General features: G+C 37.3%; 1 protein-coding gene across 1 annotated transcript; it reads left to right on the top strand.

The window, feature by feature from the left end:
• Positions 1-30,137: 30,137 nt before the first annotated feature.
• Positions 30,138-65,422, top strand: cabp7a (calcium binding protein 7a). The gene is made up of 5 exons (XM_081365157.1): positions 30,138-31,258; positions 59,871-60,014; positions 61,862-61,974; positions 64,481-64,631; positions 65,228-65,422. The coding sequence occupies exons 1-5, from the start codon at positions 31,150-31,152 to the stop codon at positions 65,356-65,358; spliced, it is 648 nt and encodes a 215-aa protein (XP_081221283.1). The 5' UTR covers positions 30,138-31,149; the 3' UTR covers positions 65,359-65,422.
• Positions 65,423-72,089: the final 6,667 nt, after the last annotated feature.

Raw genomic sequence — 72,089 nt, 5'->3', positions numbered from 1 at the left:
AAACGTACTGTAATTGGCAAATAAATTAAGAAGATAAATCGGTCAATTCTTGAAAAAAAACAAAAAAACAAATTGCATTATTGATTTATATTTAATATTTGCATTTACATAACATTTGACAAACATTCCAAAATGTAATAATCAGCTTTAAAAATGTCAATTTACGTGTCTATTTAACATAAAAGGTGATTATTGATCTACATGTTTAGTTTTAAGTTAATTAACTGATATTTTAACTATTTTATTTTTTACTTTTGACGCTTTTAGTCTGCTATAAACCAACCCTCTTGTTTTCATTTATATATTCACTGATCTACAAAGTCTGACTGGTAAATGGGCTGGACTCATCAAGCTTGCTTTATTTTCTTTATTGAGATTTCTGAAAGCATGGTGATGCTTCTACATGTTTTGATAAACACACAAAAAAAGATTTTACCAAATACTTAAATCCAGCAGGATGGTGGAATTGTGATCGCTGCCTTCACATTTCATTCAGTCTCAGCGCACATCAAACCATTACAGCATCATTGCCATCATTAGACAATACAGCATCCATATAGAACGTCCGTACTGTAGAAATGATTAACGGAGCATTTATGTGGTCAGCTGGATTTCTGAGCAGTAATTAATTTACTGCGATTGATCGCAGCTCGGTTTGGCTCACTACCAAGGGCACTACGGAGAACACGACTTCCCTTCAGTGTGCCAAGGCTCTTGAATGTGTGTGTGGCTTTCAGCCAGAGGCAATGGCTTTTGTCATCCAGGAGATTCCTGTCAAACAATATTTTACCGCATGATCCATTCCTAGGGTAGTAAATAAACTTTAGAAGACAACAATGAGATGTACAAAAGCAGTTTGTAACACCCAACATGACACTAATCCACAGAACATTTTGAGGTTTTCAACAAGTTCCTCTGGGTTTAACATGCCATTATCACAGTTGAACTAAGTTATAGCCTACTTATTATATATATATAGACAGTTTATTTTATTGTTGTTTGTGTTGCTGATACATAGTAGTAAACAAATAGTTACCCCACAACTAAAAAGTCATTATTTTTCCTCATGCCAATTCTAAAAATGTTGTGGAAAGCAAAAATCATCACTCAAAGCTAATGGCTTCAGCAGATTAAAACAAAAAATTATATGGATTATAGTTTTTTTTTTTTTTTTTTGGAGGATTTTTTTTTTACAGCTTGCAGTCATGTTTCTGTCTGCGCAAAAAAACAAACAAAAAAAAGGAATAATTTTCATTATTCCAAAGTGAATGAATGAATAAAATCTGATACTTTGCAGCAGTGGCATTTTAGTATTATCTATATACTCAATGTCTATATTTAGTTCCTTGATTTTCATTTTTACAATATCATGCATATTACTTATGGCAATTGAATTGTTCATTATATCAAATAGGTAGTGGGAATGGGTTGTTACTGTGTTGACATCCATCTGGAATGGAGTGATAGCATTATAAGATTCAAAACAGGTGCACCAATTATTTTCCAGATTAGCAGATCCAAACACATTAACACCTTCATCAGATTCCTGTTGAGACAGGAGCCTGAAACCGTCCATCATTTAGTAACCTTGCTTCTATCTGCTCGACTGTCTTTCTCTTATCTGCCGGATAAGAGCAGGGAAAGATAAGGCTCGGACTACAAGGACAACTTAACCCTGCTCCCACATCTGAGACTGAGCAACTCTGAGTATCTGGCCGACTGACAGGCAGCGCATTCATCCATCACAGAGATCACCAGTGCAGATAAACACAAGAGGGCATTGAAATCAGTCCGATTTAAAGGAAGGCTGGAAAGGTCTCTTAGCAGCACTTATTTGCTGTGTTTTCAGATTAATTCACTATATACTTCAAAAGCACATCTGACACTTAGGGCCCTATTTGAACGACCTAAGCGCATGGTCTAAAGCGCACGGCGCAAGTGCACTTAGTGTCTGGATCCGCTTTTGCTAGTTTAACGACGGGAAAAATGGTCGGCACACCCGGCGCATAGTCTAAAGGGGTTGTCCCAATTCGCTTAATGAGTGTGTTTTGGGCATAACGTGCAATAAACCAATCAGAGTCTCATCTCCCATTCCCTTTAGAAGCCAGTTGCGCTCGCGCCATGGTGGATTCGCTATTGCACATTTAAATAGTTTATCAATCATTTATTTCTAAGTGATATAAATTGATAATTGATAAAGTATGAAAATACAACTATTAAACATGTCATAGATCTGCTTATGAAATCAAGAATAAAGAATTTATAGCTGTATTTATAAACTGCTTATTGATGTCTATTAATGCTTTATAAATGATTAATTAATTGTTTACTATAATGCATAGATAATGATTAATAGCATGCAGTTATTATAAAGTATTACCGTTTAGTTTTTTTTCTGTGATGTATAAAAACCATTATGCTTATAAAATGTCCTCATAATGATACTGTAAATTCATTTAACAACTATTCTGCCATGGAATTCCAGCTCTGATCCCATAATAGGGTGCTAGAAAGCTGACAACCTGAGTATAACTCAAAAGCTGTTGGTTTTTTGACTGAGCATAAAAAACATGAAAGTTTTATATCCAAGCATTGCAATATATGGAGGTCAAATCAAAGTCAAAAATGCTCACGCAACCACCAAAGCCTTTGAAATCAGCCGTATTCCTCTTCTCATGTATTCTGTGCAGACATAACCAAGGTTTGGTAATGCTCACAAAGACATTTCCCCCGTAAACTATCTGCAACCCCTCTGGGACCTCTGAAGGCTCAAGAGGAAGAGACCTGCAATTTGCTCATCCAGCCTGAAACATGGAAAGCTGTATTTTTGAGGACGCTTGACCTGAGCTTGGTATCGCTTCAAATCAAACCCAAGATCCTGGAGATGGAACATTGTGTTTTCCCAGCTCTGTCCTCCCTGAAGGCTCAGAACACACACAAATCTGAAAACTTTTTTGGGCTCAGAAAAAGTGCTTGCAGGCAGGTCAGTTCAATATGCTAGAGAGACACAGCAAGATCACAGTTCTTATTAATCAATGAATTCATGAGATATCACCATCTGAGAAACCAGAACCTGGAGAAAGAAGCAGGAGGGGAGGATGCTGGCAGAAAGAAAGTTGGCATCTCATTTGTCTGTGGTAGAATTTCCAGATTGCACCAGTCCTGTGACACCTGTGTACCCTTCACACACAGATACTCTACAACCTCAACACACACACACACACACACACACACACACACACACACACACACACACACACACACACACACACACACACACACACACACACACACACACACACACACACACACACACATTATTGCATTTGTGTTACGTACTGTATTGCATGTGAAAAGATGGATTGTCTTTTCCAGCCGTTTGTTGTAGTCCTTAAAAAACGATTTCTTTAAAAGGAAATATCTTCCTTTGCTTTGAACTTTGAGCGTTGTAACAGATGCCACTGATGCCACAGCAACCAATCAGCTGCGCAATGTAGATAACGCTGTGCTAACAAAATGAAGAGCAAATTAAGCACATTAGATGCTTTATCAATGTTTTAACTTTAGGTTGCTACCACAAAGAATTTTTTTTTCCCACACAAACCTGTTGACTCATACGCCAGCTAAATGAGAATTATTTTCTGGCAAGCATTATTGCTATTTTTTATGAACAGTAGTCAGAATGCATACAAGCTAAATTATGCAGTCAACATCCACAATTACAACTTAATTATACCTAATACCAATTAACTTCTGCTATGATTTTTCTTCAGTTGACAAGCCCCCAATTCAGAGAGTCTGGGCTCAATAAAACTGCAATGCTTTCCACTGGTAATTTTGACATTGTTGTGCATTCATCTCCTAAATACGATCATTTTGACATGACTTGAATGCAGCATTAGTTTGGGGAGGGGAAAGCAATCTTGGATGCGTTTCTTTCTACTTACCATAAATCTTTCATTCATAGCTCATCATCTCCCATACCGTCTCCTTCCCATCTGCTGGTACACTATAAATCACATCCACAACTGCTCGACTGCATCGACTGCGTTTTACCTTCATTTAATGTACATCTCTATCCCACTGCCATATCTTAGCTCCTGACAGATTAGCACCATTCACAACACTCTTTTGCTCCAGATGTCGCTTTCTATCCCTCCGTCAGTTGGGTGTATTGAAAGCGGTGCTGACAGCCACCTGTACACTCTGTAAATGTAGTTTTGGAGTAATTTTTAGTGATGTGTGTGGGAAGAAGATTTTTTGAAAGGTTCCCCTTCAAAATGATCTTCAATTAAACACTGAAATGTATTATTTAATTATTAATAATTGTGATATTTTTAATAACAGCGTTTCAAATGCCTTTTACAGTATATAAATAAACAAACACACACACATACACATACTAATATTGGCTTTCAATATTATCTGTCACAAAAATAATTTAAAACATTTCCTTAAATTTTAAAGCTAAATATAGTAATATTATTTATTTATGAATTATTAATTATAATTATTTTACATTTTCTTTGCTGTTTTCTTGTACCTTTTGTTTTGTTCCTGGTTTCTCAGGATGAGGGAATATGTTGCATTAGTCCATTTAAATTTTGTTTGGATCATAGCATTTGTCAAGTCAGTGTCAGTTTGAATATGCAGATGTACAATTGAGGAGTTTTATGGTACTTCTATGGTTCTTATTTCTTGTCATTTGTGTCTGTGTATTTCCATTGTGTAAATCATGAACATTTTTATGAACTCTTAACGGTTCAGTTGAAGAAGCAACCTGATAAATTCAGGGGCAGTGAGCGGGTGGAAAATTGGCTGTTTTTGGTGGCATTCAGGGGGATAAGAAGACAATACTTCAGTATAGAATATGATTCCTTTAATGCACTTGCAGTTGTATTTAATGTTTGTACTGACAAACAACTCTCATTTGAGCATATAGTCTGGGCCATGTGTTTAATATCCTTCAGCTTGTTCTTTCTAACAAGAAAAGGAAACATTAAAATTCACGCTTGAGTTTGAGAACTCTTTATAATGATGTCAATCTGCACAGACAATGATTTTATGATTAGTTTTCCACTTAAGTGCTTCTACACTTCAGGCAAATTTAAAACGGAAGTCTTCATCTCAAAGTAATTCAAAACTGGGTGTTCATGTAAATGTAAATGTAAATGTGTATGCACTTTTCAAAATGTGACTGTGTGTATGTGTGCAGACAAATGTACTGTTGTACAAACCCACAACCGACAGAGAACAGGGTGTGTTTAGCTCTATTTTCATGCAGCCACAGGCTGAGGCATAACAAACTGTGCTTTCACCGATGCACGTCTTTCCTCTCTCTTTTCATGCTTCGCTGAGCTTAATTCAACCCAAAAGCACAGCCACATCCTTTCGAGGGTGTTCCAGTGTGATGGGCAACTGATTGAAGAGCAAACCCAGCGGTGTATATACATGCATTATTTTTTGTAAACATCCCACTGCACTTCTGCAAAGGTGTGGAGGAGAGATGTTCAGCAGTAACAAAATACTAGCTCTGATTAGATAATTCTGACAATATTCGTTATATACAAGACCTTGACCAAAAATGTATGCACCTCTTGATGGAAATAACATTGATTATTCAAACATTTATACATTTAATAACATTTATTTCCATCAAGAGGTGCATACAATTTTGGTCATGATCTTGTATTGACAATGCAAGAGTCCAGCACTCTGTAAAGTCTCCTCAAGCATATCCCAAAGACTTTCAATGAATGTAAGGTCTGGACTTAACAATTCTTCATGCTCCTCACAACCATTCGTTCACAATTTGAGCATAATTAATCTTGCCATTGTCATCCTGGAATATGGCCATGATGTGTCTTCCTACATGGTGGTTTAAGAAATGAAAAGCTACGCACTCCATCAATTAGTGTTAGAAGAACTGTTGCCAAACATATAACATGCTAGAAACATAATAAGCACTGCAATGATGATCCAATCACAGACTCTTAAACATTTGCTTATTTAAATCCAAATATCAACTTTTTTTGGGGCCTGGCAGTGTATAATTATATTAGAAATTATATAATATATGATCATAGGACTAATGGAAAATTTGGAAAATGGATGGATGGATGGATGATTTTTTTTTGATAATTTGCAGACAATACATATTGAAATGGTCATATACAATGTGTAGATTGTGAAATTCCTGTAAGTGTTTGGGTCGTGTTGTAGACATGTCGAGAATATGCTGTTTTCTGCGCTGCCATAGCAAATTCACTTTCAAAAGATGAGGACTCGGGCTCGAATTGACACAGTAAAACCAACGCCATTGTTACTGTTCCTATCACTGTGTATCAGGTGCTGAGGAAGCCTCTGGAGCTGAAATTCAGATATGGTGATGGGCATTTTGTTTCTAACACACGCTGTAAGCGATACCCAATCACAACAGACTGGGCCATCTGACCAATCAGAGCAGAGTAGGCTCTCGGAAAGGAGGGGTTTAGAGAGGACCGAATCGTTGATTGAACTGTTTCAGACATTGTAAAGGCAATGCATATTATGAGAAAATTAAAGTGTTTAACCTTGAACACTTGTAGACCTATTGTAGGAGACCTCCTAAACAAAATTAGAAACCTTTAAAATAGCATCATAGGGGCACTTTATTTTTGAAAGTCAGCTGGGGAGGAGTAAAACAAAAATCTTTACATAAAAGACATTTGAAAAGCAGCAAATGATGTGTAAATGATGAAGGCATGGCAAAAAGCTTCCATTATTGCAGTGTCAAATTGGGATCATGCGTACAGGAATGAGTGGAGAGGAAAACAGCAGTTTCTCTCCAGCTGGCTGCATCACAGATCATTGGTTGAGGTCAGGGCCCAAAGGACTTGATTTGCAAACAGAAACAGAAAATCGATTAGACAAACATCAGCAAGTCTCATCACATCCACTGAACATGAGTAAGACGGCTAATTATAAACATTTATTCAAGCTCCAATTGTGTGCTGTTTTAGTTCAATAATGTTTCAGTTCAAATGCAGAAACAAACTTTGTTGCATTATTTTCCTGTTATCACTGTAAAGCTGCTTTGAAACGATCTGTATTGTAAAAAGCGCTATATAAATAAATGTGACTTGACTTGACTAATATGTTACCAGAAACTTACAAAAGTTACAGGTGTTTTAACTACATAAACTTTTTGTTATTAAAACAACATTTTTTTTTTTTTAAATCTTGTTCAAAATGTTCAAAAATCACATTATTTTTTCACATATTTTGCATTGTTGCAGCACCTCTCTTCCCAGTCTGTCAGTAACTATGGGTGCTTCTCATTTCTTATTTGTGCATCCTGACTTCCTTTCCTAGTGTCTTAGCTCCACCCCTTAGGATGCAAGTGAAGGGCTTCTCGCTCATGACTCCTCATGAAGCTTCCTCGCCTCTTCGTGGTGCAATTAGAGAACTGAGATGCCCTTAAAGATGGCTAAGTTTGATCGGTTTCCGGGTCAATGGCTGGAGGACTGAAGAGCAAGGAAACGAGGACGAATAAGTTTGAGTATAGTTTAGTGATCAGTTTAGTTCCTGTCACTATGAAGCCCCTCCTTCTGAAAATCGCAATGTTCTCTGATTGGTCGGCTGGACCAGGGTATTGTGGTTGGTCAACCGATTTGAGCGTGTTTTCGGAAATGTCACTTCCCTTACCATAACCGTGAGATTCAGCTTCTCAATGTAAACACTAACAATGGTGTCAGTTTTGACTTATCAATTCGAGCCTGAGTCACGTAATGAAAATTTAGAAGAACAAGCGGATCGACCTGGGGTGCGTTTCCCAAACAATGACGTAACTCGCTGCTTAACTACCATAGTACGATGCATCATTGAAGAAATCACTTAGCTAGTCACGACTGTTTCCCGAAACCGTACTGTCGCAAAGTGGTCGTTCAACCATGTTGGTTTATGACGTCACGCACGTGGTTGAGTAATAACTTCTTTTAATGAATCTGTTTGAGATCGAATTAACGTTAGATGTTTTGCTATAAATTACAGACATGGCATCTGAGGACTATTTCTAATTTTTCTCAGTTATTTAGCTTTATTTACAGATTCAATCATAGGCTCGTTCTTACATAGTAGAGCACGTTCGCACATGCGCACTCTTCAAAAATGGTGCTTTAAATCTCTTGACAAACTAAAAGACGCAAATTACATTTGTATGTATTCTAAATAAAATACACAGGAAATGGTATTATTTTGCTCAAGATAAGGATTTATTAAGTCCACATGTCATGCAAACTAAAAACTATGCTTCTAACCACAGGTCGAGAGCTGTCGCTCCAACTACACAACTTTGCGATGCTGTTTGCGAATGTTCGTTAGAACAATGGTTTCGGTAAACACTTGTCACAGTTGAGGAATTCATTGACGCTCCCTTGCACTGTGTGTGCGTGTTTTGTGGATGTTGCCTGTTGTGTTTCCGTTTCTTCGGCTCCTCGTGTCTCCTGCCTTGTCTTCGTCTGGAAGTTCATCGTTGCAGTTTAAGTCTTCACTCTTCACCAACACTGGGTTCATCACTTCACGTCTGACCATCTGATCGAGTTGTCCACGCAAGCCTGCGCTGCCTTGCCTGCATCTTCATCAGAGAGTACCATCGCATTGAGAAGGATCTTGTGATCTACACACCTCTCTTGAGTACTGCACCGGCGATCTTCCAACACCTCTGGGAACTTTATCTGCTTCCCTTTTCACTCTGAGACTTGTGCTTTATATTCTAATAAAGACCTGTTTTACTTGCTATTGTCCCCTCTATCCTTTCGTAACAACACTGACTCGTTGAACTGCTGATAACAACGGAACTTGCGAACATAGTTGGCTAATGATGCTTTTGGGAAACACACGCCAGGATGTTTCACAGTGGTACATTTTTGTTTTGTAAATAATTCTCATACATTTCAGCTTCTCTTGGACATGGCGACAACACACTACTAACGCAACTCAACCAGGCCTCGTCCCTTTTTTTCTATAGGCTGACTTGGGCGGGAATTATTGAAATGAGAAATATTATAACGTACGTTACTGGAAGAAAACTCAAGACTACAATCTTTAGTAGTCGAATAACTCCTGAATAACTAATCGATATAGAGAATAACTACTTTTGGAGTGACTTTGTGCTAACTTTGTAGACCTGTATAATGCTCAAACAGCAACATTACACACTAAAGAAAGTCGAAACTGTAAAAAAGCACAATAGGTTATCTTTAACTTTAATTGTTTACTTTGAAGTTTCAGAAGACCATATTAGAAGAACTTGATCCTTAATTATTTTGGGGAAGTGTGTTTGTGTAAATTGGGCTTATTATTGTTTACAGTGTTGTTCTTGGTGCTGCTGATGAGTTTCATCCAAACCAAATTATCCTTATAATAGAACTGGAGAGATGCAATTCCAGACGTTCAGTTGTAGAGCACTTCTTTCCCTGATAAAACTTGCCTATGTACAGCTTGTTCCCTGTAGGTGCCAAATATGGATCTTGACCAGAAGATACTTATAGTTTTTTTTTTCATTCTAAAGTTCCTGTAGTACATCTAGTTCTTATTACTCAATATCAAGAGCACCAGAACACATTCCTACTCGTACAGACATTCTTCAGATGTGAGTGTCTGAATGTGGCAAATTGAGAAGTCTATCATACTCAGTCATTGACAAAGTGATGTGATATTATCAGATTTCATTGTGTCCTGATGATCGAATGGTCTGGTTCAATGTTATATTCTAAAAAAAACCCTTGTGGTAACTAAACCTAAAACTGCATGACCAACACTGAAAAGTGTAAGGATGGATGCTGTTTTACCCCGTCAATAGGCTCATTGACACCAAACTCATTTTTTCCCCTTTTGACTCATTCAGCAAAATCAATAATATTATTAAAGCAGCTGTTATTGCAATGATTTTTAGACTAAAAAACAGTAGGCCTAGCTGGTAAAATATATTTCTCTCACTTTAATGAGACACCTGAGTTTATTTGTCTGTCTTGACAGTTCTGGGCACAATCATAGAGAAACTTTCTCGGAGAAAGACCTAATGGTGAATTTATTTATAAATGAAATCCAGATGGGACTTGGGTTAACAACAGTAAAGTCATTTTCATTCTTTGTCTGGTGGAATATAAATAGGCTACCACAGAAGTTCAACAAGTATGAAATATGCCACGAGTGAATCAGTGCAGATTTTAATGAGAATTTACAAAGACTTACAGGTTTAACAAAGCAAAAGCAAAATCTTTCCAAGAACCAGCTGGTTGGGAATCACCGCTTGAAAGCAACATTGAAGAAAATAGCTAGACATCTTGCTTCTTGACTGGCTAATATTAGAAAGGTTAATGTGTTTGACTGTATGCTACACTTTATGAAAAACAAAAAACAAAAGGAACATTAAAGATTATTTATTTCATATGCAATATTTTTTATATAGTTTTATTTGAAACAGAATAATTAACTTTCGTTCGATTTCTTTATTCCTCAAAGGATGCATAATTCTCTTTTCTGTATCTGTCTTATTGGATTCAGAAATATACAATCGTTTATCGCTCTAATATTAAAAATGACTTTTGTCATGGCGACATGCATTTAGAGTATGAAAAACAGACGAGAGCTTCTGTATTATGCGCTGTTGTGCTCAAACACTTTCCAATAAGCTCTTATCATCGACCCAATAAATCCAAACATGTTGTGTTGCCGGTGAATGCCGTGTATTTGCTGTTGTATGTCCTCCATTCACAATACATCACGTGCCATCATGTTTTCTTTAACCTTATTGGGTGCTGTTCTGTTGTTATGGAGTATAATTGGTCTTTATGTCTAATGTTTGGTTCTAATGGATTTTTCCTATATGTGTAGAATGAAAGCCTGCCTATTCATTCTCTGAACACATGAAGAAAATAGATTTGAGTCACTGCAAGTTGTTTTGAAAGGGGATAAACTTTGTTGTTTTGTAAGGGCATTTTCATGGAAGCCATCCTTTCTTTCCAAGAAAACTGGCTATTGATTTGATGTTAGAATACATAGAGGAGGAAGATAGAGCTCTTTAAGGTATAACGACAATTGAGGTCTAAAAGTCTGAGACCACAGGTGCAAATGCTTCTACATTACATTCTTGTAGTAATGTAATACAGATCAGTACAAATTGTATTAACAGCTTAATTTGTAGAAAATTTGTAGAATTTGAGAATGTTCTAAAGCATCACCTGATCAATGCCTCTAATTCGTATTTGATTAAAACCTTGAATATTAATTTTTGTGTTTTTTTTGTGTTTCTTTTTTTTTGTTTGGCTAATTCTTATTCAGCATTCTTTATAGTGTTTATCATTACAAATTATATTTTCAGCATAAAAATACTAATGTAAAAGCACAATAGAAGTATTTTAGAACCTACTGAGACTGATGTAATTAGCTAGAATTTCAGATGCAGTGGATAAGTAGAGAAAGGCCACATGCATTCTAGGGTTAAATAAAAACTTTTAAATAATTGTGATTAATCGTATCCAAAAAGATTGTTTAAATAATATATGTGTGTGTACTCTGTATAATTAATTTGTATATATAAATACACACACACACACATGCATGTATCCTATATATTATTAAAATTATTTGTTTATAAAATTATTTATATATGAAATATTTATATATAATATAAATAATGTATAAATATGTATACAGTATAAATATTTCTTAAAAATATACATGCATATGTGTGTATTTATATATACAAAATAATTATACACAGTACACGCACATACTTATGTAGCCTAAACACAAACTTTTATTTTGGAAGCGATTAATTGTTGCCCAGCACTAAAATAAATCCATACATACATTTTTCAATTTACCACTTGCTTTTACACATTCTACATGAGAAAAAGTCAGCTTCCAAATTTGATGTGTCATAAGCGCTTGCACTAAAATATCCAAAAACAGATTGGAGCGGGTGGATGGATGAAAGGCGAGATGCAGTAGGATGGAGATAGAGAGAGAGTGAGGGTGTATGAGTGCATGACACAGCCATCCTGTCTTGTCCGTTTTTTCTCCCACTTTGATGTGAAGGAGGCCTTTTTTTTCCTTGCTTGATTAATATCCTGGAACAAGTGCATCTTTCTGCTGCTGATGCCCAGGAGTGCAGATACACAGGTTATATTTACAAACACACAGATCGCTCCGTGTTCGACACTCTCTCGATCTCACCATAGCGCTGCCATCCTATTAACTCAGCCTGGCTTCCCATACGAGTCTTGTGAACCAGCTGCCATGCAAAACGGTCATTCCCCTGTTCCCTGCCGGAGGGGGTGAGATCCCCGGGGCAGATGCTTAATATATTTTTAAAAGCGCACAGCTTGTCTCCATCATTACGCAGCGAGAGCACGCAGGATAAAGAAGCACACGTGTCATGTAGCATCTCAACGGTGGGCTGACAGATGCAGAGGAAGGGCTTGGAAATGGCCTGCAGGTGAGAGGAGAGCGGAGAGCAGACACTCACTGCATTCCAAATGTGGGAAGATGAGCATTAATGAGCTGTGGGAAGAGAGAGATTGATCTCTAGTATCAGAATCCCATTAGAGCTGCAAAGCCTTGAGTTCACTCTCAATTATTGGTCATTGGCTCTGTGACAGGTTTATGGCTTGATGGACTGTGCACAGATTTATGATGAGGATAAAACTCGGATTCATAGCCAGTTGTTGCTAATGAGGAAGCTCTCTGCAAAGCACGATAGTCACCCTGATTATTTTGCTGCATGTATTTATAGTTTCAGAAGCACTTTACAGAGCAGTAAAAGTTATTATTTAGAACTTAAATTGGCCTTTCTCTGCTGTCAACAACCGATTATGTTTCAATTTTGACTGATATGGGTAATCATATCCTGAAGAGGTAAAGTTTTGTGATCGTTCATTATTAGTGGTGCTTGCTTAATGCTCTGTCATGACTTTTGTTGACCTGAAGGAGAAAATGACGTTTCACTGTCATTCACAAATCCTCTCCTGTGGTCTCATGGGATGGTAAAGTGTCCATCGTATTCACACTTCAGAATCTCAATGGAAGTAGTAGATCATCCTGGTAATTTTTGCCTACTCTTTTTATCGGTACTGTTAATTCGGACATACTCACACACACTGTTTTTCACCTTCTTTATAGTAGGGAAGTGTGCGATTTCGGATGCAGCCACAGTTTACCTTAATGTCCACTATAGTGCTTAAATAGTATCTTTATTGCTCTAAAGCTGATATCACGAAATCTAGTTAATATCTTTTAAAAAAAAGTAAAGGAATTTTATATATAATATTAAAAATGTTGTGGTCAGTGATATTTTTAATGTTTTTGAAAAAGAAATCTTTTCTGTTAAAAAAGTGATATTGCAAAATTTTTAAATAACTGCTTTCTATTTGAATGTATTTTAAAATGTCATTTATTCCTGTGATCATGTCAAGCTACATTTTCAGCATCATTACTCCAGTCTTTAGTGTCACATGATCCTCCAGAAATCATTCTAATATGCTGATTTGCTGCTCAAAAACATTTCTAGATAATAATGCTTAAAATGTGATTTTTTTATTTATTTTTTTACTTTACTAGCTAGACATCTGATTTTGCTTATTTGGAAGGATCAATATCCACCTACTTTTAGTTATTGGATTAGTGGTCTTATGTATCATCTTGCACAAGTGAAGATTTGGTACTCCACTAAATACTGTAAGCAAATTTTGCACTATTTGGTAGCCAGTGCTGACATTTACACAGCAAGTGGATCCAAATTTAATTTTTGCTGTCTATTTTTTTAATTCTTTCTTTTTTAACTATTATATCTGGCCCTGAGGGCCATAATAATATGGTACAGAACAGACTAAGAATGTGTACAAGATAATGTGTAATAATGGTGCAGTGGGGATGTTGAGCTCTTTTGGAGCAAAATAATTGGTTTATTATAGAATTACTATAACGAATAGAACAGTTCAAAATTAAAGCATTTATTTGAAATAGAAACTTTTGAAACAATGTAAATGTCCTTACTCTCACATTTTAATTCATCCTTGCGTTATATATATATATATATATATATATATATATAGACGTGTTTTGGAAAAAAAACATTTATTTCATAATGTGATTTTCCCCCCACTTTCAATTCTTTTACTTCAATGAAAGGTTAGATTTTTGCAAGTTTTTAAAATAAAATTTCAAAAGGATTAACAATGCAGATTTTTTTTTTTTTTTTTTTTTTTAACAGACATTTTTGATCATATTTACCAAGGGGGCAAATAATTCTGACCAGCACTGTATATATATATAACGTAGCCTATATACTGACCCCCAACAGGTTTGAACAGTAGTGCATACACTATATAATTCATTATAGGCCTACTCTGAAAATGGCTTTTATTAAGGCAAGTGGTTACACAAAAATGTTTTCTCAATTTCAGACAAACACTTTTTTTCAGCTCAATTATATAGATTCCAGACAGTTTACAAGTCTGTATTTCTGAGTAAAGACCAGGGCTGCGTTTCCCGAAACCTTCTTAACGCTACGTCATTTTTTAGTTATACCTTAAGCTGTACCTTATCGTTAATACATGTTTCCCGAAACGTTCTTTGTTAAGTATACCTTCTGTAAGTCATACGTTCAGAAGGTTGGTCTGGACTACTCTTAGCTTTACCTTATCACTGTTAACAGGTGGCCAAAAAAAAAAACTTCTTTACATCTCAGTATACGAATATAATTATGAAGTTAATACACACAGTGTTCAATTAGGCTAATTCAAGTGTTTTCATGCACAGAATAAAATTGTAATAACACTGATTGTTGTTAGCTTTTTAATTATATTAACCAAAGGTAGGCTACATCAGCTGGCAAACCATTAGGCAGTAAAGGCTTAGGAGTCTGTTTAAAGGGAAAAGGGCCACTAGTGGAGTGAACTGTCAACAGTGATGAGGTAAAGCTAAGATTGGTCCAGAGTACCTTCCGAATGTATTACTTACAGATGGTATACTTAACTAAGAACATTTCAGGAAACGTATTAACGATAAGGTACAGCTAAAGATATAACTTAAGAATGACATAGTGTTAAGAAGGTTTCGGGAAATCCAGCCCTGTTTAATTTAATGTTCAGTTCTGATGTTATTCCCCTCACTGACAAGTCTTACCTTATACTAAAAATGTATAAAATAACCCTTAATTTCAACATCTACTTATCCCGAACCAGCCCTATCCAAAGCATGCTTAGAACAACAACAACAACAAAAAAAAAAACGTTGCCCAGTTTCAGTTGGATTAAGTCAACTTTGATATAGCCTAACATATTTAAGTGGATTGAACACAATAAATTAAGTAGTGACAAAATGTTCAGCTATCGTGTTGCTTCATCCCATTTTAATTAGGTAGCTTGAACAAGCACCAAAAATCTTTTTTTTCAGTGTATTATAGAAGATGTTTTACCTCATGAAGCACATTTAGGCTATAGGTTACCTTTTTACTGGATGCATTTACAGCTCAGGTGATTGGCTCAAAACATTCTGGTCCCATTAACACAGGTCCTGCTCCTCCCAAGCAACTGCCAGTGAGATTTTACTGTAACTTTTTTAACTGAACTTTCTCCAGGTATTATAGACCTCCCAATGGGCCACCTATACCATGTAGAATAAAACAGCTTTTTTCTAGGCCACTGATAAGACTTTTTCTGTGAAACATTTTTTAATGAGATGAGCTAATTTAAAGGTGCAGTAAGTGATTTCTGAAAAAATCCTGCAAAAGTGGAACGGTCTGAACAGCACAACACTCTTGTAGCCAATCAGAAGTAGGGGGCGTGTCCACTCACGATGGGGGAGGAGAGAGAGTTAGCAAAAGGGAGATTTGAAGAACGACTGTAGAAAGAGAGATGGCTGAGAGACATTACAAAAGAGAAAAGCTCAGAGGAATATCACTGGGAAAAGAAGAGTTATGATCAGACAAGAGCTTTAGGACCCGCGTTAATATTAGAAAAGCTTTCCAGCACTGGAGAGACCGAAGCGGGAAGGCCTGAAAACGGACGCTGAGGTTGCGTCATTTCTGCTCTATACGTGAGGAACATTGGTTTAGCTGTTTCACAGAATGAAGATATGCTTTTGTTGTAATGTTAGCTGTAGTTACAGAACAGTTTTGAGTGTCATTGTTTGTCTGGAGCTGCTGTGCTGATTGTGACTAACAATGAACCTGTGTACTGTATGTTCATTTTTTTGTTCTTCCTTGTCATTCATTCATCACCTTTGCTTTATTTTTCTTGAAAAGAGACATCCGCTCTTGTATTGTGTGTTCGTGCATTTTGGGGGCGGAGCAATGAAGAGAGGGGTGTGTTTGTTTGGGTTGATTTCAAATATCAACAGTGTTCAACAACAATACTCAGAAACTTCTTGCTGCAGCTTTAATTATGTATAGCGTCAGAGCTGTTTTTCATAAGCAGCGATTATGAAGCCTCAGTTTATTTGTTAATGACTAAGCTGTGATGAAGAAGAAAAAAAACTGGCACACAGATTCCTGTTTGCTAAGTGTAAATATATCCAACGGTAGCGTTATGTTAGATGAGCAGCTGAAGTTGTCTTCACAAGGGGATTTCCTTTTGATAGTTGCCGTTTCTGTTCATCTTACATCCTGAAAAGGGGCCATTCTCCTTCCGCACAAGGATGAAATCTCTCTCGTTTGTACAACCTTCTTTCTTTATCTCTTCGCTTCCTTCCTCCCTCTCTTACTTTCTTCCTATCTCTGTGAAGGTCCCATAACAGCCGAGCAACACTTCAAATAGAGCTTAACGCCGTCCAACAGCACACTCTTTCTCTTGGGGAGAGGAAGGACTACATTAAGATAATAAAAGCGAAAGTTTGGAAGTGTTTGGAAAGGGATGCATGAATGCCAGAGGATTGTGCAGGCTCTCAGCCCAGTCGAGCACCGTTTGGCAGCTCCATGCGTCATCTTTGGGCCACGCTTTCATGCGTTTTATCTCCCCGCGTCCCTGCTGTGAATATGTCCGACCAGGTTGTAGGAAGCAGAGATGCTTACGAACAAGCTCTGCTGGTTTCAGAAAGTTCGGTAAGAAAGCCTCAAGGACACAACCTCGCCCCTGGACGTGCCTTGTTCTACTGGCTATTGATCTCAGAAAAATAAAAAGTCTGTTTCTTTCTCCCTAAAACACACCAAGGTTATATTAAGGTTATATTATACATCTGAGTGGTTTGGCGACTTAATCTAAATCTTGTTGAGCAGGTCACTGCTGTTGGACCCCTGTCTGTTCAAACACAGCGCTCAGCCAGCGGTGCTGCCAATAAAAAAGGTTTTGGTAAATTAAGCCTTTTCTTGTTGTTCTAACAGATTTCTTGAAATGTCCTTCAAGTCATTCTTCTTCATTTTCAAAGACTTTGTTCAACGTTAAGTTTTTAGCAGCTATTTCTTGGATGAAAATTTTTTAGTCTCCAATTTTTGTCCTTAACAGGAATTCCTGGAACTGTGGGGAACCGCTGGCTGGTCCCCACAATGTAGGTGATCTCAGGTTTTACTATTCTTATGGGGACATTTGGTCCCCACAATGTAATATAAACAAGGGCACACATACACACACGCACGCACGCACGCACACACACACACACACACACACACACACACACACACACACACACACATACACATATGTATATATATATATATATATATAGCGTTAAGCTCTATTTCTATATATACAGTATATAAATATAGAAAAACAGTAATAACTTAGCAACACTAATATTTTGCATACCTTAAATTAACAGTTGTCTAGTTGTTCATTATTATTAATAGTCATCTTTTTGAATCATTAGTTGTCAAATACTTGGTAAATTCTGTAGGCCTAATAGATAATAATTTTTCTATAATAGATTATATAGTTTATTTTATATTCTGTTTATTTTTATACTATTTTTATATCAATGAGTAAAACAATAACATCAGAAATTTAGCAACAATAATATTTTGCAAACCTTAAATTATTAACACTTGTTAAGTCGTTCACTTATTATTATAAATATTCATCTTCTTTTTTAATCATTAGTCGTCAAATTCTCAGTAAATTCTGCAAGTAAGTTGATTGCGACAAAACCAATGACAAATTTTCACCAATTTTATGCATTCAGATCGATTTGTGCACCTGTTACGAACTTTGCATTGCCTTCTTTTACAATAAAAGACAAAAGATATGCAGCCTCCCTCTGAAATGTTATCCACTTGTGTCACTGACAATATCACTTTATAAAAATGTATCTTCTTTATTATTCTATCACATATTTATAAATATTTGTTTTTTATTTTATTTTAGTTGATTATTTTCACCCTTCCCTCCTCAGAGAAAATGCACGTTACAGAGAACGTTCTGTGAGCTTCTGCTGTAAAGACCTATATCTTTGTGTTCATATACTATACATAGCATAGAGAAACATCTGTGACTGGCTTTGCACTCCAAATTCTCTCCTCCAAATTAATTGATGATGTCTATAAGTCTATAATGTCTTTACGCATGTAAACAAGATGGCAGATTTGCCATTTAGACTTAAGTGTCCAGCCAATGCCGGAGAGACATCAGTGATACTATTGACTTTGAACATTCCCTGGATCCCCACATGCAGCCTGCAGCATCAGCACCATCCATCCTCACATAGCACTTCAAACAAAGTTTTACATTTCTGAAGAAAATATGAGTTGTGTTTGCCTGTACGGTGGGTGGTTGCTATAGAGTGATTATTAGCTTATTACTATGTGGTAGCTCGGATGTTTTAAGTGGTTGGTAGGGCATTCTTAGATGATTGCTATGGTATTCTGGGGAGTTATCCACCCTCTTCCTAATCAGCTTACTGCGTTTTAGATTATGGGAGGCACGTCTTGTTTAGGGAAGTTCCACTCAAAAAGACTGAAAACGTCTCTGGTTACGAATTGCCAGTAAGTCTGGGCTACCCCGCGAGAAAGCAAAAGGCTCTCCTGAGAATTAACATTTGAACTCTCATGCATATGTAACAGCAACATCCGAGTGCAGCTCACATTTCCACACCATCATCTCCCCTGCTCTCCCTCTTCTCCTCCTCACCTAAAACTCACTAAAAATGTTAAATGTTGCAATGTTAAATGTGTACAATAAGTAATTATACATGTTTGGTATCATTTGAAATAGCTGTAAGACTGGAAAAACTGGAAGAGAGGGCAACTCTCTGAGAGAACAAAGGAAATTAACATTTCAACTTTGGACTAAAGTCTCACTTCAGAATAATCCCTAATCTACATCTCTTTCCCTCTTCCCCCATTCCATCTCTCTCATATTGTCCCCACCACTTTTTGAAATATCTAACGGCACAGATGTATCTAATACAAAAAAACATCTCTAGTTGATTAACATTTCATTTGTTTGTGTTAAATAAGAGGCATCCTATCTGGCACTAGTATGTGTAGTTTTTGAAATGATGCCTCTCCCAGCGAGAGATAGCTAGCAAGCGTCTCTTCAACTGATGGCATCAACTCATATCCATGCTCACGCATCCCCTTCACTTTAGCATAATTAGCACGCTGAAATGGGTGAATACGGGCCAAATATGGCTTCATCTGTGATCTTTCCACCTGTGCAGATCATGGAAGAAACGGAAGGTTTACGAGTGCTGGGCGATTATGGCGGAGAGCTATCGCTCGTTTCGCATTTTTGGGATGATTGTCCCAAATCCCTTGAGAAAAGGGACAAATCGAGAGCAGAGACTCTTGCAATGCTCACATTCAGTCCCTTCGAGGACTGAACGAGCATGCTCCTCGCCCAAGCATATCACGCACATCTCATGTGTGTCATTCGGTGTCAGAAAGCGCTGACACGGATGAAAACACTTACTGAGAGCTTGTGCTGCCATATTGCCTTTGACACGTTTCACAACCAAAACAAATGGCACCTGAAGACATGAAAGGTGCCCTATAGGTGCCCTTTTTATACTCTGGTCGCACCAGAAGACATAGGCTGTCACCGGCCAATGTTTTTGTCGTGTTTTGACACGTGCATCAGACACCAGTCATGCCGGAGGCATTCCCATTAGCGTCCTAGGACACAGTGCAAGTTCCCGTTCGAAAGGGAATCATTTCAAATCATAAGGTTGCGCTACAAATATTCCTTATCTGTCAGTTTGATTGAATGTGCTGTAAAATTTCCTTCATGTTCTCATGTTCAAACTTCAAGAAAATATGACAAGAATATCTGTATTCTTTCCCTCCTCATTATTGTATTTTTTCATTTGTATTCCGCTGTAACAGTATGAAAAGGGACAACATACTGCGCATTTGTGGTCTGCTCTCTCGATTTAATTTACGATATATCCCATGAATAATTCACTGGAATCCACTAAGAATCTCTTGTTTTCTCCCCAAATCCTCACGTCTCTTTCCAGGTTCATTTTCACCCAATGCTTTAAAATGTAATTGTCTCCCCTTTTCACTTCTAATTCTTATGTTTACTGGAATCTTTCTAAATCAGGTAAATACAATATTTATTGTCTGTCACAATGATGGGAAATCACATTTTTACATTAACATTTTTGATTAAGGCAACATGTTACATAATACAGACATATTGCTACAGTGACATTTAACATATCCGTAATATTGCTGTGGAAATAATCAGGGGTTTATCAAGGTCTGTAGAAGTAATTTGATAATGCTTCTACACTTTCAAATGTCCTTTTAATGTTCAGTGGTTGAAGGTTGAGTAGAATAATTATCTCATTGTACACCGTTTTTCAAAATACTTATTATTGTGTTCATAGAGCAAACCTTTCACTGATTGTTTACAGTTTAACAGAGGTTACTCCAATAATTTTTGCAAAGCGTTGTGAGGGTAAAAGGTGGATACTTTCTAGCCCAATTCAAACTATTTAGGCCTAAATTTAGGCCAGATTTACAGTATGCAGAATAAGAGATGTTTTTTTTTTTTTTTTACATAAACATTTCCAACAAAATTCCAAAAATTTGACAAGTGGTGTAAATCTTACATTTATTTAGGCCCAAATTTTTTGCACACCCTCAAGTCTTTCTATGGTACAGTATCTGGTTCACATTTCTTAACATCTTTGTAAGCTACATGCAAATTGTATGTCTGATAACACAATGTATATTGTGCAATAAGGTATGATCTGAAATTTCATAATTAGGGTAAATAGAATAGAATAGAATAGAATAGAATAGAATAGAATCTGATAAATAAATGCACATTTACTCTCTTGCAGTGATTACTCATGAACTTGAAAACAATAATCTTGCTTTATTACCTTAAAGTCTCTTAGAAACCATTAGCATTGCGGTTGTCTCGGAGGGATTGACTGTCACTCTTTGGGTACGTTTACATGACAATGATGTAATAAAAACGGAAAGGTTTTCCCTTTGTGTTTTTCACGAACAGATGGCAATGTTTTCAAAACAATCCCTGCGAAAACGACTAAAAACTGTATTCTGCTGCCAAGCCAGTAGTTGGCGATGTCACTTTGTAAAGAACATAGACAGTAAAAGAAATGGACACAGCGACCCCATTGGATTCAACGGAGAAAAGTGAAGTCAATTAGAAGCACTCACTTCCTGATGGCTGAGCGTATTGCTCAGACTCAAACTGAGCTTGACGACGTAGATGTGATGTGAGCAACCCGTCTGTCTTCTAGTAGCTGTGCCAAGTGGAATCTGAATCATTCCCTTCCGAAACTTGCAGAGACGGAGAGTGTGAGTAGGAGGTGTCCATGAGCTAGGAGCAGGAGAAACTTTTGCTAAGTATTCTGATTCATTATTTTGTCATTTTGCCTCCACGTCCCCCCGATCGCCCGCGAGCTTCTCCTCCTGTCCATATGGTAATTTCTCTACTGTGCGACAGAGAGTCGCGTGGTTATGACGCAATTGTTAGCCTATTTTTACAAAAACGGTTTCTACGGGGCCATAACAAGGTAATGGAGCCTTTTATACATTTTCGTGTTTCTTTAGGAATAAATAATGGACAAATGGAGTCGTTAAACGCCTCAGATGTAAAGTTATTCGCTGTCAAAGTGATGCCAAAATGAATGTGAGTCAATGGAATGCTAACAGCAGGTGGGGGTCTGCTAATCAATGGCGGCGCCCGGGGAAGCTTCAATGTTTTCCGAAACATTGGCCCCCTGGTAAAGAAACACTATGTGTCTATAGACTGAATGCTTAACATGTTTGTGCATGATGTCACCGTTTTCACACATTCATGGTTTGTGTTTTGTTGTTTATACAGAGAAGATAACGGTATAGTTTTCGAAAACTTCCACAAGTTTCGTTTTCAGTCCCCCAAAACATCGAAAAAGTTTTAAATTTTAAGTTGAAAACGGTGTCATGTAAACGGCCCCTAACTGACTTCAGATTAAAACCATCCACTACATTCAATATTTGACTGCTTACATATTATTATTTTTTGTACAAGTTTCTAAATTTCAGAGAGCACACTGCAAACTTGGGATGATGAATAAAATATGTGAACGGGCAACATGCTGTTTTTCTAATTTATCTCAGTGTCCACAGAAATGTTCTGCAACTCGAATCCAATGTCTAGAGTCTCTCGACCACCAGCAGAGAGGAGCCACGGGCACTCAATATTGCCCTCTAGAGACTGACATGTAAACTAAGAGCAAGGATGATCTGTAAAGCCTTCCAGACAGACCGTTGGGAGGGCCATTCGATTCTGTGTACACTAATGAAACATGCCTTATGAACAACAGAATCATCAGTATGTGTCCTAATAAAGTCCAGTGGAAGCTATTGAGTGACCTTTTGGATGCTGCTCCGTGCTGTGGACTTTTTGTGCTGATGTCTGAATGGAGTTTACTCAGGGTTCCGTTTGCTTTTTGTATTTATAGTGGGCACTGCCAATACAGGGATCAATAAGGACCGGAGTGAAAGGGAACCCATGCAGGGGCTCGTCCGGCTCTCCCTAAAGGCATTGTGTGCTGACAAAATTCATTATAGGCCAATGCAACAATGATATAATAGTGTGAATTTTAGGAAGCCTGTCTGGGGGTATATTTCACCTTGAAATCAAAAGTAAAATCAATTATTATTTCAAAAATGATTTTTTAGATGCATTTTGACATTGTTTTAATGAAATATATTATTTATTAAATGAAAAGATAATTTATTAATTATAAATAAAAATATATAAATATAAAATTATTTATACATTATAGTGATTTTTGTTTTAGATCCTTATACTAATTTAAATGAATATATTATTATTACTTTTACTCTGAAAAGAAGCCTTTTTTACCATTAAGATATTTTTAGATGCAGTTTGACCTTATTTTAATGAAAATGATTATATTTATTAAATGAAAAAAAAAATGTAAATCATAAATACAAATATTATAAAAATATAAAAGTATTTATACATTATAGTGATATTTGTTTTACAGCCTTATACCAATTTAAGGGAATATAGATTAAAAGAAAAATAGTATTATTATTACTTTTGCTCAATGAATACAAGCCTTTTTTGACCATTAAGATATTTTAGATGCATTTTGACCTTATTTTAATGAAAATGATTATTTATTAAATTAAATAATTTGTTAATTATAAATAAAAGTATTATGAAGATTTAAAAGTATTTATACATTCTAGTAATATTTGTTTTACAGCCTAACAATAATTGTAAAATTATTTTGGGAAAATAGGAAAATTGCTATTTTTATTATTATTATTATTACTTTGCATAATAAAGATGATTTATTGTTTGTTTAAAAAAATATAATTTATACATTATAAATAAATATATATTATTGCAATTAAAAAGTATCTATACATTCTAATTTATGCTAACTTAAAGAAATTAAATGTAAGGATTTTTTTTTATTTATTTGCACACCTTCATGTCATTTTTGATTGATTGATTGATTGATTCCTTTATTGTCATTGTACTTTTCATACAATTAAATTTTTATACTTTCCAACGTACACAGCAAGAGTAGTTAAATTCATATTGCAAATTGCCCATTATTAAATAAGGTGCTTAGTGTTATTCCACTTAATTGTCTAGCATATCAAAAATGTCTTGTGGTAATAATTTGAGGATGTAGTTTCAGTTCATGGTTCATTATCCTGATGGCATTGGGATAAAAACTGTTCATGAGTCTGGTTGTGCGTGTTTTGATCGATCTAAAGCGTTTTCCAGATGGCAACAGTTCAAAAAGTGAACATTTCAAATGTGAATAGCTTTATTTCCTCGATGTAACAAGAGCCTCTTTTCCATGCATTTATAAAAGCCTCATAGAAGTATCATAAAAGAGAGAAGGTATATGTCTGAATTATTATGCATCATTCTTTTTAGTTGGATTTTTTCAACTCGCTTATTCAGTGTTCCAGCTACTGGAGCAGAAGATCAGCAGTAAATAAAGACTTTTGGTATGATCTACAAAGTTATTGTATGATTTATAATGCATGATTCACTGAATCGCTTTCATTATGCTTTTGCAAACTTTTTGTAATTGCACTAAAAAGCAACAAAATGCAGCAAAAAAAAAAAAAATAAAAAATAAATGACCAGAACATTTTTTTAAATTTCTCATTTTGTGTTCCATAAAGAAAGTCATGAGTTTGTAATGACATGAGGGTAAGTAAATAATGACCGAATTTTCAGTTTTGGATGAACTTTTCCTTTAAATATAAAAAAAGGATTGTATAAGAGTAAAATGTATGACATGTTTTAAAAATACCATATGTAGCTAGCTACGCACATACAACAAGCACATTTATCCCAGCACACAGCATTATTGTGGATGTTCGGTAAGTTCCATCGTGAAATATATGTCATAAACCAGCCAGGTTGTGAACATATCCCTGTGCCTTCAGGTTCAGTATCTTTAGCTTTGGTGTTAAAAATGCCAATATGAATGCTAAGCGAACCAGGACTAAATGTTGTTGTTTTCGTTTTTTTGGTCAGGACCAAATGAACCAAGCGAACCAAACTACAAGTGTGAACAAATCCTTGATCCCACTAAGAATTGGACTTCTGACGTTAAGCTCATAGACGATGTCTCCCGCCAATGGGCCTGATCTAGATAGAATATGATGAAAATCTCTTGGAGGCGTATTTCTCTGTCAAAGCAGATGATGCACCCAGGAGAGCACCAGCAGCAGTGAAGAGAGACGGGAAGAAGCCCCTCTCTCTCCCTCCGTCACTCAGTGTTAGACGTGGGTGACACTGTGAAAAGTTTACGCGCTCCACCTCAGATGTGTGTGTGCATAACACAGGACACCTGTCACTATGTGGAAACACAGAGGGAGTAGAAAATGCCTCCAAATCTGTGTGTTGGAGGTTCAGAGTCCACTGGTCATAATAGGCCATCAAGTCTTGATGTGTGCACCTGGGTCCTGTCGCAAGAGCTCCGGTCCACAGCTGGAGGACACAATGATGTCATTACATCACCCAAATTCATCACAGCTGCAGATAACCCATAATAAGACCAGAGACAATTTATTTGAGACATGCCACTTCCTCAATCCTCAATACAACTATATAAGGAAAACCCGTAACGGCAAAGATGGCGGTTGTATGCACATGTCCCGCCCCTCCCGCTGGAAAGCCAATCATCTGCTTTTAACAGTCAGCAGCTGACCACTAAGGAGCGAATGTACAGTGACGTGACATAACTGCCATATTCAACCTGTGCTTTCGCGCTGTGGCTGGCTGAGCCAAAGACGGACGCGCTCAGCGCTTGTCATAGGCTCCATCACAACTGTTCAGTGTTTTAACCACATAATGTTTATTTTAGGTTTCAGACATTTAAATACATATAATTGTTTAAGTGCTTGGCACAACACCGGCATTCTGGATAGAGACGTAAATGAAGTTTGGTGTCCTGAACGTGAACCCTTGCGCATGCGTAGTAAAGGTATAACCTGTGGGGAAAAAGGCATTTTAAACATTATTTTGGGGCAAAGTCATCAAACTTTTTCAGCGATTTTTATCATATTTTACTGCTGTTTCTATACATGCAGTTTTTATGTCCCAGTGACCAGTGAAAGTGCAGTTCTGACTCTCTGCCCATTCATTTAGATAGGAGCCTGGTCTTGTTAGTCCGAAATAGCTGCCCGGAGGCGTTGCCAAGATGGCGGCCGAGTGGCACGACTTGCCTAAAAGGACTTTGATAAGACTCATATGTCTCAGAAAGAATGCACATGTTTTTTTTACTAAGTGTATTTGACAAAGGATGTATGCAGAAAATCCCTGCATGGGAATCAAACACCTGCTGCGAATATGTCAGAAATCTGAGAAGGAAATTTAGAAAAGCGAAGAAAGATAACCCACCCACACTGTGACAGATTAGTGTGCAGTGGATGACTTCCACCATGCCAAGCACCTTTTGATTAATATGTTTGCATTGCAAAGTGCACTGCATTTCCATCAGGATGCTCTTGCAAATGCAAAATAATAAGCATCTCTTTCTGAAATGTTGGCATGCTGTCACGCACTGGGGTCTGGGATGCTTTCAGTCTCTCTTGTTTGGACAAATCTGACAAAGCCTTTGAGTTTAAGAAGAGCAGTAGCCTAACTCACTGGTTATCAAACTGAATGAGATTTTATTTCAATGATGAGAAATGCCAAAAGGAATGGGATCTGCCCCATGCCCTGAGAAAACATTAATCACATATCTTCTTGTTCAAGAGGGTTCTGGAACCATTTTGATCGTAGTTGTCCGTGGAGAAATACACTGAAATGAATGGGAATAAATGAAACTTTTATCTACTCAATAGTGGTGTCCCGCATGGAATGCAGCATAAGGGGGAGTTCACAAAGGATGTTCGTTCAGTGCTATTTTTCACTAAAGACGTGTTCCTTTCTTCCATCCGTGCATGCTTTAATTGTATATATCAGAGTCAATTTTTTTTTAAAGGAACACGCCGACTTTTTGGGACTTGAGCTTATGCACCGTATCCCCCAGAGTTAGATAAGTTCACACATACCCTTCTCATCTCCGCGCGTGTCGTAACACCCACCGCTAGCCTAGCTTAGCACAAAGACTGGAGGTAAACGGCTCCAGCTAGCATACTGCTCTAGCCTGGGAAAACCCAGACTACTTCCGGCGAATTTTAATTCTCTCTTCAGGATAGTCTGGAGAAGAGCCCATTCAAACTCATTACTGTGCCGCTGAAATCGCGGCACCAATCAGAAACGTTTGGGGAGGGATTTACATGCAACGCATTCTCATCCTATGGCGTCATAATTGCCGCCGTGAAACATCACTCGTTTGAATCATAGACAGTATATAAACGGATCAATTATCGCGTCTGTTTCGAGCGATTTAAACTTACCGTTTTCGTTAAAACCGGAGCAAAGAACAACACTCGAAGCATACGTCATCCCCTTCATCGATCTAATTGGTTTTAAGACTATACAATTGCGCCCAGATGAATTTGAGCTACGTCAGTTGGTGACGCCCCTTTGGAAATGATTTGAATACATAGCTTCCCCAGACCCTATACTCAGTTTCAACTGAGAAGGGTCTGGTTTTAACCAGGCTAATACTGCTCCCAATAAGTGACAAAATAACGCCAACATTTTCCTATTTACATGTTGTGATTTGTATAGTCACAGCGTGTACAAATAACAAGGTCACATGAGACACAGCCATCGTCTAACCCAGTGGTCTTCACTATTTTTTTCATGCGAGCCGCACTGATAGGACAAAGTCAGTAGGTGAGCCATTTTACCGCAAAGTATAAAAAGTTACATCCAGTCATAAATACCATGTCTGCTTATCAAGCTGTCACCCCTGAACAATACAATATGCAATGCAATAAATACAAAAGGGTGAAAAAAAACCCCATTATTTATGATTTATCAGTCAAATTTGTAACTGAGACAAGATGATTTCCTTTAATGAAAAAAAAAAAGAAAACAAAAAAAGGGATTTCCAGAAAATATTCATCCCAGAATGACCTTAAGTTATTTTTTTCTACATTAGCCCATCTTGTAGGCCTATCTAACCAACCAAGAGCACATGCAGCGTTAAGAGCTGGAAAGACCGCAACTGGCATCTCTGCAGAGACTGGATATTTACATGCACAACTTTTGTTTCAGTCGGACTGAATTCATTCCGATTGATGAATCTGAATGTATTGTAGTTTACATGAACGCTAAACATCGTGATGTGATACATGATCGGGTTGATGTGCGTGTTTATAAGTAAAAAAATTCAAATCGGAACATGAACATATGAACCGTTGTGCCGTGCTGTTTGTATTTATCACGCAGTAAAAATGTCCAAAGTCGTCTGTATGATAATCTGAAACAAGGACTGGTGAGCCGTTGTCCTGCTTCACTTCACAGATGCTGAGTGAAAGGAGAATTATAGAATGACAGGACACTCATTTATATGACACTTTATTCATCAGGAGAACAGCTCGTTCGGCGCGTCATCGTCCTTTCAGTTTCGGTTTTCAATCGATCAAGTTTTTTCACGTTCTCTCGATAAACCACCCCTTTCAATCCGATCGAAATTATTTGTAATAGAGCTGACACTTTTAGTTTTTAAAGGGTTATGTTAAAGCCCTACTTGTTATTAATGGTTTTATGAAATATCTCTAGTGAATGCATTATCATATCAACGTATTATATTTACCGCCATGCGAGCCACAAATTAAAGCGAGCCGCGCAATGAGTAACACTGGTCTAACCGTACACATACTGGGAACTATATTCTCAGAAGGCGAAGCACTGCTACTTCTGCGGAGTGATTTACTCCAACTCTGAGCGAACTCTCTGCTCCTCACGGGGCTTCTCAGGCGCTGCGAGCAAATCACTCCGCCCAAGCAGTGCTTCGCCTTCTGAGAATATAGTTCCCAGTATGTATACTTATTGGGAGCAGTATGCTAGCTGGAGCTGTTTACCTTCCGTATTTGTGCTAAGCTAGGCTAGCGGTGGGTGCGTCAGACAGAGTTACGGCACGCACGGAGATGAGAAGGGTATGTATGGACTTATCTAACTCTAGGGGAAACGGTGAATAAGCTAAAGTCCCAAAAAGTTCCTTTAAATGCCACAGAAATGTCCATATCTATAAAGGGCAAGAACAATGATTCAGGAACTAAACAAGTTGTGACGGTCACTGAGTCATTTGTTGAGTCAATACATTCAAAAACACATTCATTGAGGATCAAAGCTTTTATTGGTGTGTCACTGATTCATTCATTCAAGCGATTATTCAAGCATTATTCAATGTGTTGATGTTTTTTCACTGAAACAGGAAGACAGGGCGAGACATATCGAACAGCCCCTCCCCTTTTTTAAATCTCTAACCGTTTCTCTTCCTAGTCTCCTCCATATCGCTTTAAAATATAGCATTCTGTGACTGCGCAAATGATCCGCTCTGTGCTATCATGTCTCTGGACTGGAGCAGACTGTGTGTGCGCTGCGGCGGTTCACGTGACACTAAAGTGAAACCAGACTTCATTTGCCCCAATGGAAAGCATATTTACACTTTCTGAACCGTTCCCTATCCCCTATATTTCACCATGTAGAAGATAGTAAATGTGTGAACAAGTGACCGATTTTAGCTGCAGTTTCAGCATATATTTATAATACTGTGGGCGGGACGCTTTAGATTCTAGAGAGCATTTGATTGGACAGAAAATCCGATTAGAAGCAGAAGTGCAGAGTGATGTCATCAAAATCATTGATCCATATTGGCGGAAGTGAGAGGTTGTGAGTTTTGAATGCTTACATCTTGAATTTAGTCATTGTTTTGGAGCACACTAACATATAGATAACAATAATTCATAATAAAAGCCAATAAACTTCAATTTCGATTTCATGGGGACTTTAAAAGCAACATTTGTAGTTGTTATGTTGTTCTAAATGTATTGCTTAAAATATTCTAAAAAGTGTAGGCCTAGAGTTATAAAATCTGAGCTGATAATGATTTCATATTAATTTATAGCATGTTTGATTTTAACGGGTATTTGTTCAGACTGAAATGTAGACATAAAATGATGACACTTTGTGTTTTTAATGAGGTTAAAAAAAACAGAGATAAAACAATGCCCCTTAGAATCAACACAGGGAGCAAATAATGTTAAAAGTTCATGTCTTGCACTGTTGTAGGCTACAAGTCAGGCGGGTGTATTTTGCGCCATAAGCGTGGCGTTTTAAGACAGCCTGTCAAGTTAAAAAAAAAACAAAAACAGATCAACTTTTGACGACGCGTCAAAGCTGAAACGCTCCGTCTGGCTGTTAAACGCAAGAACGCGTCCTGTGTGAATGCCTCCTAACACCTGCGGGGGGAAATACCTTGTAGAGAGCAGCAGCTTACACTCAGACTAAATATAGATCCATCGCGAGGGAACCTGGTCACCTCGCCTCGCCACGCACGGCGTGTTTATCTGCATGTTGTGTTTAGCTGGAAAGTTTGATTGTATCGATGGCATCTCGGCATCTCACCCATTTTTTAAATACTCTATTTGTTTGCTAAAGGGAAAAAAACACGGTTTCTTTATAGGAACCTCTCAACTACACACGCGTAAAGCGCATTTTTAACTCCTTGTTCCTGGCGGTGCGCATATCCAACAAGTGCATGCTCGAAGCTCAACTGCTGTGTCTTAAGAAGCGATTGAAGAGCAAACAGATGGACATGCCTGCCTAACGACCTGGAGCTCGAATTGATCCACGCACCTCGCCAACACGCACATACTTTGTCGCAGTGATAAAAATGCGCGTTTGTTTGATGCGCGTCGAGTGAGCTGGTGGATTATGTGGATCTGTTAGTTTCCTCGCCGATGGAACCGCCGTAATTCGTTGTTTTGTTCATTTTTACAACAATCTAGAGACCGGGCGGTTCGCTTATATTTTGATTGTCCGAACCCCAAAAGCCTTAGCCTACATCTAGTCCACCCGTTGACCTGCGAAGACTTGTAAATCCCCACATCTGGTTTCATGGAGAGGGCTGCGCAATTGCGCACGCTGTAAGAGAACTATCGGCGCTTTCCATGGAATCCACTCCACCCGTGATCTCCACTGAGGTTTCGGTCCGATCTGATGTGGGGTAAAAAGTTGCGGTCTGGACAGTAAATCACATATATGAGGATCAATACACACGTGCTGGTCAACAAAAAGCGCAAACATGCCTATGCATCCGGTGACTTCCACTTTGATGTACCGGGGAATCTGCACCATTCCAGATATCCTGTCGTACCGGGCACCGGTCAACCTGCCTGAGGATGAGGTGGAAGGTGAGTGAGAGGGTCCTGATGGTTTTTAAGCCCCTATTCTGTTGTATTCTATATAAAATGACTAAACGCTTACTTATTATTGCATTCCTTTAGTCTATTTCAGCCTGTTTCCTAGAGAGAAACTCGGTGTTTGCGCACCTGTGTTGTTTTTTCTTTTTTCTTTCTGTATCCGAGTGACCCAGTTTCGATTTAAATATATTGTTAGAGAACAGTGAAGTGAAATGCTCTATCCTGTCATTTTTCTGTTTTGTTAGAACAAGTTTGTTAGGGCAGTTCATTTAAAACGCGTGAAAATCCGGTTACCTGTGCATGTGTTTCTCTATGAAGTGGATAAATCTGATTGTATGATGTATTGAAAGTAGGTCTATCAAATGCCAACCTGAGTTATATGCTGCAGTTGAGACATCTCTTTGGCTTTTTGAAGCAAGTGAACAAATAAGAAGTAAATCAAAATATGAAGTCTTTGACACACGCCATTCTAATCCATAAAGCAAATACCTCTGTTTTTAGATTCTGAAACATATTAAACTAAATATGCATATGCAGTTCACCAGAGTATTTCCATGATCTTACTCATCATCAGTGTCAGAGAGTTTACCCTGATGATTATTCAACTGAATATTAGTATAAAATCAACTAGTGGTCACATTATCCACTTGCTTTATACAACTGGCTTTTCTGATTCAGATATTTTGTGATTTATGGAGAGTAGCTGTCATAAGCCAGCAAAAACACCTGTTATTGGTATGCAGCAATTAATATCTCTCTTTAATGTGGACCTCTCATTTGGAGTAATGACTCAGAGTCTTCAATACCATGTTATTCTAAGCATAAAACCAACACTTTCATTTTTAGCATCTGAAACATATCGCATTGTACCATATGCAAATGAATATCTTCATAAACTACATTTTACCCCATGAGTTTCCCAATAATAGTCTTGTAATATCCCTCCACTGCACAATTTGGGTGTCTCTTAAATAACACTTGATTTCAGCACATTAACAGTGGCACCAAGACATGAAATATGAGTGTCAGATAGAGAGACATCCAAAATTTGCAGTGCTGCGGACCTACAGGATCAGGATTGAAAACAATTGGTTTACCTTGATAAGTATCCAATTAAATAAAAGCATTAAAATGTCATTTGAACTAGACACATAATAAACACAAATAAATGGCTTTATTGTAAAGCCACCATGCAAATGCTTTAGGTAGGCTACGTGTGAAATACAAACCATAGACAGCTCAGTGTAATCATATTGCATCATAATCCCATGCTTTTTAAATGTATTGTGTATATACTGTACAATTTTAAATCAAATTTAAAATCAATTTATTTCTTAATTGCAAAAATATAAACATTCAGATTTTCTAGTTTCGGTTTTTCTATTAAAGTCTGTTTCTGCTATTAAACATTGTATATTGACGTCTGACTGGTGTGATTGTCGGCTCAGTTCAAAGTGTCTTTCCAGGTCAATCTTTCGTGACTAAGGTTTAATTAAGTGTGTCAGTACTTCATTGCAATTCCATTCACCAAGGGATGTTTTCTAGTAATAGTAATAACCCTAAATCTCTAGGCTGATTCTTAACACTTAAAGACCTAAAGTCTGAATAAACACAAGCTAAAATGATTTATCCAATGCTCAGACTGCAGGCCAATCAGAATTGTTCCCAAATCAAATCTTTTCAGGCGGACTCTCCGCACTTTTAATTGCAAGTTATCAAATAGGATGTGTGTGTCCAGACATAACCAACCTATCAGTTTTGCTTTGGTAATGACAAAAGTGTACCCACGTATGTGACGAGGCTTTCAAAACAGATGCAGGAGAAATGGAGGTGCATCATCTCACTCTCCAAATAAGTGCCCTGCTTATTATTATGCAGAACTTCTGTCGCACAGAAAAATTGTTAAATCTTTGGACATGCCATTTGAACACGGTATGAATTCTTCTGGCATTTTCGTTTTGATGTTATCATTGTGTATCACGTTAAGAGTGAGGCAAAAGACAGTTTGAAATCCGGTTTGAGCAGCCAGAGCGTCCAGACTCGATCTGTAAAACCACCTCCAACTGTGGTTTCACGAGTTCACACTTACATCATATTAAACAGAGTAAACATTATGGGTATTTGGCGTGCTGTCCGGGGGAGGGATCCGGGCTCGGAATGTAAATTATCTGAACATGCTCCTCCCGAACTTTGTTAATAAAACATAATTTGAATCCAATTGAAAAAAAAAAAAAAAAAGTTAGTTCCTGTCCAGACTTTCAGAAACCCATCTGGATAAAATCTGGTTATGCAAAAAATAGTTTCACTGGCAGTCTGACAAAGTGGCCAAAAGTGACAAATGCAAGAGATGAGAGATCACATATGGATGCTTCTTGTAGTACATGATCTTGTGCAAACTGTTCAAACATCCAAGTGTAAATGTGACAGTCAATCTATTTGCAAATGTGCCTACATGTTCACAAAGGAAAACTCTGCCACATCCCAAATCATTTACGGTAGTCTGCATAGCATTTCCACAGAGATGGAAAATAGAAAGTAAAGATGAACAGACAAAGCATTGGGTTTCATCCCTGGAACAGTTTTGCTTTTCCACAGATTTGCTCATCAAATATAAACAGCTCATGGACCAAACTGTTGGTTGAAGTGCTTCACACTGACGAAGTAGGCCATGTTGTTTCTCAGTCTTAGGATATGTAGTTGTTTATTTGTGAATCTTAAGTTTGAGCCAGATTTTTATATTTTTCTTTGAACTCATATGGCACGCTGGGGGCAGAAATTGAGATTGTGAGCTAGCATCTTTATTTAAATTAGCAAGTTATATTTCGTCATAAAGCCGTCCTTATTCAAAATGAAGAATGAGGATAAGAGCCTCTGATAAAGCTAGAAGAATTCATTATTATTCTCAGTTGAAGAATGCTTAAAGTCTGGTTCATCTAAAAGACATTATCTCCTGGCTTTATGCTCTCACACACTGGACATCTTAACCTGCTAATAACATCCCTTAAAGGATTAGTTCACACACACACACAAAATGAAAATTCTGACCCGCTCCAAACACGTAGAACTTTTTTTCTTCAGCGGAACAATAAAGGAAGGAGAACTGAGCTTTCAAGCTTTCCAATTCATCCAGATGACTCGTATGCTGTATTCAAAGTTTTCTGCCATACAAAAGCTTTGTATAAAGAACAAACTGCTGTGTAATTCATTATTCACTGATAATCCTCTGTTTAAGTGGGCTGTTAACCATTAGGAATCAAGTCAGTGAGTTGAGACAGATTAGTGAAAAAAAATCATTCAGACTGGTTTAATGAACCGGTTCAATTGATTCATTGAAAATATCTGATTCAAAAGAAGGATATGAACTCATTCACTGATTGTAGCGTGAATTAATCATATTATATGCACAGGAGAACTTCTCACAAAAAATGTATGCCTAATTAAATATCACATATGGATGTTTCTTGTAGTAAATGATCCAAATCATATCCAAAATGTGAATGTGACAGCCAATCTATTTGCAAATGTGCCTGTCACTGAAAACCAAACAGACATATTTCAGAGATAAAAACTTGGAATAACTAACTCCATAATTAATACTTAGTTGAAGCACCCTTTGAATTTATTACAGCACTCAGTTTATTTGGATAGGAGTCTATTTACTCGGCACATCTTGACTTGGGAATATTTCTCTACTCTTCTTTTTTCCTCAATTCTTCCTCAATTTATTAGTAAAGTTGAAAGTTAACGGTGAATCTTGCTTTATTCATCAAGGCAGTCGTATGCAAATTTCATGCACACATTTGAGTATGTGCGGTTAGTGTATGAACCCATTGTTACAGTACTTCTCTCACGAGGATGAATTTCATTTGGTCCCTCATGCAAAGGAAGCAGAAAGCTGCTTTTTTTGTTGGCCTTTATTCACAGTGACCCATATGATTCACATGAACTCAATAAACATCCATTACCGGTAAGGCTTTCACTGAATGCACATTCAATACAAACCAGCAGCCGTGAGAGCGAAATTCAGTTAATGTTCAGGGTCCTCTGTGCGCCGGGAATTACCCAGCTGTTAACCACACCAACGTCAGGCGCCACATGCTATTTCAATGGCAGTTTATGACAACCAGACATCAAGCTTGTTTGGAATTTCATTAAAAGAGGTTGGCTGCGGTGACGGAAGCAAATAAAGCTGTGATTAAATTTGATACTGTGGATGGATTTCAGAAAGCAATCTCAGAGCCCATTGTCCCAGCCAGGGATAGAAAGGGTGCCATTTGCTGCCTCTGAGAGCATGCCAGCCCCTCTTGATGAAGACCACACTGACAGCACATGCTGGACTGATGTTTTACACACACGCTTTACAGTTTCGTTCATAGGGTCTAAAAAACTGTTTAAGCTCCTTCTCAGTCAAAAATGTACGCAACTAAAGAGGGTGTATCATGGAAACTGGAGTCAGAAACTCCTTCTTAAGTCCACTCTAAAGGAAACTTTATTTTTAACTTTAAAATGATTTCAGAAATAATCATGGTATTGACGTCACAAACATGAGCAAATTTGCATGTTTTCATATCAAAGCCTATTTAGTATTCAGCAGCTTGACAGACCCTGGTGACAGACGGTGTGAACTACATCAGTATGGAGAGGCTAACTAATCATGGGTGCGTTTCCCAAATGCCTGCCCAAATAGAGCAAGATGAATCGCGCTTTGGCAATTGTGGTTTTTATGTGTGCTGAAAAAAAAAGGAGGAAGCGAAAAGTGGTCAATTTGGCATGCCAAATGGAGCTTAGTTTTAAGTTTTAGCACCATGTTGCGTTGATCAATATGCCATCTCATGATGCATCTTATTAGCTAGCCAGTAGACGTAGGTCGTATCAGCAAACACTCTGAGATGATCATGCTAAATTTCTAACACTGTCAGAAAATGATCGCAGGCTATCTTTGAGAACAGTTTAGGAGCCACGACCACAGAAATCGCCACGATTAGTCATCTTTCATCTGGGACAGCCCAAAATCATTCAATGTGCACTTAGTTTGATCTCAGACGGATTAATCAAAAGAAGTTATTACTCCACCACCTGTGCAACATCATTAACCAACGTGGTTGAACGACAGATTTGCGACAATACGGTTTCAGGAAACGGTCGTGACTAGCTAGTTAATTTCTTCAATGATGCATCATGCTATGGTAGTTAAAGGGATACTTCACCTCTGGGAAGATGAATGTGTATTTAAAATAGGTAATTTAAGTAGAAGAAATGTGAAGAAAATTTTGAATTTGGAGCTTTCTAGACTGAGAAAAGCCAGAAAATGTATTTTTGGCTTATGTGGATGAAAGACAACAACTCCCAGAATGCACTTGCTTCGCTGCCTTAGGAGGCCACGCCTACCGGTAAGAGTGCGCAGATGAAAACAACAAAGCTAGCCTACGTGATGAGTTTGCGAGGGATTTAGAGATCGTCCAAAATGTCCGGGATTCGGCTTTTGCGTTCTACAGTCGCCATTCATTATGTTTACTGTGGCGAGCAGGACGAGGCTGACGGCCGCGGGAGAACGGCGCGAGGCCGGTGGCGTGATTACTGAGACGCGCCAGGGCTCGCATCTCTCACGGAGGAGCGGGAATTTTTCTTAGCAATGGTAAAACGCACATCAACCGATCACTTGTTTAGCGTTCATGTAAACACTACATTCAGATTCACCAATCGGAATGAATTCAGTTAGATTGAAACAAGAGGTGTGCATGTAAACAATGAATGGCGACCACAGAAAGCAAAAGCTGAATCCCGGACATTTTGAACGATCTCGCCCGCCGGACAAGTCCGGGAAAAGGAGGATGGTAACCCCTGCTTACTCAGCTTTCTCCTACTATTCAGCTTTCTCCACAGAACAAGAGCCTGCTAGCTTAGCTTCCAAAGAAAGACGGCTGACTGTGTACATTCTGAGTGAGATCCCTCCCTCTATGGGCGGGCTGAAAACATGCGGAACAACGCCATCTACTGGCTGTAGTCTTTAGCCTCTGTCCAGAAAATCCTCCGATGACGCAAAATGACGATTTTTGCGTCATCGGAGGATTTTTTCCAGACAAAAAATACATAAATCTCTTGTCTCAGGGGGATATGAGGGTGGAAAGCATGGTAATTCGAAAATACTACAGGTTTTTTACTAATACAAAGCTTAATGCTAAATCCTGAAGTTACCCTTTAAGCAAGTTACGGTGTTCACTAACAGAGATCACTAAATCATAAAATTAATTGGGAATTAGATGGGAAAGATTATGAATGAATGAATGAATGAATGAGGCATTTATATAGCAGGAACATTCAGGATAAAAAACTACAACATCTTTAGGATGTAAACCAAATGGGCATTAAAATGGCACAAGAATGATATTTTCATTTTGGACCGAAACGGAACTTTATAAGTGATATAATAAGATGGCATTAAGAAGGAATTTATAATGTTACAACATATTTAGATTTGAAACAAATGTTGTTCTCATGAATTTTATATTCATAGAATACTGGGAAAAATATATCAGTTTCCACAAAAATATTAAGCAGCAAAAAATAATAACAAAAAACTCTTTTCAGCATAATAATAATAAATTTTACCTGAGCAGCAAATCAGCATATTAGAATGATTTCTGAAGGATCATGTGACACTGAAGCTTTGATCACAGGAATAAATTGAAATATATTCAGTTCTTTTCAATTGTAAAATTATTGTAAAATATTTAATCTGACAAATTAAAAAATATTTAAACACCATGTCTGATATCTTGGAGTCATATATTTATTTATTTTGCAATGTTACTAAATTATATTCCGTGTTTATTTATTTGTTGTGTGTCTTTTTTATGTTTCAAGGCATTGGATTTGGTGTTATCTTTGAAGTTTCTACACTTTGGATGCTGAACTTGACATACATGATGTATCTTAGAGAGAATGTGTTGTAGGCCAATGTTGGTGTGACATCTACTGATGGATGCAGATCTGTCTGATCCGGCTGACAGCAGTGTAACCAACTGAATAATCTGACAGATGCTATCAATACTGGAGAAAATTCAACCAATTTTCTAGTGATCTACTACCATAATAGTATAGGAGATTGGTTTCTGCTCATAAAAATGGCCCATAATAGTAACTAACACCATTCTCACTAATGAGAACTACTTATCTTTTGATTCATACTTGTACTGATTATTTTGCATATAGGAAAACCATGTAAACGTTACAGATGACTGTGCGTTGAAATAGAGCTATTAAAGCACAATGGCTTTATAATTTCTAGAATGATTAAGGCCATTTTGTGCATACAGAACCTCACTCAAAAAATAAAATGTTCAATAACCCTAACTTAATTAAACTGAGGAAAACTTTTTGACGTAATTAAATTAAGCATTTTATTAGAACAGATTTGTTCTAGTCTTGTATGATCTTAAATTTATTTAGTTATGCCGACTAGATGCAATCAAAATGACAAAGATGTCTGAATACATTTTTAAATTTTTGGCTTTTTACCAAACAATTGATTTTTTTTCTTTCTGGCAGTACAAGAAAAAAAGAAATAAGCTTATTTTAATTTAGAAGAGTACTAAATGAAATTATTTGCTTGAAAGAATGATGTTAAGCTTACATTAAAAATTAACTCTCAAATCAGTTTCCAACATGTTTGAGTCAGTCTGGATTTACCTGCATCCGGGTGTGGTATCCGGTCTCAACGAAAACTTGAATTGATTTTGGTGTAAAAGGGCCTTCCCGTTTGCCAAAAATAGAATGCATTGTAATGCATTACAGATAGATAGACTAATTTGCCTTGTGTGTTTGGCCCTGTGTGTTTGTCTCATAGTTCTTCTGAAATGAATATTATTATTAAGATAATATCATCCTTATATTGCAAATTTTTAATACTAGTGATCCCTGTCATGTCAATTCAGGCCTGTTCTGGCTGCAGCATATCATTTTATTTTATATTCATATTTTTTTTTACCAGTTTTGCAATCAAAATACACATATATAGTTTATTTTGTGCCATTTGTCTCTCTTAAACTGTGAAACCAAGTGGAAAGGTCTATTTAAATGACAGATACAAGTTGTGAATTTACAAATTCACATTTTGTTTGTATTAGTCAGGTAACTCAGTAATACATAATGAAAAACATGCCACGGATATTAAATAACACTTATGTGCTACTAATATCCTAATGATTCGGGGAAACCCAGCGTTTTGTGTTGGCGTTAGACCACAATGATGAATGTTTTGACTCTGTTAATGATTATATATGAATGTTCTGACTCTGTATTAATGTAATGGCTTTTCTACAAGTAAAATCCCAGTTTGTGTAAATTCAGCACGCAGTGCAGAAGGTACAAATCCGTTTCCTGTCACAGTACAAGTAAAGAAAGATCAAATGGCTGTTTGGCAGGTAGACTGGTTTAGAAACAGACACACAGTAAGAGGAGTGATTCACTTGAGCGTATCTCACTGACAGACGAACATGAGAGCAAACAAACCTTCCACCAGCAAGGTCTGTTTTTTATTTCTCCATCACATTTCTCTTTCCACACACTGCCTGTTTTGCAGGATCATAAATGAGAGGAAACAGAGGGACATTGGCATATTTTCTGCTCGAATCTTTAATTTAATGCAAATTCGGAATAACTTCATTATCATATCTCACTTTTTTGATCTGATTTGTTTGCAGTGCATGAAATATTTTTCCATTTTTGAGAAATTCAATAGCTGTAGGTCACAAAAAAATGAGGACGCAGAAAATATTTGGAGTGTTAGAAATGGAAAAATGCTTGTTTTCCCCATAAATGTGCATTAGGGATGCAAAGAGATAAAGTCAAATGGACTCCTCTGGCTAAATTTACAAAATGTTTGATTGGTTTGTTGTGAAACTTTTTTTTTTTTTTTGTACAGTGCATGTTAATATGAATAAACATGCATGTAATATATATGAGTCAAAAATCTGCTAAGGTGTAATAATGGAACGACAGTTTAATAAAAAGTGATTTTCCAAAAATTTTTACAACAGGATTTTAATTTGCTGACACTTCAGGGCTGCGTTATGGTTGTGTTTAGGCGCAGGTCCTTCATCTGATCTGGATACGGCCCAGATCCGGATGACTACGGTAAACCTTGGGATAAACAGAGAGACTAATATTAGCGTAGATGATAACAAGTACATATCTAGATATTATCAACTGGCCAGTTATCTAGTCATAAAGTAGGCTATATGCACTTTTAAGCAAATATGTAACGAATACTGCACAGTTAGTTTAGTTATTAACAGACTCCAACAGGGTGATCAAGTGCTCTTGCATTAGTGTAAAAGGGTTTATTTTGCAATAATGGCTGAATAATTTTACTTCATCGCACTTATTACATTAGCCTACCACACAAATAAATAACTGAAATATTCAGTTTAATTGTTTTATTGTGCAAAAAAAAAAAAAAAAAAAAAAAAAAAACCTGACAGCAGAATGTCACGACTGACCAATCAGAATAGAGCCTCCAGTACCATTAATAGATCATTGGTTCAAAGTTATCTGATCTTTAATAACATAATCAAAACATCAATATCACAACAATGTTGTTTATACATCATTCATGGAATGTTTTTCTGAAACATTTTTGTTGGACATTAGTCTAATGTTTTTAAACATTACTTACTATTTTTTTCAGATGGTTCAGAGAACATTGAAAAGTAACATTCCCATAATATTGAGAACATGAGAAAATAGAGAATGCTAATGTTTTCCATGATGTTCACATAGCCATTTAAAAATTTAAGTTTTGAACGTTCTGAGAACATTACAAAATAACATTTTCATAACTTTATGGGATCATTATCAAAACGTTCTTAGAACATATTTAGGTGACATTTATGTGACATTACTAATTTAAACGTGGTGTGTGTGTGTGTGTGTGTGTGTGTGTTGTCATTTAAATACTGATATTTCACAATATGGAACAAAAATATAATAGCATAATAAAAGTAACTAAACAAGTGCCTAACAATGATGTACTTGATAAAAATCTGTCTGTATAAATCTGCTGTGCATTTCTCTGTGAAGGCAGCTTGTTTCGTGGAGCATGGACAGGAGGGTCAATTTACACACACTCTGACTTTCAATTACCAACATATCCACTGGTGAGAACTAGACAAGGGTTCTGCTCCCGCAGCTTTCCAAAATGGTGTTCCAAACCCCTATTTTTTAAATAGGATGCCATTTTGTTTTATGGGGAAATAAAATAAATTGTGTTTTCAGACTACAATATACAAGATCTTCTGACTGTCACTGCTCGTGTGTGTATGTGTGTGTGTGATGCACCTTTTTAAACTGAATGTACGTTCAATCAAATATGAAAACCTGACTCTGACCGATACCATTAATCACTATTATACCCAACCCCAAAACAACACGCTTGACATTTAAGTGACGGCATTGCACTTTCAACAGATGGCCCTCTGGGATGGGCACAAAGTTGTGCTGTGGACACTTTAAGGTAAAGCGGCTCAAGAGACAATAGGTTACCATTGATAGATGGAGGGCTTTGTTTATTTGTGTTATGTTTCAACTCTTTTGGGAGGGGTGAAATATGGATCCTGGTACAGCCTACATGTCCAGGCAGTTGAGTCGGCTGTAGTCAAGCTCAAACTTGCTGTTTTAATTTTAGATTTAGATAGAAGCTGTTTGCTCGCAAGTCGCAACAATGAAATTGCTTATGAGCTGTTAACAAAATCAGTAATAGAACTATACCATTGCAGGCTTGCTTTTGAACATCGAATACTATGTTTAAAACTGCAATGGACTGGTTAGTTGGTTTATTTGTGATGATGGTAACTAATTAGCCCTTTAGCAGGATGGCAACAGAATTTTTTTATTAGCACATTAGCTCAGTAAATATATATATAGTTTTATTAGTATTTAGATGCGTGTTCCAGACAGATTGTCTGTAGGTTACATTGTTACACCAGTAGCTGGCGTAGTTCAAGTAGTAAAAGGCTTTACACTGCCAAAACATTGATAAAATTAAAGGCAGGGTAGGTGATTTGTTCCAGAAACATTTTTTGTTGCTGGTTTAAAGTTTCTTCACATCCTAATAGCAATCACTAAGTTAAGTGGTCTAAATGTATTTATATGTAATGTATATATATCGTCTGTGGAAGGAGTATATGACCATAAAATATTCGTCCAATCATTGAATTCGGTTATTCCTATCTGCCTGTCAAAGTATGTATTTTCATACCTCTGCACACCCTGCTCGCGCAGACATCACATGTTATCAGTTATCTATGCAGAGTTAGACAGACGTCAGTCGCCGAGCACCGCAAACGAAACAGCGGCCGCATTTTACAGTTCCTCCTGAACCAAAACAATGAGCTTATGCTGCGTTCATGCCAACTACTGTAATTTGGAAGAGATGGAAACCTGTGACGTTATTATCGGAGCGGTTTGAGACTCGAATTTATGCGTTTCAATGACAACACTACCAACGCTGAAATGAATCTGCAGAAGTCATGTGGTACAGGTCAGTGCTCTTTAAGTTGTTTATGTTCATTGTTATTGTATTGTCATGTGAGACGTGTTAATTTAATGCCGTCTTTCGTGACGCTTTGTAAACTCTACTGTGTGCATTTATGTGTTTTGGAGGAGGCGTGGCTTTGGAGATGCTCTGAAGGGAGGGTGGGATCTTATGCTTTCAAAGCTAGCTCGTTATTATTAGCCACTGAAAATTGCCTATACCCTAACTCTATTACAGACACATTTTCTAATTGTTATTTTCATTCCTTTCATTTAGTTCAGTTTAGTTTAATATATTTTTTTATTATTATGTGTAAGACTGTCTTTCTGAGTTTATTCATTTACATCGACTTGTTCAAAAACACAGATTCATTCAGGAATGAATCACTGTCTTAATGAGTCAATGAATCTTTCACTCAACTGGTTTGTTCAGAAGCACTGATTCATTCTGGAATGAAACAAGTGACTTGCTAAACCGCATATACTCATAATACTTTTACCATATCTTTCTATGGCAGAAATAGTAAGAGTATGCGGTTCCGAGTTCAGCAACTGTCTTATGAGCGAGTCATTGAATAATTCACTGAATGATTCGTTCTAAACCACTGGTTCATTCCGCGGCGCCAGTAGACTACTGCCTGTTGCTCTGAGATGCAACAGCTCATTCTGCTTTAATACTGTCCATTCTGTTACATACTGTCAACATTGTTACTCTACCTTGGTAACAGAGTTTAATGGTAACAGAATTGACCATTTGAACTTTTTAGCCAAAAAACTCCACTTGCTAGCATAAATGCTAAGAGCACATGGTACTAATGAAATCATGATTAAAAGACTTAAACAACCCACTGTGTGATCAGTGATTAATTCTGTTTTCCTTTTCACATTGTGGTAACAATTTTGACGTTTTACTAAATATCTCTTTGTGTAAGAACTTTTAAGATTAAAATATTTTCTCAGAGAGACCACATACCTTTCGGTGCTTCAGATCTTATCAGTGAGGGAAAGTGACATAATTTCCTGTATTCTTACATAGATGTGGGAGATAATACCACCAATTTAAAGGCAAAGTTTGGTTCAGTAACAGAATTGACGCAAGATTTATGGACACATTTCTATAAAATAAAAGTCATTTGTAAACAATTTAAAGTTGTAGAATAAGGAAAATTACCCTTTAGGGCTTTTATAAATGAAATAATTTGATTGCACAACGAGACATGATGGAAAAAATACACTGACTAATTCGGACAATAAGAAATCATGATTTTCAGCTATAAGACACTTTTTACAGAAAATATTATATTGTTATGGCCTGTAACATCTTGTGATCCATGACAATGAGTAACAAATTATTAATATAATAAAAAATATAACCATTAGAAAAAAGCAGAAAAAAATAATGACTTTGGACACCAAATGTACCTGCAATTATAGAATCACCCTTATGTATTGCATTTATTGCATGGACGAAGAACACAATGTTTAAAATGCATATACCCAGTTCAGTTGAATGATAACATTTGCCCTCTTCAATGCTGTTAAACTGTATGTACGAAGTTTGCTGACAATATCCACAACTTAACACTGAAATAGTTATACTATAATGTGTATGTAAGTAGTGCACCCCCCAAACTCTCTGGCCATTGTGTAATTCGCACCCTGCTTGTATTGAATAAAATCCTACAAAGGTCTTTGAGAAACACCAACAATCTGAATAATATGTAAAGTGTTCATCGTTATGTTTGTGAGTATTTCAACACAATGTTACTGTGTCAGCCGAAATCCTGATTGGCAGCATGATTGGCGCTTTAAGAGCTTATCCAGAAGAACGGTTTGTCTGCATGAGCTTTGTGATTCACATTCACGCTTGTAATGTAGGTCTCAACTTGGAGGGTAGGCGTTATGGGGGCGTAAGTTCATATAGGTCAAATACGACTCTCTCAAATCACAGTAACACAATACCACAAAGCGGTAGGAGCGGAGATGATGTTGTGATAAATTTTGGCTCAGGATTTACAGAGCAAGGTCTAAAAATGTAAGCAGGCTGGTGGCTCAGATACACAAAATCAGAAGATGTCAAAGAGGGGAAAGTAACACATGAGATGTCTATGGAATCATGAAGCTTTTTAACTCTCTCCAGGGCTATGCACTCACCAACATCTTGGGTGCAACCCCTCTCATTTTTTAAATAAAAATACATGAAATTAGTTACATACTGTAGAACACTTTTAAATGACCTTTATATTTATCAATTAAAATAAATATGTCTTTTGTTAGCATAATGCTGGAATTGGAAAATGAACTAAATTAATGTTGTGCATTACTAACATAAATTAAACTATTTATTATTAATATTGGTAACACTTTATTTTAAGGTGACGTAGTTGCATGTTACTGCATGTGCTTACTATAGTAATAACAGTAATTCATGCATAATTACAAGTAACTAACCCTAAACCAAACCCCAACCCATAACCGTAACTCTATAGTAAGTACATGTAGTTAATTAATATTACTCAGTACTTACTTGAGTAAGTACAATTTAACTACGTCACCTTAAAATAAAGTGTAACCTTTACTAGTATTATACTATTATTATTTAGATGCATTTTCACTGCAATTACAGTTGCAGGAATAATGTTATGAAATTAGTGTTTTAAATGTAAAATTTAAAATATAGAAATATGGAAATATGAAATGACAAAATGAAATGACACTTTTCTGAATATAATACGAAACTGAAACCTCCAGTAGGTGGTGGCAAGTCTAAGTGAGTCAAATAATAATTTATTCACTGATTGGTTCAAACCAGCTGATTCATGCATGAACGAAACACCGCTTAGGGAGACTAAACTTTGTTCAGAACAATTTTTATTCGTGAAATAGAGCAAAAACAGTAAAAATTGACTTCAACTTAAAATGAACAGTTGTATGAAAATGAAAATGTGAAAATAATATTTGTAATCGTACTGATATTCGGGAAAACATCGTGTAATATTGCTTAAATAGATCACATGATATAAACATAAGACAAAATGTCATACATGGAAAATTCATATCTTGAATTTTGCAGGCATTTTTATTCATTTTGGTGGCATTTTCGACCACTCACTCACATGCCAACACCAGACTCGCTTTTTTGTTGTTAAGCTTAATGTAGGGCTATTACCTAGCTAGGCTGGCTTTAGATATTGTAATAGTGCTTTAATTTGACACTATCGTTACCTGTCACTTGGGGTCTATCTGTGCACATGCCTGATTCTCTCCCTCTCTTCTCTTTCAAATCTCGAGACAGATTTTAGGAGCAGTTTTTCAGACAGCAGATCAGCGTTCCTTTGTGAATGTTTGACAGTGACTGCAGACAGACATCTGCCTTCCGCCCTGAGTCAAACAATTCTCAATCTCAGAATCTCATTTTATTGAATTCTTCCACAGATCATGTGATCAGGTTTAAGACACTTTTTTAAAACAAATTAGAGTAGATATTTGATAATTCACTACATTTAATTTTATCTCTAATGTACACACCTTTTACAAGTGGGTTAAAAAGATAGTTCACCCAAATATGAAAATTATTTACTCATGTTGTTCCACAATGGATTTTATTTTTATTTATGTATTTTTTGCTTATTTAACTAAGTGTGACACATCCATTCAAATATGTGTGATGGATTTTTTAATTAATCATAACTAACATTTGTTTTTCTTGCAGGAACAACATTCATATGTCTTTGAATTTTAAATGTATATGTCCCATTTGACGAAAACTCGTGACTTTGGTTGTGTGAGTGTAAAAATAACAAATATGGGAAATGAAACTAGACAGATGTCTAAACTTGAAACCTTGTGATTATGAAGTAACAAGAGGGCTTGTCTATGAAGAACCAATCAAATTGTGGGGAAATTATGTATTTTTTCATGTAATTTTTGCCATAACCCTATTTTATAAAAACTGTTGTATTCGTGTTAGCTGGTGGGATTCTCAATTAAATTTGCCTGAGATCATCCGGCCGTGCTTCTTCTTGGGGGAGATTCTCTGAGAACTGTTCGGGATCTCTCCCGGCCGTGATTAAAGCATTTAGAGGACATTTGCTAAAGTCTGTCTGTCAATTATTGCTGCACAGCAAGCTAGTTAGGGAAGCAAGTAAGTTAGGGTAAGGAACTCGAAGCCAGTTGTCGACTGTAGACGCAAGAACTAGAAAAGATCATGTTCCATGAAGATATTTAGTAAATTTCCTGCCGTTAATATGTTAAACATTTAATTTTGTAAGTGAATGCAGCACAATCGTGAACATAAATGGACAATTTTGAAAGTGATTTTTCTCAATGTTTAGATTTTTTTTGCACCCTCAGATTCCAGATTTTCAAATAGTTGTATCTCTGCCAAACATTGTTCTATCCTAACAAACCATACATCAATGGAAAGCTTATTTATTCAGATTTGAATCTCAAAGCTGTGAATCATGTGAATCTTCAATCTCAGTTTAAAAAAATTTACCCATGTGACTGGTTTTGTGGTCCAGGGTCACATATGTGGATTTTAGAGGGTGTAAGAGTTTTAGAGGATAAGAACATACATTTTGGTTTGTTCCATGTAGCTATTGGCCTCAGAGCTATCGGCTTTTTTTCTTTTCTTTTATTTATTATGGCCATTTTGGGAGCTTGACTGCTAAGTCACTAAGACCTGTCATTGCTACTCAATTTGTGCCTCTTTTTGTTAATTTCATTTTTTTTCTGTAATTCTATTTTTTTTTATTCTTCAGCATTTCATCACCATTTTACCATGATTTCTGTCTTATAGTCTCTATTCTACATTGTGAAGTAAGAAGCCCTGCAAATGAAATGCAGTGGAATTTGTTTTATATCATAGCAACGATTTAACAATTCGTTCCCAAGTCTTACTAATACGTCAGCACGTTTCACTAATTTGTTCCCTCGTTTTAACTAAATCGTGTGCACAATGTAATAGTTTGTTAATCTTGTTTTACTAAATCGTGGCCGCGTTGTGATAATTAATTATCCTTTAAACATTGGAGCGCCTTGGGAGTGACCGACCCTGGAAGTACCAATTACACCACTTCTGTCAGCTGACAGACCAATCACAACAGTTATCGGGGAGTCCCGTCTCCCTCATATATATCACTGTGAGCTGTCCCCACTTCATTCTCTTTCTCTTCCCCATGAAGATCCTTATTGCGAAGCTATCCTCAGCAGTGCAGCAGGGAGTGGCCGCCAAACAGTTCACTTGACAAGCCTGTGTATATAGGTATGTCTCCGAACACGGCTATTTTTTCCTTAGTCTTCCGAGGGAATATTCACTGTCAAAGTGAATATTTTTCTTCTTCTGTCTTTTCTGGAGGGAACTAGCGCGTCGAGGCGAGTTCTCATTTTTCAAATCTTGAGCCGTTACAGCTCATTTTTCATTTTTCCCCACATTGAGTGGTGTGATGAGTTAACATCTCGGTGTTCGCATATTTGTTATGCGACTGAGAATCCACCCTACAGCGCAGGTAAGGGTGAAGATCCCTCTTGCCTGTGCACTTGTGGGTCTATGATTTCGTTCAAGGACTCTTATCCTCTATGTATTGCGTATCTGGGAGTTAGACACACAGGCCATTTCCCATTAAGGGTATTAGAGAGCAGAATGCGAGTCGTGGCCACGAATAAGGAGGATCCAAGTTTTTCTGCGCCATTCAGAGAGAAAGATGGGCCTGCTCAGCAAACATACTGGGGAGAGTTAATGTATGAAATGTTTCCCGAACTTCCCCCTCGCTTTGAATCAGGCCCCTTGGCTGGGGATAAAGAGGAGGAGGAAGATGATGAGATGATTGCTCGTCTCTTGGAAGAAGGTTTCGAGGAAGATGAAGAGGATGCAATTCTCCTTCCTAATCTCTCTTCCAGGCCTAGCAGTGTGACAGGTGAGTCACCCTAACCCATACAGGGAGACTTGGAACTTATTGAAATGTGTAGGAGAGCTGCTTAACTCTCTATCGACTGGTCATCACAACAGGAAGGCCAGGGCACAGAGAGAGATTTATATGATGGGAAGAAGCTGCTGTCACACACTTCCCCAGCCAAGCATGCTTCGTCCCAGCATGCATCGCAGAGATGCACCGTTTTTGGGACAAGCCTTTCTCTCATAGAGTGCCAGTTAAAAGTTTCTCTAGACTGGATGTATTCAACATGGAGGAACTGGGGATGTCAACCCCAATATGGAAGAACTGGGAATGTCAAAAAAGTAGAATTGTCTGTGGCAAGTCACCTCCACCCCAATCGCCGGGCAGCCCTATCCTCTGTCTCTCCTTCACTCCCAGGAAAATCTACCGCTTATCTGCCTTGGCTGTCAGAGCTTTAAACGCCACCTCACTGCTCACAGCATATCAGGCTGATTCAGGTCTCCTGATTCAGCATTGTGGGAAGAGATCTGCATCATTGCAGATCTCAACCTCCGGTCATCCAGAGGAGCAGTCCAGATCTGTGGCCGCAGCATGGGCTTGGCAGTGGTGGGTGAAAAAGCGCTGTGGTTGGGATTATCAGGCCTGTCAGAAAGAGAGAAGGCGGAGTTCCTTGATGCTCCAGTGGAGCCGAAAGCCCTTTTCGGGGCTGCTGTGACAAATATGTGACAGCAGTGTGACCTTTGGAAGAAAGATGGAGAGGCTTTTGATACTTGCCTCCCCAGGAAGCCCACTTTTCGTCCGTCCTATTCTGGATTTACAGAACCTCAACAAACACCTCAGAAAATACAAGTTCAAAATGTTGACGTTAAAGATGTTATCACAATTTATTCATCCTAAAGACTGGCTTCTTTCTGTCGGAGGAGCGCATCAGGTAAATTCGTGGCTGTCTATCCCTTTTTCAAAAAGGAAGAGTTCCATTCAGACTGTGCTTACATCTTCTAGAGCTGATGGCCTCGACAGTTTCTGTCATTCCAATTGGCCTGTCCAAAACGCCATCTCAACTGCAAAGTGATAGTGATGTCACTCTGCATGCACACTCTCCATCCGTGGAGAAATAGCTCTTTTCTTGAGTCAGGGCAGTTTCTCTGAGAAATGGTTACAACGGATGCATCGCTAACAAGTTGCACACAAACTTCTTGGAACTCTAGAAGGTGTTTCTGGCATTTAAACATTTTGTGCAGTTATCACAACTACATACTACTACCTGACAGACATCAGAGATTCTTAGCCAATCAGAACACTTGGAGGTGGATGTCTGGCAATGGAGTTTGGGGCGGGATTTCCTGTTTTTGATACAATCATATATGAGAAGCATTTGAGAAGCAAGTGCATACAAGTTTTTGCCAAGTGTACCGCACAAGTTCTGACCAGTGAAGCCAAAATGTTTCTATCTCCCCTAGGTAGCTGGATGCAGTATAGCTCATAAACCCTGCCCTCTACATGTAAACTAATGGGAGCTGAGACAAACTAAACAATCAAATTACACTTCAAATACTTTTTTTCCAAAGATGGTTTCTGTCATTTTAGGTAGTTATTTTTAGATATGCTATAAAAATGGCAGTGTGACGTTGTGATTGATTGCTGAGATTGACAGCTTCTCTGAGCAAAGTAGTCACTGAGGCACCAACAGACTTTTTTTGGGAGGAGATTGGAGCTTTAACTTTAATTTCTACATTTCCATAACTGTATATTTTACACCGACATAATGAGTTGTTCTGCAGTAAACTGTACTAACTGATTCTGCAGGAGTGTTTACGCATTCCGAGTTCACTACTACACAGACTCGGGTTCCAAGTTCACTACTGCACAGACTCGGGTTCCGAGTTCACTACTGCGCAGACTCGTGTTCTGAATTCTCTACTGAGCAGACTCGGGTTCCGAGTTCAGTACTGTGCAGACTCGTGTTCCGAATTCTCTACTGAGCAGACTCGGGTTCCCGAGTTCACTACTACACAGACTCGGGTTCCGAGTTCACTACTGCGCAGACTCGTGTTTCGAGTTCTCTACTGCGCAGACTCGGGTTCCGAGTTCTCTACTGTGCAGACTTGGGTCCCGAGTTCTCTTCTGTGCAGACTCAGGTCCTGAGTTCTCTACTGTGAAGACTCATGTTCCGAGTTCACTACTGTGCAGACTTGGGTTCCGAGTTCACTACTGTGCAGACTCGGGTCCCGAGTTCTCTACTGTGAAGACTCGTGTTCCGAGTTCTTTACTGTGCAGACTCGGGTTCCGAGTTCACTACTGCGCAGACTCATGTTTCGTGTTCTCTACTGCGCATACTCAGGTCCCGAGTTCTCTACTGCGTGGTTCTGAGTTCACTACTGCGCAGACTCGTGTTCCGAGTTCTTTACTGCGCAGACTTGGGTCCCGAGTTCTCTACTGCGCAGACTCGGGTCTCGAGTTCTCTACTGCGTGTTTTGAGTTCTCTACTGCGCAGACTCGGGTCCCGAGTTCTCTACTGCGCAGACTCGGGTCCCGAGTTCAATACTGCGCGGTTCCGAGTTCCCTTACTGCTCAAACTTGGTCCCCGAGTTCACTGCTGTGCGGTTCCGAGTTCACTACTGCGCAGATTCGGGTTCCGAGTTCACTACTGCGAAGACTCGGGTCCCGAGTTCTCTACCGCGCAGACTCGGGTCCCGAGTTCACTACTGCGTGGTTCCGAGTTCCCTTACTGCTCAGACTTGGTTCCCGAGTTCACTACTGCGCGGTTCCGAGTTCACTACTGCGCAGATTCAGGTTCCGAGTTCACTACTGCGAAGACTCGGGTCCCGAATTAGCGCATTGCCGGCTTTACTTTTCTACAATGGAAGAGAGTGAGGGTGCATTGTCCATCTTTTTTTACAGTCTATGGTTTTTGTAAGATGTTTTGGTGCTGCTAGTAGCTGAAGAACATGTGAGTTGTGATTGCCAAGCAACAGTCACTGTTGTGATGCTAGAGTGTTGTGGATAGTTGCCAGTATATTGTTATGCAGTTGCTAGGGCCTTCAGGGTGGTTGCTAGGGTGTTATTGCAGGGCCAAATAAAAAATCCCACACTTAAGTCTCAATGATATTTTCATCTCTAGATAGGACTAGGGTCTCTCCTTTATTGTAAGTTTATGAGATTATTATTTATTTATTTTTTTGCTTATAAAACTTTTGCAACTTTTTCTTTAATTTTTGGGGAGACTTTTGCCTCCTTTTTTATTCAAAAGACAAAGTGGATAGTGACAGAAAAAAAATGGAGAGAAAGATTGATCACAGCCTGGACACTGGTGTTTATGAGCATGGACAGTTTTTAGTAAAAATTGTGCTGTGCAAATTGCTTTCAGTGCAGATTTTGTGCCACGTTTTGCTGTTACTTGATTTGCATAATTCTTTTAGTGAAACGGACAATAAAACAATGCAGAGAGTGCATGCAAATAAACTGAGCCATCAGCAGACACAATTTATCCTTCCTTAGTGAATTCACCTAATCTTTTTATCATACTTTATTTTATGGTGGAATTTGGAAAATTGCTTTGATAGTGTTGTATCCTCACTGACCCTACATTTTCAAAAACATCTTTTATGCATAATAGTGAAGCATGATAAGAATAAGGATGAGTTTCACTGCCAATGTCTCCCAGCTTAACTGCCATTTTTAGTGGCCTTTATTCAGGTGACCGGGAGGCAAATGCAACCGCTTTTCCACAACCCGAAACCGTGTGTGATTAAGGCTCCTCTGGAGGTTTACAGGATCAGACTGCCAAACGAGAGAACCCCCCTCCGACACCGTGGCCCTGCGATGTATTTAATGCTTATGTGAATACTCCAGAGTCTTGTTAAAATATGGTTACTGTAATATTCAGATCGGCTGGGCCGCCTCACCACACAAGATGGATTAAGCCTGCCACAGATGTTTAAAAATAGTCCGGAGGACACACACACACGCGTTAGATGCACATAGACATGCTAGTATAAAGACACACTCTCATTGTCAAACCACAAAGTTGGAGACTGCCTCTGAAGAAAATGATTTTTAAGAGTTTTACATAAAGAGCTCATTTGAGGGAAGCCTGTTGTGGAAGGGGAACGGACGCAGCTGATAGATCTACACCAGGGAAATGAGAGATTATGGAATATAGCTGACTGGAATTGCCAAGTGTGGGATTGGAGTCAAGTATTGCTGGGAATGAACATATTTAAATGCTTTTTTTATGAAGTCAGTTATGGCCCTGTTTTTAAACGAATTAAACTATTGACTATCATAGACCCATCCATCCATCCATCCATCCATCCATCCATCCATCCATCCATCCATCCATCCATCCATCCATCCATCCATCCATCCATCCATCCATCCATCCATCCATCCATCCATCCATCCATCCATCCATCCATCCATCCATCCATCCATCCATCCATCCATCCATCCATCCATCCATCCATCCATCCATCCATCCATCCATCCATCCATCCATCCATCCATCCATCCATCCATCCATCCATCCATCCATCCATCCATCCATCCATCCATCCATCCATCCATCCCTTTAAATAAAAATCTAATGAGTGAGCCATTGCATACATAATGGATTATATTCAAGTTTTCCTTGCATAATTTTTTTGCAAGTGTGTTTGAGAGAAAGAAAAAAGGCTTGTGTTGAACACTTGAACATTATTTAACCCCACACATGCACTTTCATGTTTTTCTCTTTCAATAACATCTCTATATGAGAACTGTGGGAACACATTACAGCTTTGAAGTGCAACCTCACCTTCATACATCAAACAGGGCTTCAGCATGTATTAGAAGCACCCTGCCTTGAGATGATAGAGATCCTGCGAGCCCTTTCAAGCTCCCGGGACTTTTAAAAGGAAGGTGAAAGCGGATTAAACACAGTGGTTCAATATATATATATATATAAAAAAAAAAAAAAATCCCAGGACAACAAACAGTCAGAAAAGTGTATTGATGGTAGAATTTGATCTGAACACTTTGTGATTTGTTGGTAGTGTGATGTCATGATTTGATTATACAATCATTGAATCGGAACATCATTTACTCACCCTCATGTCGCTTCAAACCTGTTCGACCTTTTCTTCTCGGGAACGCAAAAAGAGATGTTAGGCAGAGTGTTCAAACATCTCTTTTTCATTCAGTCAAATGCGGACGGAGCTGTCAAACTCATGATCAAATTATAAAAGTATAAAAATTTTGGTCCATATAACATCCCTATTTATTTCCACTAAATGGAAATGAGCAGAGTGAATATTTGGCTTATCCTCTGTTAAATCACATGGTTGACAGTGTTGACAGAACTTTTTTGGACTGTTTTGGAACAAAACAGCAATGATGTAAATTGCAAAACCATTAATGAACAGATCTTTAGAAAATTAAGTAGCAGACTTAATGGAAGAAAATTTGGTTACTAAAATTAAAGCTGTAAAATGAAACGCTATAATTACATTGAAACCAATTCTTATAGTCTTAATGCAATGACAACCCCCTGAGCATATGGTCATCAGATATGAATGCCACGTGAGAGGGAGTTTAAACGGGTTTCTACTCTTCTCTGTACATCCGTTATCTCACTGTATGACAGAAAAAAAAAAGTACGGATATGTTATCTATCTCTTTCTGAGCAGTGATTTGGACTGGCTGTCATGACAGTTTAATCCCTCTATAAGGGGCTCACAAAGAGAAAGTTAACACAGGAAAGTGATTAGTTAGCTTTCTTTGAAGAAAACTTCATTAATCTCTATAGCTACTCTTTGTTCAGGACTAGGACATATATATATATATATATATATATATATATATATATATATATATATATATATATATATATATATTATATATATATATATATTTATCCATCTGTTTCCCCTAGTGGTTCTGTGTATAGGGACTGGATGACAGTTACATAATGTCAGACAAGCATTAACTGTGTAAATTATTAAATATTTTTGCAATGAAGTTAGTGCACATATTCAGAAGTAAACAACATCAGAGAATGACACATTTAGAGTAGAGCTAGCAAAGTCTTTTTTGGAGATCTGTTAGGCTTCAATGAATTTTGTATAAAGTGGTCGAAATAATAGAGAAATACATATGGTAGGTAAAAGTTAACTTGGCAAAGAACAGATTTCCCAACAAATCTAAGCATTGCCAGTAGCACAGCATCTGGCAGCATGTTGTGCTCTGGCAAGGACTTCCCCAATCGAAATGTTTTTCACTCCAAGGAAACCCGTGGCAATCCCTTAATCGGATTGCTATCTGTTCCTCACAAGACTTGTAAAATCTCTGTGCTGTTGTTGTTGCCTCATGCCACTAAATTTGCAGAAAACATCTTCTGTTTCACTTCAAAGACAAAAGAAAGTGTAGGATAATTGTATTTATGAACATTGCAAGCTGAAAGTTGTAATTTATGTAAATTATACTGCAGGTGTGGTTTGAGGCACATTGGTTGTTGGTAAAAAAATAGCTGTTCAGATCTACCTGGTTGATGGAGTTGAATGATGAATGCTTTAAAATCAAGTCACACATGAATGGCAAAGTGCACAATTTTTTTTATTCATTCACCCACGTATCGTTCCAAAACTGCATGACTTGCTTTCTTCTGCAAAACACAAAAAAAGATACATTTAAAAAAAGAAATAGTACTCGTGTTGTCAGAAATATCAATATTAGATATGTATCAATACTGAAATATCTGAAACGTTTCCAATAGGCCTACTCCTTTTCTGCAGTACTGATATACACATACCAGCTGCGCGTTCTCACTCTCTTCTCTCCGACGGTGAAATGACACACACAAACCTCCTCTCACTCTTCTCTCTGGTTGAAAAGTGCTTGTATTGCGCATAAATTTAGTCATTCCCGCAGGTTTCACACTCTCACAAAAAGCACATGCACCACTGATCTATAAGTAACGCTCTCATAAAGCTGCCTCTCAAACAGCTCGCGAGTACCGAATTGACTTCTTTTTCGTTGCTTGTTGCGGTTAAACGGTCAAATACAAAATTATGTCAAAATGCTCATCTTGCTGAGCATTCAGGTAAATCCAGCTCATTTTGGAAAATAGTTAAGATAAAAAGCATGTTGTGTAACAGTGTATTGAATCCACACACACTCTCTTAAAGTGACAGCAGCCTAATAATCCTATTGCTCTTTCATGTTAATAAAAAAAGACAAAGAGAAATCACTTGCTGCTCTTGACTGAATAACTTTTGTAACTTTTTAATTGTAAGCATTAATCTTTATTTGTAATTTTTACAAGGAAAACTATCCAGTGTTATTTTACATTTGATTACTTTAATTTCTGTATTATTTCTTATTTAAATACTGCTGTTAGACCCAGCTGAAAATCTTAAAGCCATATTTATTTAATGTGTCTCTTAACTCTATTGTAATTATTTGTGCTATTGTTTGCAATTTGTTTATTTGTTTTTGTTTTATTACTGACTGTTTACTTGCCTTTTTTTGGTGTAAATTTAGTTCAACGATCCAAATAAAGTGTGTAAGCTATTACAACAAAATTACCCACATTATCAAAAATTATGAGATAATAACAAATTATCTGTATGACGGCATGTATGACATTTTTCCCTCTGGCATGAAAAAATGCATCAATATTTTTCAAGGTATTGTATCAAAAGGTGAAAATTCCAGAATCATGACAGCACTAGTACTAGTTCATTTTCACGTTCATTTGTTCACTTTATCCTTTTCCTAAAATGAAACAAAGCAGCATAAAAATAGCATAAAACTTGTGCGTCTTTTGAAGTCATATATGATACCTTAAAGTATATATATATATATATATATATTTTTTTTTTGCTTTTAATCTTTCCCAATAATGAGCTTCAAAATTCTTTGAAATGTTTGTTCAAAAGTAAACCCTTACCCTTCATTTTTAGGTGCATGCTTGGCTTTCAAAGATATCATTATTATTTTTATAGAGAGTTATTTTTATGAGCAGGTAGAACTTTTGATATATACTGTGACAAGCGAGCGCTATCATGCTGGAAGGGCTGTGGTCTAATCACAACCCTTACAAAAGTGGGTTTGAACAGTTGTGCAGTTGCCTAGCAACAGGCAGTGGTGGGTTTCCCAAAAGCTTTGTTGCACAATGAAGATTGTTGAGTCCACTATTGAGCCTCGGTAGTTTCCCAAAATTCCCCACATTTCACACATCATTATGGGTTTTTTGGTTGTGACAGAGGCCTGATTCTTTGTTCCAAACAACACCTACATAGCGCCATGTAATCATTACGCGTTAGCCCCTTTCACACAGTAATCCTAGTAAATTACTGTAAAATTACCAGAATGACTTTACCGTAGATACACAAACATGCTGTTCACATAAGCAATGACGCTAAGGCTTTTTACCGTTAAGAGACCATTCACACATCAGCACCAAAATATCAGTACATTTTGTGATGTCAGTCATCGGAAATCTTTAAACTTTAAAAACTTTAAACTTTAATTATTTAAAATCTTTATTCGCTCACACGAGAACCGCTTAAGTTTCATTTTCTGTTAAATTTGACACAATTTTTTGTCACAGAATTTCTGAGTGATAGGTGTAAGGGGATGATCACACAGAACGCGTTTTTGATCTTAAAAACACGTGACGCGCATTATAGGCCTAGTATTCAACTGCAAAGCCGCAGCGCTGATAAATAGAAAAGAAGGCAGGGTCTCGAGTAGCCTGGAAATCCAGACCTAAATCTGAAAGCTCGAGGGGCGGCACCAAGCATGCATTTGAAAAACTCACTGCACGCAATTGGATAACACTACGACCAATCACAACAAGCCCCATACGCTTAGCTACCAGCGGAGCTAACTGGTAGATCAGACTCTTTCCATATCCGGTTGGCAAAACAGCAAAAACACCCTTCTTGCAAAGGAAGGATTCGAGTGCCGTCTTCTGTTCCTCTTTTAGATAAAAAGCCATGTCTAACTCATTCATTGTAGCGGCCAAAGCCGTTTCAAACAACTGGTGTTCATCCATAGCCATCTTGCAATGTTTACTAATGACTTCGACGTCACAGCGCTGTCGTCTTCTGTTTAGCTCGCCTCTGGCCCACCTATATCAGATAACCCGATGTGATTGGTGCAGCTCGGATACAAGGGCATATTTAATGAGCATCATTACTCGACGCCAGAGTAACTCGCTGAGCAAATTCAACTTGTGCTCTCGCGAGAACTCTGGATTTCCAGGGTAGGTCTCGAGCACAACAGGCTAAAAATTCTCCAAGTAGGTATAGCTGAAGACCGGAGATCTCCAAAACACACAGTGTTCGTTCGCTGGTCAGAGGGGATTTGGTCACCTGACTGAGCCTGGTTTCTCCCAGGGTTTTTGTCTCCATTCTGTCACCTAATGGAGTTTGGGTTCCTTGCCACTTTCGCCTCTGGCTTGCTTAGTAGGGAACACTTAATATTCAGTAATATTAATGATTTGACTGCACTGACACTGTTGGATGAGAACTGAACTGAGCTGGACAATGACATCACTGTTTTCTCCAGAGCTGATTTATAAATTGAACTTATTTCATAATTTATGTATTTTACAGTTACTGAATCGATCTGAATCAGCTGAATTCAACTGAATAATGACTGTTTAGTCTAATTTGTCTTTTTAGAGCTGCTTTACAGCAGAATTGAATTCTGTTTGCATCACTGAATCACCATTTTCCTGTTTGTCACTGTAAAGCTGCTTTGAAACAATCCGAAGCGCTATAGAAATAAAGGTGACTTGAATAATGATCATTTTTGTGGTGTGCTCAGACATACTCAGGCAGTTGAGCTGCATTATTTTAAGATTACAATTTCTATTATTTGTACTTTACAATGTTTTGATGCACTTAAACACTGCACAATATTCAATAATGTTGAAATTAGTTCTTTAGCACTTTTTATTTTTATTAGTTACAGTTCAAGTATTCAACTGTAGTTCTGTAAATCTATTAAAACAATCACAGTTAATTATGAACTTGCTCAAATTTGCCGATAAACTTGAATTTTTCTTTTCAAAATGCAGTGCATGAATTATATTAATACATTTGGTTGTTGGCATGGCTTGAAATACTTTGTCGTATTATATTATTTAATAAAATTTATAGTTAAGGATTATTATTATTGGACTGCATTCATGGCACTTCTAAAAAGTCTGTGAAAAGTTGAAAATAAGTTGCATGCACAAATGATCTACTTGCTGAGCTTCTTAAAAGATTGGTGATAACATGAGCATGTTAATGATCATTAAAATCTGCAAATGAGGCTGAATATCCTGTTTGATTTTCTCTCGTCTGGTTGATAGGGCATCTTAGAACCATCCTGTTTTTCTTTAAAACTTCATTTCTTTTTTTGGGCATCCAAATGTGTTGCTTGCAGCTAAACAGTTTGGCTTTGAAATGAGCAAAATAGAGCCCACACTTCACTTCGATTTAAAATCTGCTTACTTCCACTGTAATGTGGAGTAAAGTTGCTTTCTCCATCTGTTGCTGTTGTTATGGAATGCAGTGGTAATTTCTTGTATTTTTCTCATATTTCCTCCCTAATATCCTTCACTCTGGGGAGCGATAGAGTTAATGTGCTTTTTTGTTTGGACCCCATGTCCAAATAGCCATTTATCAAACCTACAGCCCAGTGAGCAAGCCGTGCACCTACCGAATACTCCTGTTCACACTCCGTATTGAATATATTATCTGGATTTATAGTAATATCTTGCAGCCTGTGGTGCATATTTCATAATTATGAATATGGCATCATGGCGTGACAAGTGGAAAATTGCAAATGACTTAATGATGATGTATAATGCATATACGGTGAAATAAGTCGGCTCAACCGACTGTATGCATTGCGGCATTTTCCCGTCTTTTAACAAGCCTATACGAATGTAACAGAAATCATCCTGTTCCTTTGTTTTAAATCCATCAAGTAAAGAGGCTGTGCTCTGCTGAATGTTTTTAAAGAGCAGAAAGTGAATTATTGTGCGAAAAATCAATATACTGTAATCACTTTTTTTGAGTCACTTCGGTGTGATGATTTTAATATCTGTCTTTTATAACAATGTTGCAGAGTAATGCTTTTAAAATTGGAAGCATAAAGCACCGTCTTACAGATCTGTGTGTGACTCTCTTCCTCAGAAATCCGGGAGGCGTTTAAGGTGTTTGATCGAGATGGGAATGGCTTCATCTCAAAGCAGGAGCTCGGCATGGCCATGCGTTCTCTAGGGTACATGCCCAATGAGGTCGAGCTAGAGGTCATCATTCAGAGACTCGACATGGATGGTGAGGAGACACTTACACAAACTGTGAATGGACTGCAAAGAGAAAAGACCAGAATAGCTTGGGATGCTGGTGTGCTGATGTTCCCACCAGGCTGCTTAAAGTGACCATATTATGCTATTTTAAAGGTCTCCTACAACAGGTTTACATGCATCCAAGGTCAAAAACAATTAAATTTTCTCAAAATATATATTGCAGCATCACCTCTTTTCTCGCAGTGTCTAAAAAAGCTTGATAAAGGATTCAGACTCTCTAAACCCTTCCTTTCCAAGAGCCTACTTTGCTCTGATTGGTCAGATGGCCCAATCTGTTGTGATCGGTCTACCGCTTACATCACGCATCGGAAACGAAACGCTCATTATATCTGAATTTCAGCTCTGGAGGCTTCCTCAGCACTTGATACACAGTGATGTGAACAATAACGATGGCGTCGGTTTTACTGTATCAATTCGAGCGCGAGTCCTCATCCTTTTGAAGTGCATGCAATGTGGATTCGCAGTGCAGAACATAACATCTTCTCGACATGTCAACAACACGACATGTTGCTACAACATGTTTCTTCTCAGCTAAAACTACAGTGTTTGAGGGCGGGTCAAAGTACTAAGTCCGCGTTATTTGCGACAGCCAATGAATAATACCATAGGCTGGCATTATGCAAATTTGTCAGATTCAGATGATCTAAACATTGATGGAGTAGATCGAGTCCATCAACACCCCCAAAGCTTGCACAGTCATTTACCTCTTAATTTTGCTTGGTAACGTTAGGCAGTTTTAATTTATATGCTATTGAATGTTTGATGATCACATTAGCTTATAGTGTGTAAGCAATCTTCTATCTGCTCCTTCCGGTTTATGCAGATCATCTTCTTTACTTGTGTTTGGATCTGGAGATGTAGTACTATTCCAAAAGATCCATAACAGCCCCATTCCAACAGTATGACTGTGAAAACATGGATTGCCTGAAAACCTTGTAAATGTCAGGGAAGCATTGTGTCATACATTATGAAATATCTTGTCCATGGTGGGGAAAGAGTTAAAGAGATCATCCAAAAAATGTTAATAAGATTTATCAACATATGCTCATTTGCTCATGTTGTTCCAAACCTATGACTTTCTTTTTTCCTTAGACCACAAAATAAGACTTTTCGAGACATATTCAAATTTTCAAATAGTAAATAATGAGTCACCAATCAGATGCTTTTCTCTGCACTGTAGGGATGCTAAACACAATTGACAGATATTCAACAAATAAAAAAGCTGAACAACTGTGACTTTTTATTGCCCCAAACTATCATATTCCTCATAATGCATGGAGACAAGCGGATTATGCATGGGCTGATAATGAGAACACTGTTTGACAGTAGGCGTTTTGAAGTTTGAAGTTAGTTGTCTTGAAATTAATTGAAGGCGAAAGCGGTGCTTTGATGGCTGTAGTGGCGGTGCTTTAAAGAACGTCTCAGAGAGGGCCTTTCATTTTTATTTCACTTATTTTATTTTTAGGATTGAATTAATTATTATCTTTTCATCAACTCATGAACCACCAGCAGTTCGCAAACGCCAGGTTGGGAAACTCCGCTCTATTTGATTGTTTTTGCTAATGTGTTTATAGGTACGTAAGAAATTACTTTTCCCATTTTACTATTCTACATTACATACAGTGCATTTTCTCAATGCAAATTTGATTCAAATGCAGGAATTTTCTATGCAGGCATTCTCAATAAATTCTAAATAACTCACAACCCTGACAGAAAATATATTTCTATCCATTTCTATACTTGTTTCATAGAGCAAACAACTGGAACTTGATATCATGCTAGAATCCATCTAATACTTCACGCTCTGTTTTTTAGGAGACGGCCAGGTGGATTTTGAGGAATTTGTTACTCTCCTGGGGCCCAAACTCACGGCTGCCGGGATGCCTGACAAGTTCAACGGAACCGATTTTGACTCTGTGTTCTGGAAGGTGATTATTAGCCACTTCCCTCTTATTTAAAGTGACAACAGGCACAAAGTGTGCTGCATCTGTCACACACCAAAACTACATCTAGATTACACACACTTTCAATCAGGGCCTGAAACTAACTTTTTGCCATACCTGACAATGGCTGGTGACTTTAAAAAAATTACCAGAAAAGAAACTGTTTTGGCAATATGACATAAAAATTTTATATGCCAAAAAAAAATTCACTTTTCAGGTAGAGATATTTAATAAAGAATCAAATGCAAAAATAACACTACATAGTCTTCACTGTTTAAATTAAACATGGATTAATCCTTATCAAACTTATAAAAGTTATTCAGTCAAGAAAAGAGAGTGATTTTTCCTTGTCTTTTGATTAATATTAAAACACAGACTGCAGCAGGAATATTAGGCTGCTGTCACTTTAAGAGCTAATGCACAGATCCGTCATGCATTTTCTTTCTCAACTGTTTATATTCACTTTAGGCATAAATGACTATGTTTACGAGGATACTCCCCAATATGGGCCTTTTGACATCATTTTATTTAAATATGTCTGTTCAAGCGCAAGAATATTTGAAAGAGAACTCAATTCACTAACTGCACGCTCTCTGAGATTCGGATGTTTGTGCACGGAAAATTTCCCAAACAGCGCGCGAGTAACAAACTGAGTTCCCTTTCACGTGGTCTTGCACATGAATATTTAAATTGCCAAGGCTTAAACCTTCGTGATCATGCAGCGCTGGCTGTCAACTGTCCTAGGCATCGTTCACGTTTGTTCATGTTCTCACAAAATTGCATTGTTTGAATTCATAAAAATGTAACCGGCTAACTGCCGATTGACACCATTTCATACAATATTGACACCATTGGCAGGTGTTCATGTTAGGCCCTGCTTTCAATTCTCTCTATGAAATCACACTAACAGACATGAATCACCTTATGAGAATTGGCCTCCTATCCTTTAAACGTGAGCAAAATCTACTGTTACACTTTATTTCGATGGTCCACTTTGGACATTTAACTTTGCAACTACATGTTAATTAACTCTCGTTAGAGAATTAGTAGACTGTTAAAAGACTAGTTTATGGGTTAGGGTTCGGGTTAGTAGAATAAGTTGACGTAGTTGCGATGTTATAGTTAGTAAAATGTCTGTCGGGGACCATCAAAATAAAGTTTTAGCAGATATTAAGCAGGCAGTCTAATACTAATACTCAAATGAGAGTTACTTGACATGTAGTTGCTTATAGTACAGTTGCTTAGTATAATGTCCATCAAAATAAAGTGTTACAAAACCTACAAATCTGAATACACTTCGATGCCGATATATTGCGATGTGACATGATGACTTTAAGTAAGATTTATTAATAGATTTTATAACTGAGTCTCCAAGTGAGAAGAGCAGAATGTCATTTGTAAGGGCCATATGATGATTCACCCAAAGGGCGAGTTTCTCTAATCTCAGCTCACTGCTGGTGCATTTTTTAGCAGTGTGTTTGACCCCAAATAGCTACAGGGTTCTTCCTCTTAAACGTCTCTCTGTGTAATTATGAGTTCAGTGCTATTTATATGTGTGCATGAAATCAAAATCAACCCTGTCTTTTCTTACTACACATTCTTAGTCAGCAGTTCATCAGTACATGTTATTTTAAAGAAAATAAACTTGTTTTTGCAATAGAAATGCATGCAAAACTTGCTCCACCCCTTAATGGCGACTCTCCTTCAATTACCTCTTATTTGGAGACCGCTTTTAAACTCTGAAAGACAAAATCATATATTTTTTTTCATATTGAATATCCTTTTGTACTCTAAAATATGTCACATTATGGAAGTGAAATTGGTTGCATGTCAAATTTAATATCAAGTTTTGACCAAATGTCTACTGTGAGGTTCAAACAGTTGAGCATGGTGTTAGCAACACATGATATTTTATTAACGAAGCTCGGGAGGAACACGACCAAATTATCTATCCAATCAGCACGAGAGAAGGCCTAATTATACATGCCCATCTCTATTATGTTCCGCGACAGTTTTCTGCATCCCTCCACCACACCAACTCCTTACTATCGGCTGGTTCCTATCCCAGCCAGGGATACAAGTGGGGTACTCTGGGTTTGGGCCAATTTCTGAGCTCAGAGCCCTCTCCTTGGACAGCACACCAAATTCGCATACTCTTTTACTCTAGCTGATTATTTGTAAGTGTGAACTCGTGAACAAGGCCATGGGTTTGACTCCCAGGGAATGCATGAACTGATAAAAATGTATCCCAGACAGCAACATAGTATCAGGCCAGATCCGGCCCATGTCTGGGCCGTGTGGAATCCATGTGTACCAGATGCGGGCCGGATCTGGGCCGACACTATGTTGCTGTTTGGGTTCCAGGTAAGTCTCTATGGATAAAAGTGTCAACCGAATGCATTAATGTACAGTAAAGTAATGTATTTAGACCAGTTGAAGATCGCATAAAGAATTTCAAAATGAAATTCTACAGTTTTGTTTCTATTTTTAGTGTGATATGCAGAAGCTGACTGTGGAAGAGCTGAAGAGACTCTTATACGACACTTTCTGTGACCACCTGTCTATGAAGGACATTGAGAATATCATCATGACAGAGGAGAATCACATCGAAAACCCTGGGGACTGCCAGGTTGACATTGACAGTGAGAATTTTTTTCTTTCATAATGCACAGCTCTGGCTGAGATACAAGTTCAATTATTATTAGTTTCCTGTCAAAATCATCATTTCATCATCTTGATTAAAATCATCATTTCATCATCTTGATTAATTATGTTAGGTGTATAACGGGTTAAATTGAAATTTTGTTGGAGGAAGCCCCCAAAAATTTTGATCAAATAAATGCAGTCTCAGTGATCATAAGAGACATCTTTCAAAAACCAAAGACCCTAAACTGAATGAGACTTGACTAACTCACACTTGATTGAGCACAACAAATACATAAATGTTTGGTTTAAATATTTCTTTTTAGTTCCATTTTTAATTCAACTTTTTATCATTACTTTTCTAATTGACCTTTCCAACAATTTCATGGATTTTCATGAAATTACCTACAGTATGCTGCCTAAAAAGATTGTCAAGGTCCTACAGCTCGCTAGGTTTTGGAACAGAACTGTGGTTTCTGGGAGTCTTCAAACACTTTTGAAACCTTTACACATTTTTCATTTATTTCAAGTCATCATCTCCAAACCTTGTCTTACCACCTTGATCTTCTTATTTGTTTTCTCTCTGTTTCTTCAGCGGAGAGTCCAACCCAGCAGGTGAAGCAAACATGCGTGCGGAAGAGTCTGATCTGCGCCTTCGCGATTGCTTTCATCATCAGTGTCATGCTCATTGCAGCCAATCAGGTGCTACGCAGTGGCATGAAGTAACGTATGGAGCGCTCACAACATAGATTCATTTCAACATATGACAGTGAAAAAATGGCAAAATGGCAAAAAAAACAAAAAAAAAAAACGCACACATGCACACACAAACTGGAGCAACTGAAAAGTTCATTTCATTTACGTGAAATCCAAATGTGGTGACTGAAATATTTTTGAGACGAGCTACAGCTTCCACTGGACATAGTTTTTTTATTATTTGACAGCAGTTTCAAAACAGAATGCACACAAATATGTAAACGCACACATACTGTGTCTTACCCGCAATGAAAAGTACAGGAAAAGAGCGAAAGAAGAAGTTTATACTGTAATGGACTCTGAAAAGTTTCCCCTTCAACCGCTCTCTCCCTCTTCAGTAAGTTCTGGGTGAGTTTGGCCGCATGGACATCTCCAACCGAGGATCCTACTCTTCAGTGCATGACGATGCATGGATTTACAATAGCCTGGACGCACCAGTAGAGCTCAGCTGTGCATCCATTCACCTACATGTTAGATCCCAAAACAAATTTTTCCGGAGAAGGACCCGTCTCACACATGTGAAGAGTTGGATATGGAGCGGAGGCCGTTTCTGACATTTTACATCCAGTATACTGATCCCTTTGCATGAGAATAAGGGCTGTTTAGGGCATGCTCATGTCATGCAATGTTAGTCTTGTGTTTGTCGAGTAACTATCGTGGATTTTTACCTGTTGCACACGCCTGAGATGATTGTAGTAGTACTGCATATGGTCAAAGGGGGCGTGAAACAACCCAAAAGTGATGCTATACCACTAGTGACATACAGTATTAAGAGGTTTGTAGTATGTGGATACAAATGATTTTCTTTTCACCTGAAATACACTATGCATTTTCAGGCTTTCTGTTCTGAATGATCAACAACGCTCGCCGGTGCAAATGTAACTGTTACATTTTGCAAACATTTGCACTGTAGTTGTCACGTAGAGATGATAATTAGGAGCTTTTGAATCGAAATGACACGACTGGCAGGCAATTATACCAAATGATTACGTAAGACACAGGATAAAAGGAGTATTCGATTTCTGACATATCAGGAAATTATTTAATGGTTGTTTCTGAACCAAATCGATGTCCATTTAAGCTTGTCGCCTAACCTACATGGATGATCATGATGTTTCTATTAGTTTGCAGTGTAAGGAATATGTGTATTAATATAATCTGACAGCAAACACTGTGGTATATCAGTGTTTCACTTCTATTTCAAACTATATTGTTCATATGTCCACATGAATGTGCCATTTGTGACGTCGTTCAGTGTTTTCCTGGGAAGCATAAGTTTGTGAGCAGGTTGACTTGATGATCACGAAACAGAGTATCTAAGGTGTGAATAATGTTTAAAATGTGAATGTCAGGGTTTGAATATGTATCAGCTAGTGTGTCATTCTGTTAAAGGGCATTTTCCAGGACATAACATTAGTTTTCACCTCAGCCCAGGGCATGAATTGATTTAGCTGTTAGTTACAGCACCATGAAACTCTTACATTTGGATGTCCAGGTATAAATGAAATATGCAATGGATGGAAACACGTCTCAACGCTCACTCAAGCACTACGATCGAGTGACAGTCAAAGAGGAGTCACAGGACAACATTGTACAGGTTTCCTCCATTATACAGGCACGATTACTTATTAATTAATAGAAATGAGAAAGCTAATAATGTTCCCGAGCCGCACTCGCTTTAACCAGAGAATAGCAACTCGTCTAGAATAGCACTTGGCTGATAAGGAAATTCTCATTATATCATTACCGGATTGGCTGGTAACCCCATCTGCCCCAGAGTTTTATTTGTGCTTAGTAAATCAGATCCAACGGAATGAATTTTTCACAATAGCTGCTCATAAAAAAGAAAAAAAAGGAGAAAAGAATTAAAGACCGACAACAAAAGCAGAGCCTTGCTGAATACTTGCTTAAGGATCTATTTCTACTTGCTCTAGCCTTTAGAAATACTTTTGTTGGTATAACTAAACAGTGAAATGCAAACTCAGAATGTTACGCAAACCTGTAAGAATTAAATATGTTAAATTACACAAATATACTTTATGTATTTAATCTCACTTTATTAACCAATGACTTTGCTGCTGACCTTCCATTATCCAATTCAACATATTCATTTTGAGGAATACTGAATTTGTTTTTCTCAACTGTCAGTCAGTCAATAAATGGGAAAACAAAGTAACTTGCGTTATTTATTTGAAAAAGTAACTCAGGTATTTGTAATTTTAAAAGTAATGTGTTACTTTATTAGTTACCTGGAAAAAAAGTAATTCGATTACGTAACTCAAAGACTTATTTACTTTTCTCTTGAGACCCAAGACAAATGAAATTCAAACAGCTTCCTTCTTGATTTTGCCTTGCTTGATGTCAAGAGGACACATTTTTTGTTTAAAAGCTTCTTTGTGAGACATTTCTCATAAAAGACACACGTTATGCTTGTTACTGGGGGACACCTGTACATGAAACTTATGTTCCCTATTTAATTGGGACTCAAATGAAACATTCAAAATATATTGTTCATTATAATGCACATTATATCCTAAAGCATATATTATACTGTATATAAGTATTTCATGTCTACTTGGCATCATGAAAAAGGGGATCTAAAACGCTTTATGAGATTTGTTGTTTCCTGGGGAGGAAAATATCGAGTGTATATTTAAGCAATACATGAAAGCGACTAGGGAATGTGGGTTGACAAATGCTAACTACATATAACTGTGGATTTTAATGAGAATGTTGGTTTGTACATGACTGTGCAAAAAAAGGATGGTTCTCTTTTCTCATTAGTCATAGAGACCAGTAGTTTATTATCTGTAGAGCACTTTAGTATCCAAGATTTGTAGTAATTTTGCATTGAAGTCATTTTTATTATAGCCAGATTTTTTTGTATTACATGAATTATCAAGATGTTTATGTTTGTACATGTAGAGCATCATTATTTTTGTTAAAGAGATGGCAATATATATGACATAGGCTTTATTCAAAATGTGAGCCACATTTCTGTGTATTTCTAAAGAGACATGCACACAAATTCTGCACACATTTCATTTATGTAAACAAGTATTTGGCCGTCCTTCGGCCTGTTTCGATACTTGAGACATCAAACGTGTTGAATGTTGTCCTGTGACGTTTCTTACTTTGCCTTATGCTGTTTTTCATATCAGATCATAAAAAATATTGTTTACAGTGATGACATGGTGTTCCTATCAGGTCTGAAAATACTTCTGTTTGGGATGAACTATTTTTGAATGTGGATAATCAATGTGCCATACTTATGTTTATTAGTGCAACTTGCGCTCTCTGAGGAGGGTCAATGTAACGTTATACATTCATTTCACCTTGTGAAGTGTGTTTACCGAGTGCACAAAATCTGTGTATCCACCTGTGACATTGTACTGTATTCCAAATGAATAAAGATAATACCAAAATACACTGGACGAAGAAACTTAAAAACATTTTTTTCTTTACAGACTGCACTGCAAAATAGCATCATGATACTGAGCAACAAAATTAGAATCGTCTACACTGCTTTTGTTGTGATAATGTTGTTGTTTTAATGTGTAATTTTTACATATTTACAAAAAAGAGCCTAAAACTATTTTTATTTCTCTCTGTTTTTTTTTTTTTTTTTGCATTTTTAAACAAATGATCAGTAAAAGGAGAATCGGTTTTATTTTATATAGAATTTTATAGAATGTTTGCAGTTTTGGAACCTTGTTACCAATATTTACAACATTTGCTCACAAAAGTTTGAAACTTTAATTTGTTCCATTTTCCTAATAAACATTAAAAGTAGATAACAATAGTTATTTACTAATAACAAGTAAACATTAAAAGTAAATACACAAAGTGTATAAAATTAATAATAATAATAATAATAATAATAATAATATATATATATATATATATATATATTATTATTATTATTATTATTATTATTAATTTTATACACTGTGTATTTACTTTTAATGTTTACTTGTTATTAGTAAATAACTATTTTATTTACTAATAACAAGTGATATTTTATCAGTAAAAGAAAAAGGGGAAAAAATATGTTTTGGTCATTAAAATGTCTTAATTCCAAATAATTTTTGAAAAATAGCTCAACAGATTGTCAAAACCTAGGCTAATAGTTTATATGCAAAGAAAAGAAAAAAAAAAGAAAAATATGGAGTCTTTTTTTGTGAACTCACAATTCTGAGAAAAGTGTCAGAATTGCAAGATATAAACTTTTGTAATCCTAATTTTTTTTCTTGCAATTGCAAGTTTTTTTTTTTTTTTTTACAAGAATCTTGTAATTCTGACATTTTTCTCGGAATTGCAAGTTTATATCTTAAAAAAACAACAACTGAAATTTAACCTTGCAATTGTATGAAAAAGTCACAATTACCTTTATATATATATATATATATATATATATATATATATATATATATATATATATATATATATATTCCGTGGTGGAAACAAGCTTTCATAGTAGCCCTATATTCGCAGAAAAGTGCCTAATGTATTCATAATTTCATTAGTAACTCATAACTAACAGTTCATTACCAGAATTAGATGTTTGTTGTAGCCTAATCCTTTGACATAATCACAATCACATGTTGCCACATCTTACTGCAGTGACAATAACTAATCCTGATCTCAATACAAATCTGACATATTCGATTTTTTTCTTGAGAAAATCCCTTTATCTCTGTGAAGAACCTGCCTGTTTACTGATCACAGGTTCTAGATATACGATGCTATCAGTTTCCTAATTCTAGTACACTGTCATACTTGCAATCCAAAGCAAGAGATCTGTTCCCTTTATGCTGTTCGATTTTTCTCTCTTTTTCTAGCACAGAGATTAATCAGTTTTATTCGGAGAGTTAAGGCCCGGTTAAAGTCCTACATAACTGAACTCCATTGAGGTGTTGATTTATCAGAAGAGACAGCAAGTAATGTGCAACATAGTGTTTGTCTGAACTATGCTTTCATGGTGGAGCTGCTATTTAATTATGTAGGCCCATAATGTTGAAGTCATTGCAAAACATTTGAATCACAATTTTAAAAAGTAGAAATTGAGATAATTAACTAAATTAAATCATATTAACATAAATCATTAACATAATTGAATCAATAAAATAATAAAAATCAATTAGGCCTGTACATTTATACAGTTATACAGGATAATTTGCATTATATATTTACAAATAATTATATTAAATACTGCCTGTCATACAGCCGTCATTATAGCCTATATGTTTGATGGCCCAAATATGCGCAACAGAAATGCAAAAAGATTTTTATTCTTATTTTGAGTTCTACGAGAGAATAGCAGCATACTGGTTTGAAAAGACTTAAAGGAGAACTCCGGTCAATTTTAACATTGAGCTCATTTTTTTGTACATTTGGAGTGCTGTCAATACAGAGAACAACGACAAAAATCGGTGTTGCCTACACCGAGTTATTCTATTTTTAAAATTTGCACCCTGTTGACTTCAATGGGGCAAATACTAAACCTGCTTTTAGCCTCTTAACATCCTTGATGTGTCATTACAAGTGCACAGAAAATGTGAGTGATTCCTTCAGAGTGATCACGGGTGAATCTGACTGCAGTAGATGTGAAAGATATGTATCAAAATGATGTTATTTAAGCCAGCACAAATACCTGTGTTTACATCCTGTTTTTCGGTTGAAGTCCAAAATAGTCGATTGCCGAGTTCACTCCTATTACTTAAAACTACAACACGCTATAGGCAATGGTGGAATATGTCCCGCCTTCTAAATAAAAGAACCAATCGCTGATGCAGCTGCCGTTGGAAAGTTTCCGTTCCCATACAAATCTGAGGCTGTGTCTGAAATCACCCCCTATACCCTTAAATAGGGAACTGTTTGAGGGACAGCCATTTGTAGTGGTGTCCGAAACCATAGTGGACGTTATCAAGTGCACTCATTCAATCCCATAATGCACCGCAATAACGAATGAATTCCCGCGTCTGACCAGGAGATGGCGCCGCAGCTGAATCATCCATCCATTCATTTTCCAAACCGCTGGACCAATGTGGCGTAATATCATACAGGTATACATTCCTTTTGAATTATTACTAAATTGTTTAATTAAGGTTTGCACATGCTAGTTTTCATGACAGAGTTCAAGGTAAATCTTTTCATCTTAACCCTTTCATGCATAGAGGTCAGTGGACAGCTGTTCAAAAAGCATTCTCTTGCATTTGCATGGGTTTTGATGGCATAGTTGCACATCAACCTCTACAGTGGATCACACACACTCTGCATAACATCATAAGCAAATGAAATGATCATCACTTATTACTAAACCTGCATATAAGTATCTTAAAATGTCCACATTAAGTATTCAGCGAGAACCATTAATCAACCAAACCATAAACAAATAAAGAGTTCTTTGGCAACATTTGGCTCAGGTTTAGTAAGAGTCCTAGTCTGGCTATCACCAGACCAAGCTCAGTCTTTTAAGATTGAACATTGGTCTGGGGAGTCTGCTCGTAATCAACGGGCATAGTTCCAATGACTCTGTACGCAATTGGATAATCCTTCAACCAATCAGACCAATGATCCGGGTAACGTACTTTGCAGAGCGACGCAAAAGCTCCAGGCAGGAAACGTGTAACCAAATGTGTTGATCAGCGGTTTGCAGAAGCAGCGATGGAATCGAGCGATTTTTGCAGGTTGTGCAAAAA

Source organism: Scardinius erythrophthalmus (genome assembly GCF_964197995.2).
Source record: "Scardinius erythrophthalmus genome assembly, chromosome: 5".
Taxonomy (NCBI): domain Eukaryota; kingdom Metazoa; phylum Chordata; class Actinopteri; order Cypriniformes; family Leuciscidae; genus Scardinius; species Scardinius erythrophthalmus.
Note: the sequence above shows the minus strand (reverse complement) of the source record. Positions and strands in the feature narration are given on the sequence as shown.

Bases quoted from the DNA above. Each gene is read 5' to 3' on its own strand.
- cabp7a (XM_081365157.1), top strand. From the start codon at position 31,150: ATGCCTATGCATCCGGTGACTTCCACTTTGATGTACCGGGGAATCTGC. The intron at 31,259-59,870 runs GTGAGTGAGAGG...TCTCTTCCTCAG, and splicing joins GCCTGAGGATGAGGTGGAAG to AAATCCGGGAGGCGTTTAAG. The intron at 60,015-61,861 runs GTGAGGAGACAC...TCTGTTTTTTAG, and splicing joins TCAGAGACTCGACATGGATG to GAGACGGCCAGGTGGATTTT.